Source organism: Pleurodeles waltl, chromosome 1_1 (genome assembly GCF_031143425.1).
Source record: "Pleurodeles waltl isolate 20211129_DDA chromosome 1_1, aPleWal1.hap1.20221129, whole genome shotgun sequence".
NCBI classification, from domain to species: domain Eukaryota; kingdom Metazoa; phylum Chordata; class Amphibia; order Caudata; family Salamandridae; genus Pleurodeles; species Pleurodeles waltl.
Genome location: NC_090436.1, coordinates 65,633,154 through 65,705,242, shown reverse-complemented (window position 1 = coordinate 65,705,242; position 72,089 = coordinate 65,633,154). Strand labels below are relative to the sequence as shown.

Here is a 72,089-nt window from a genome sequence, read left to right as displayed (position 1 = left end):
CACTCCATATGAGGTTCTCTTTGGGATACCTATGTATGTCCCAGATCTTGATGCCTCTGGTTTGGTGGCAGCAGAAACACCATTTGACATAAATGAATGTCTCACTGTTTTACAGGAGATTCAGCAATTTCGTGATGATAAATCATCCACCAGTGCTGCCACTTGGGAATAAGGGATTTACCAAAAACTTCGACTGGCTGGATTCCTAAAGTTGGGGATCTGGTTTGTGAGAAGATTGCTGTGAAGAAGGAATTCGGTCCATCATATAGAGCGCCTGTCCCGGTCCTGGGAATTCAAGGTACCAGAACTGTCATCTTATCACCACTGCCTGGTTCCAGAACAAACAGATTCATTTCCATTGATGATGTCAAACTACACCATGTGGCCGATCCTTCACAGTAGACCAAGAGGTCCCTTGGGTGGTTCCCGATCCCCTCTCACTACCCAACAGGGCATACCTCTACATAGTAGAATGAATAACACTACTACGGACTATGCAACAATGTCCAACGCTGTCACAGATACCTCCTCGACCATGGGGAGGGTGGAAAACGAACTCTTGCTAGTTCCAGTTACCACTTCAATGACAACACCTGTCCAAGATTTGGCTGTTTTTTACACTAACACTACACAGACTGATGACACCGTCTACCATGAGCCTCCACGTGAAGTAGACCAATCTACAAGTAATGCACCAACTCCAACATTTGCAGAAACTCCCTCTGGCTAGTTGATAGACATTGATGATTTTTCCACAGACTCATCCACTATTGTGATTGACAATGTTTCAAAACTACGTAAGCTGTATCAATGGCTTAAAAATAACTATTTTATCTGCCCATGGAACTATTTGTGGTTCGGTTTGACATTTACTGCATTGTTTTTTTGGGTTGGATTTGTGACCGTTTTCTTTTTACTTATAAATGGTCATTACATGCCTGAACGCTCCTCTGTAGAGCCTGTGGATGAAGTCTTAACTCCATATCATTCCTCACATAAGGTCCCAAGAGACTTGTCCCTTGTGAACATTTCAGCAATACCAATTCCAGATGGGATTGTGTGGGGCAACGTTCCCTTTGATATATACGGGCCTATTGAGGTCATTCAAATTCCATATGTGTTCAAAATATCTATGACAGGTGTGATTACACCTGGTGTTGTATCTGATGATTGGGATGTCCAAACAGTTGATTCCATGCTAACTGAAATGCAGGACTATTCCGTATTTGAAAGTGATGATGTATATGGACATACAATGAAATATGGGGAAATGTTCTACAACAATTGGTGACATTACTACCTACACCTACACCGTGCCACTAGACGCAGGCCAGTACTGAATTATACACAGTGGGAACACTGTTCAACACCACCAGTGGGGAGCACAAAACACCATACAGATAAATTTACATATTTTTCTGGGCATGACACGAAAAATGCGGAGTCATATTATTTCAAGTTGCCTCCGTCACAAATTAGGAAGATTTTGTAACAAACACAAAAATGATTTATTCAGATCCCTTTGTTTCCCGGCTTGCAGTTGAAGGTTACGAATACTGGAAGAGCACTATTGACTTAAAAAGTGTATGGGGAACACAAGATTGGCAAATACAGGGTAGGGAAGCTTTGTTTAGAGCATGCCTGATTCCTGTGGAAATGATCTTTCTAACTGACACAATTCAACAGACATCCTGTCTGGGGTAGCAAAAATTAAAGACATGAACACGCCCAGTACCCCCACACTGACAAAGTTTAATGATTGGCAGTATTTCCTTAATATCACAGAGGAAACGCTAGATGCAATGGTTAAGGCTGGTACCTATAATTCTTCACTTTCCAGTCCCGGTGGGTGGTTAATATGGCCAACAGACACCAATAGATGTCAAGCACGTTTTTTGAACTCTTCAGGGGGTTTTACAATTAACAGGCCAGACCCTCGCTTTGTATCAGGTCAACACACAGGTATAGTTACAACATACAGCGTGGGTAAACTGTGCCAACAATGGGTACAGACTAACAAGTTAGCCGCAGTTAAACAACATCTTAACACTCTTTCTGAAGATGTAGAGTTGCAGGATTTTCTGCTATGTCCTAGGAAACAGCGCTCTAGAAGGTTCCTGTATGCGATGTATAATGAGATCTGGAAACTTTCACAGATAAAAGCTGCTGCACGTTTGAGGCAATTGAAAACTTGGAGAAAACTTTAGCAGTTGTCGACAACGGCATGAACACTCTTTCCAACAGAATTTATTCACTGTCAAACGTAGTGTCGTCTGCTATTGATATTGTTCAGACAGATATGTCCCGTTTATATCATGGACAAGCTCAGCTGCGTTCCAACATGCAGCTAGGTTGGACACTACAGACACCGAAAAATGGCCGCATTCATTGGCAGTACATTAACGGTAGTGAATTTTCTTATTACCGGAGGCTAGAGACATCATCACAAATTGACTGTGGTGAGGAAGTTAGAGACAGTCTTCTACACAGGGATTGCAGGTTTGTCTATATTATAAAAATAACCGGGGGATTTTGTTTCCAAAGTGAATGGGTATATAATCCCTGGGGAAATTGATGAAAAGAACTGCGGCTATATGTGCAATTCGTTAGTGGACAAAAGAATTGCCAGACGTCGCTAGTGCAGCGCTAACTTTTGCAAGCAGGTAAAAAATCTTGTTTGAGCTCCTGAGGGACCATAAGTCTCTCCTCTCACTTCTCGCACATGCAAAATGACAGAAAGCATGCACCAATGGGGAAAAACAGAAAAAAAAATGCTATGTTGCTGAGTGTGAAATCTATTGGTAACTCTGCGTTCTCCGCGGAACGCGGAGTTGCCGAATTCTACAAACCTCGCCAGTGGAGCAGAGTTTTTCACCAAGGCCTAGACTGAATCTGGTTGGCTAATCCTCAAATATTTGAGGAGGAGGCTGCATTGGAGGTGTAATTGAAGAGCCTTTTCAACAAGGATAACTCAGAGAGCATGAGTAGTGCTTCTGACTGTCATGGCAGTATACAAGGACATTGGACGGCCTTGGTTAGCTCCTGTCATTCAGTTCATTTCTTGCAGATTTTACAGCAGTTAGATCTCTAAAGGGGGGTGCTTGCAAAGTCAATGGACTCGGGTCAGGCTTTATGTATTTTATGGTATAGAGGTTTTCTGAAAGCTGATAGAAGAGGATGTAAATTTGAATTGTCAGATCGATTGAGAAGTTCATCCCAGTTAAGTTCAGTGGAATCCCTCGTTTTTCTGCAAATTTCTAAAAAAAAAAAAAATCTACCTCCAAATCTACCATTACATGTTCAATAGTGTGACAGTCTCAAAATCTTGAGGGGTGCAATTATGGACAGCCACGGTCACAAGCCATACTTTTGGTGGAATCAAGCATGCCACTAGTTTCCCAACTTGTGAATGTTTCTTTTGGACTATTCTGCTATTTTCTCTTCCGGTTGTGTATGTAACCAGTGTGAATATACATATGTAGTCTTAGTATACACAAATCTATGCAAAAGGCAGTGGGGAATTGTGCAGAGTCAAAGGCAAAGACACAGTCAACAAGTGGTTGGAGAGGGATCAGGTTCCCTGGGAGTAGGAGTGGACTATTACTACAGTGTATGTAGAGTTCAATAAAGAGGTGTGCCTTCATCTCTTTCTTAAACTGGAGAAGGGATAGGTTGGTCCTTGGATTGATGTTACCAGGAGTACAACTCATCATTATTGTATTGTCTTATGGATGTCTCATAATGCATAAGAAATTGATAACCTGTGCATTTTTATGTTTACCACTTATTCAACTGCTATTTTGGATCATGTTTACAAATGTACAGTACTTTTTGTTACAAAGACAAGCCAACAAACAAATAGAAAAAGGTATGCTTTACTGCTGGTCTGATCAGATCAAGGGCGGGAGGTTCACATCGAACATCTCTTACCTTTTACATGTGGCGACAAAAAATCACAAGCCTGGTCGGATAACAAGAGCCTTCCTCATGTCTCCTCCAGGCCAACGTGAAGTGCAGCAAAGAAACCCAGAATCAGAGAGCTGACACGTGAGTGCAGTGCGTGCACTACCACAAAGTTCCACTTGTTTATAAGTCAGAGAGTGGGAGGATGGCACTCGGCCAAGACAAAGACCTTTAGGGCTCAGACTACATTACAGATCAATGCAGCTGAAAAACAAGACAGGTAGCTTTTCCATGCACATATCACTCCCTCATTGATATCTGAGCTGCATCTTGCAGGAACGTCCCCAAGCTGTAATTTTCTGTGATATCTCCATCTTTTATTGGGAGAATCATGAGTTAATAAATGCTACATTTGGATATGCTACCAAGGGTATTGCTTCACTTTTTTCAGTTTTGGTAAGGCTATTGTATTCTTGGTTTTGACATAGGGCCAGGCACCCTCTCCCCTACACAAACTAAATTATCCTGTGATCACCCTCTGGTAGCTTGGCATAGAGCAGGCAGGCTTAACTTAGGAGGCAATGTGCAAAGTATTTGTGCAGTAACTCAGTAACACAGAGAAAACACCACAAAAGTACACCACACCAGTTTAGAAAAATAGTTAATCTTTATCTAAGTAAATCAAGATGAAAACAACAGGAATTCAATAAGTATGTCATGGTGCCACTTTCGAAAGGTTGAGTTCAGTGTTAATCCACAAGAGTCAGTGGTTATATCCTTGTAACACACAGTAGCTGTTGTGTGCGTCAAAAATAACGACGCAGAGGGGCCACAGAGGAGGAGATGCTTTGAAAAACAAAGCAATGCATCAATTTGTCCGGTGCTGGGAAGGTGATGCATTGTTTATTTCCAAGCTGCAAGGTGATGCATCGATTTTTGGGTGCGCCACCTCAGTTCCACACTGCGTTGCATGGATATTTTGATGCCAGGGATGATGCATGAGAAATCCAGAAGCACTGTGAAGAGGCAACAGGTGCTGTGTCGATCTGGCAGGCGATGAGTTGATTTTCCAGCTGCAAGACAGGCTCTGCATCAATCCAGTAGGCAATGCAGAGATTTCTGGGCTGCTGCAGCGATTTCTGCAGGCAGTGCCTCAATTTTCCGAGGCGCTGGATTTCCTTGAAGAGGTGAAGCCTTTTTTGGCCCTGAGACTTCAGAAACAGAATAGGAGGCAAGCACAGTCCAAGCCCCTGAAGAGCAATTTAGGAGGAAGGCAGAGTCCTTTCAGCAGAGTCAGGGGTGAACCAGGAAGCAGGACAACAAACAGGAGAGCAGTCCTTTTCAGCAATGCAGTCCAGATGAGTCCTTCGGGCAGCCAGGCTGTCCCTGACAAAGTCCAGTTGCAGGTCCAGAGGTGTCTGCTTTTGGAGGATCACAGACCCAGTATGTATAACCAGCAATGCATGTGAAGTGGGGGAAACTTCAAAGAGTGGTTTTGAAATGCTCAAGGTTCCCTTTCAACCCAGCCCTGTCTGCCAGGATCCCTGCAGGAGGTTATCAGTCCTTTGTGTGGATCAGGCCACTGGCCTCTGAAGTGGAAGTGAGAACCCCTCCACCCTTCCTGCCCAGGAAGACCCATTCAGTATGCAGATGAATGCAGATGTGGATGATTGTGTGGTGTTTATGTCCAGCTTCACCAGTAAGCAAGATTTTTCATTTCCTTTCTGGCCATACCAATCATGACAAAGCCATTCCTTTCAGATCAGAATCTACCACTTAAACGTATATAATGGCATTTCTAATGCTGGCCTATGAGACTTTGTGAGTTTTTCACTACCAGGACATGTAGAACACTTGAGTACATGTCCTACCATTTACTTGCATAGCACCCTTCCCTATGGGTTACCTAGGGCCTACTTTAGGGGTGACTTATATGTAGTAAAAGGGAGTTTAAGGCTTGGCAAGTAGTTTTGAATATCTAGGTCAAAGTGGCAGAGAAACTGCACTCACAGGCCTTGCAAATGGCAGGCCTGAGACATGTTTGAGGGGCTACTTATGTGGGTGGCACAATCAATGCTTCAGGCCCACTGGTAGCATTTAATTTACAGGCCCTGGGCACATCTAGTGCACTTTACTAGGGACTTATAGCTAAATTAAATATGCCAATTGGGTAGGAGCCAATGTTGCCATGTTTAGGGGAGATAGCACAAACACTTCAGCACTGGTCAGCAGTGGTAAAGTGCGCAGAGTCCTTAAATCAGCAAAAACAGGATCATAAAAATTGATGGGGGGAGGCAAAAAGTTGGCATAGCATCATTTTTCTTAGGCTGCTGCAGCAGAAACTGTCCCACACAGCTCCGCATTCACAAACTCGCACAATGGTACTATAGTTTCAGTTTGCAAAGCCTTGCACCACATTATACCTGTGCCAGGTATAATATATGCAAGGTAGGCATTCCCCAGCAAAAAGGCCTGCAGAAATGGCACAGTGAAATCTAGAAGATTTCACTGCGCAATTCTGCGCTGTCTCAGTGTAATTTTTTAACCTTTGCTTAGGGCAGGTGTTAAAATTACGCTGTACTGTTTTCAGCGGGGCCCCCTAACGTTGCTGAACTAGTGTCAACATGTTTTACGCTAGTCCAGCAATGCTATGGTTTAGCACCACAACTGCATCAGAATTTCTGATGCAGCTGTGGACACTGTGCACCATAGAGCACTGTATTGTAAATACAGCGCTACCATGACGTCATTAGTGGGGAGCAGGCCACCACAAGAAAACTGGTGCTTCCATCATGGTGCACCAGTTTCTTGTAAACAAGGTCCATAGTGCAGAAACCATGGACGTAGCTGTCCTTTGTTTAAGGGAACAGTAGTGTGAAAGGACTGCATGTTTCTTTTTTTATGATTTTTTTTTTAACTTACCCTTTAATTAAGGATCTATCTATGCCATAAAAATGTATATGTAAGTTCCTCATTTTTCATTTCATCACCTGTTAACACTCTACTGCATCTCTACGTTTTTTTGTATATTCTCCACCTCTTATTCTGTGCCTCACTGCCTTTTTCTGAGATCTTTTCTTTTTGGGAATTTCCAGCATTGCTCATCTGTAGCTTTACTTCTGCTTCGATGGCACTTCGGCTACTTGCAATAGAGTATAATTTCCCCCACCTTAATTTATAAACTCTTCTGCTATCCCTCTCTGTCTGTAACAAGTGACGCATTGTTATTCACTTTCCAAAGCACAAAGGGGCATAGTTACAAGCCACTAGCGCCACCGTGCGCCACCCTAGCATCATATTTTGTTACGCTAAGGTGGCGCCATATTTACAAAATGGAGCAATCCATGCATTGCACCACTTTGCAACCCCTTGGGCCACACGCAAAGGGCGCGTTCCAGCGCTGGGAGGCCTGAAAAAATTACGCAGTGGAATTTACAAGATTTCACTGCACTATTTTTTCCGTAATTTTTAACGCCCACTCAAATTATTCATCTTCCACTTCAGATGTCATGCAGATCACCAACAAATTATATCAGCGTGCACATCAAGCATCATCAATTCATCTTCATCCTTTATCATCAATCATCATAAGTCTGATCAGTATCTATCATTATTCATCATCCATTGTTCATTATCCATCATCAGCCATTTCCTATTATTCATCTTCCACTTCAGCTGTCCTCCACATTATCCATTCTCACTATAATGAGCATGTGAAATTTGGAAATTTAGCGAGGCGATTTTGGCCTCGTTGGGCCACTTTAGCATAAAAATTACAATAATGTGGTGCAAGGAGGCGCTAGGGGCTCTTAAGTCTGCCCCTAAGTATTGAAGCTAAAGGACCTAGTGGTATTAGGGCTTCCAAATGTTTTCAGAAAGTATTTACTGTTGCGCTCAATTACATATTTGGGCCTATTTTGAAATATTTGAAATATCAACCCTATCTTCCTTAGAGAACAGAAAACTCTCTTCCTTAGTGAACTTTAAAGAGCATCCTACAGACAGACGAGGTCAACAACTCTACTTGAAATCAGTAACTTCATTGCAGCCCAATGTGTGTTTGGAGTGTACACAATATATCAATCAATCAATCAGACAATTTGTAAAGCGCACTACATACCGGTGAGGGCTTCAAGGCACTGGGGGGGAGGCGCTGCTACTGCTTGAAGAGCGAAGTCTTGAGGAGTTTTCTGAAGGAAAGAAGGTCCTGGGTCTGTCGTAGATCCAGCGGGAGGGTGTTCCAGGTCTTGGCGGCGAGGTACGAGAATGATCTGCCGCCGGAAGATTTGCGTCGGATGCGGGGGATGGAGGCGAGGGCGAGGTTAGCGGAGCGGAGATGTTGTGTGGGGGTGTAGAAGCTGAATCTGTTGTTTGGGTATGATGGTCCGGTGTTGTGGAGTGCCTTGTGTGCGTGGGTTAGGAGCTTGAAGGTGATCCTCTTGTTGACGGGGAGCCAGTGAAGGTCTGTTAGGTGGGGGGTGATGTGGCAGTGGCGAGGGATGTTGAGGATGAGTCAGGCGGAGGCGTTTTGGATGCGTTTGAGGAGTTTGGATGAGATACCGGTGTAGAGGGCGTTGCCGTAGTCGAGTCTGCTGCTGACGAGGGCCTGGGTTACTGTTTTTCTTGTTTGGGATCCATTTGTAAACTCTGCGAAGCATGCGGAGGGTGTTATAGCAAGAGGAGGAGATGGCACTGACCTGCTTTGACATGGAGAGTGAGGAGTCGAGGGTGAAGCCGAGGTTTTGTGCGCTGTCGGTGGGGGACCCAGCATGGACGGCCACCATGCGTTGTCCCAGGCGGAGGGGGTGCACCCAAGGATGAGGACCTCTGTTTTGTCCGAGTTCAGTTTTAGCCGGCTGTCTCTCGTCCATTCGGCGGTGGCTTTTAGTCCCTCGTGGAGGTTGGTTTTGGTGGTGTGGGGGTCCTTGATGAGGGAGAGGATGAGTTAGGTGTCGTCGGCGTAGGAGATGATGTTGAGGTTGTGCTGGCGGGCCACTTGTGCGAGGGGGGCCATGTAGATGTTGAACAGCGTCGGGCTGAGCCCTGGGGTACGCTGCAGATGATGTTGAAGGCTTTGGATTGGTACGGGGGAGGCGGACTCTTTGGGTTCTGCCGGTGAGGAAGGATGTGGTCCATTCGAGGGCTTGGTCCTGGATTACTGCTGCGTGGAGGCGGGATTTAAGGGTGTGGTGACAGACGGTGTCAAAGGCGGCTGATAGGTCTAGGAGGATGAGGGCTGACGTTTCTCCATTGTCGAGGTGGCTTCTGATGTCGTCTGTGGTGGCAAGGAGGGCGGTTTCAGTGCTGTGGTTGCGTCTGAAGCCGGACTGGGAGGGGTCAAGGATGTTGTTGTCTTCGAGGTACCGAGTGAGCTGAGTGTTGATGACTTTCTCGATGACCTTCGCCGGGAAAGGGAGCAGGGAGATGGGCCGGAAGTTTTTGAGGTCCTTGGGGTCCGCCTTTGGTTTCTTGAGGAGGGCATTGATTTCGGCGTGTTGCCAGCTTTCCGGGAATCTTGCAGTTTTGAAGGAGATGTTGATGGCTTTCCGTAGGTGTGGTGAGATGGCTGTGTCTGCTTTGTTGAAGATGTGGTGTGGGCAGGGGTCTGATGGTGATCCAGAGTAGATGGAGTTCATGGTCTTGCGGGTATTGTCGTAGCTGATGTTGGTCCAGGAGGTCAGTCAGCTGGAGCGGGTGGAGTTCGTGGTGGGTGGGGTAGGAGCGTCCGGAGTGTGAGGGGAGTTGAAGCTGTCGTGGATGTCCGTGATTTTTTGGTGGAAGGCGGTTGCTAGGGCGTCGCATAGTTCTTGGGAGGGGGTGATGTCATTGACAGTGGTGTTTGGGTTGGAGAGTTCTTGTACGATCCTGAAAAGTTCTTTGCAGTTGTGGGCGTTGTTTTCTAGGCAGGTTTTGAAGGAGGATCTTTTTGCTAGCCTGATGAGTTGGTGGTGTTTGCGTGTGGCATCCTTGAGTGCCGTGTGGTTGTCTAGAGTGCGTTCGAGTAGCCATATTTGCATGAGTTTTCGGCAGTGGCGTTTGGAGGCTTGGAGGTCGTCGGTGAACCAGCTGGCTTTTTTGTTGATGTGGTTGTTGGAGGGTTTTCTGAGTGGAGCAAGGCGGTCTGCATAGTCGTTGATCCATAGCTTGAGGTTGTGTGCCGCGATGTCGGGGTCGGTGGGGTTGACGGGTGGATTTTGGGCTAGGGCGTTGGTTAGTTGAAATTCAGTGACTTTGCCCCATCGACGGCGTGGTGGTTGTTCGGTGAGGTGGTGTTCTGTCTGTTTCTTGAAGGTGAAGTGGATACAGTGGTGGTCGGTCCAGTAGAGTTCAGAGGTATGGTTGAAGGTGACGTGGTTGCTTGTGGAGAAGATGGGGTCAAGGGTGTGACCGGCTGTGTGGGTGGGTGTGTTGAAAGAGCTGTGTGAAGCCGAGGTTGGCAAAGTTTTCGGTCAGGGTAGTGGAGTTGGTGTCATTGTTGTTTTCGAGGTGAAAGTTCAGGTCCCCGAGGAGGATGTAGTCCGTGGAGGTGAATGCGTGGGCGCTGGCCAGGTCGGCGATGACGTTGCAGAAAGGTGCCCTGGGTCCTGGGGGTCTATAGATGAGTGTTCCTCTGAGCGTGGTGTTGGGGTCGGTGCGGATTTGGAAGTGAAGGAGTTCGGCGGCGCTGAAGGAGTTGTCCAGGGTGGTTTTGACTTCGAGGGTGGCTTTGTGGACGATAGCTATGCCTCCTCCGGTTCTGTTGGTGCGGTCTCGGCGCGCGACTTTGTATCCGTTCGGGATGGCTATGGCGATGTCGGTGCTGAGGAGTCGTTCCACCAAGTTTCGGTTAGAAAGGCCACGTCCGGGGAGGTGGAGTCAAGCAGGTCCCAGACTTCAATGGCGTGCTTGCTGAGCGGGTGTTGAGGAGTATGCAACGGAGGTGGTTGGTCTTGATCCTAGGAGGTATGTGGGCTCTGTTGCAGGTGAAGCTGCAGTTGTGGCAGGAGAAGGGTCCGTGCGTGCTCTTTGGAGAGGCCTGGAAGCAGGTGGTGTCTCGGCTGGTGTTGAGTGCGCGGAGGGTGTCGGCGTTGTAGTGAATGCTTGCAGGGTTGCTGTTGCTGGGGCCAGGGGTTCCGGCACTGGGCGCGGTCCAGGCACTGACGGGTGCAGATGGGCTTGCCTTTGGCACGGCTGCCGTAAGAGGAGGGGAGGGTGGGAGTGGCAGCTGGGAGGTCCTGGCGAATGAGAGGGCTGGGGGGTGGGGCCGCAGGGGATGCAGCGGTGGGAAGAGTAAAAAGGCAGCAGCAGGGAACGGAGAGAAGGAGGAGGGAGGCGGCAGGGGCCGCAGGGGACGCAGCGGCGGGAAAAGGAAAAAGGCAGCAGCAAGGAACGGTGAGAAGGAGGGGGGAGGTGGGAGGGGCCGCAGGGGACGAAGAGGCAGGAAAAAGGAACAAGGCAGCAGCAAGGAAACGGGATGGAGCGCGGAAAGCGGAGTGGGGAGCGACCTGCCTGCAGTAGCAGGGTCAAAGGTTGCTCCCTGTTACCGCGCCGCGGCTGCCATAAGAGGAGGGGAGGGCGGGGGTGGCAGCTGGGAGGCGGGAGGTCCTGGCGAATGAGAGGGCTGGGGGGTGGGGCCGCAGGGGAGGCAGCGGCGGGAAAAGGAAAAAGGCAGCAGGGAACGATGAGAAGGAGGGGGAGGCGGGAGGGGCCACAGAGGACGCAGCGGCGGGAAAAGGAAAAAGGCAGCAGCAAAGGAACGGTGAGAAGGAGGGGGGAGGCGGGAGGGGCCCCAGGGGATGCAGCGGCGGGAAAAAGGAACAAGGCAGCAGCAAGGAAACGGGATGGAGCGCGGAAGGCGGAGGGGGGAGCGACCTGCCCGCAGTAGCAGGGTCAAAGGTTGCTCCCTGTTACCGCGCCGCGGCTGCCATAAGAGGAGGGGAGGGTGGGAGTGGCAGCTGCGAGGCGGGAGGTCCTGGCGAATGAGAGGGCTGGGGGGTGGGGCCGCAGGGGACGCAGCGGGGGGAAAAGGAAAAAGGCAGCAGCAGGGAACGGTGAGCAGGAGGGGGGAAGCGGGAGGGGCCGCAGGGGCCGCAGCGGCAGGAAAAGGAAAAAGGCAGCAGCAAGGAACGGTATGAAGGAGGGGGGAGGCGGGAGGGGCTGCAGGGGACGCAGCGGTGGGAAAAAGGAACAAGGCAGCAGCAAGGAAACGGGATGGAGCGCGGAAGGCGGAGCGGGGAGCGGCCTGCCTGCAGTAGCAGGGTCAAAGGTTGCTCCCTGTTACCGCGCCGCAGCTGCCATAAGAGGAGGGGAGGGTGGGAGTGGCAGCTGGGAGGTCCTGGTGAATGAGAGGGCTGGGGGGTGGGGCCGCAGGGGACGCAGCGGTGGGAAAAGGAAAAAGGCAGCAGAAAGGAACGGTGAGAAGGAGGGGGGAGGCGGGAGGGGCCGCAGGGGACGCAGCGGCGGGAAAAAGGAACAAGGCAGCAGCAAGGAAACGGGATGGAGCGCGGAAGGCGGAGCGGGGAGCGACCTGCCTGCAGTAGCAATATATACACACAGCGGTTCTCAATGAGACCATTGCAAATATGTATATGGTAATACTGTAACTGCAATATGTACTAGAGCAACATGTAATATTTTGTTTCTGACATTCAGAGTTCCAGACCTCAGAATGTGTGATATAAAGATATTCATATGCATTGCCTGTTAGGAGTAGGCCTGTGCAAATTTGAAATTACGCTGGCGTAATTCACATATTTTCAGATTATTCTTGTTACGTAAAATTCCTGAAGTTACACCACGTAACGTAGTTGCACATCATTTGTGGTAAAATTCTACTGCAAGAGTGCAAGAATAATGCGGGTGTCCAGAATTTGCTCGTTCCACATGTGGTTTTTGCACTATTTGCCTTAGGCTGTAGTGTCTCGCCAGTGAGGTAACTGGACGCTGGGCACTAATAACATTGATGAGACTGGAGGGGTGCTGTGCAAAAACGTGGTTTTCCCCCCTCTATTCTGTAATGTGTGATCTTGACCTTGGTCGTGTGACCAAGATAATAAATAAAGGTGTGGTCATGGGTGTGGTAACACGAAGGCAGAAGGACGCACGTGAGAGCGTTGCTGCGGAGCGCCTTAGCGTCAACGCACGCAGCTACAGATAAAATCTAACAGAGCGTGCATAGTCTTTATATCATACGAAATTCTAATTGATGGATTTGCATTTTATGTAAATACACATAATTTCATGTAATTTTCATGAAATTTGACGTAATTATGCGAAATCAAATTACACGAATTTCCCTCTTAATTCTGAGTTGCGCAAGCATGTTATTGGAGCCACTTGCTTGTACAATGGCACAAAGAATGCCTCAAACAGCCACAAGATGAACAATATGCACCAAAGATGCAAACTCATTATTGTGGCTGAATTATGACTAATGCGGCCAGTGACGGCTCTCCAGAACTGGAAGAGAGGCACCGCTAAGGTGGGCAGTGTCAGATGACATGTGCCTGGTGTCAGCTCAGACATGTCTGAAAACAAGCAGGGGAAATGTTGAAAGTACAATAAAGTGAAAGTGTTGGGCCTGAATGGAAAATATATATATACGGGTGGTAGTAACAAAGTAATTTTTAGTTACTTGTTTAATTTCATATTCATTTCACGATAAGTGCTCACTCTTAAATTTGTGTTGTGTCCTTGATAGAGCGTTCCGTCCTAATAAATTACCTGTATTTGGACGCTCTTGGGTCGATGAATCTTTTGACCAAGTGGGGCTCGCTTCACCCGAGATTAGTCAATTTAATCAAATCAATAATCAATAACGAACATAAGCAATGCCCTGATCAACATAACACTTCACAATTAATCCAGAAAACATTTCGGCGAACCATGACCTTTCGGCCATGAATAACCACACCAGTTCATTCAAAGTTAATGAATTTATTTCCCTATATTAACAAAGCTAGCACGATATAAATGTGTCTCAACACCAAATGATATATGTAAATGAACATTAATAGCTGTCCATAACGGCGAAAAAGATGCAATCTATGCAGCATTTGAATAACAATGCATTCGATAATAGCAACGCAAACCACTAAAACTATAATCTGTAATGGGCTAATTGCATACATTAGTCAGCATAACAAGGTCTCAAATTGCATCGTGCAACAAATGAATCCTCATCTAACCTCAAATTAGCATCTGCATGTGGGACTTCATGCAAAAAATCAATTTAGCAACATTGATTTGGAAAACTCCTAACTAGGGCTCTTATCAAAAATCAGCAGTTGGTTACCTAAAAAGAAACACAATGCAATTGTACATTTTCCTTTCATATTTACCAAATTCTATCAGCATTCAAGGAAGTCTTCGTCTCACAGGTACCGGTTTCGATCAGCATGGGACGGGGGCAAAGGGGGCAGGGTGGACGGGGCAATTGCCTCACAGCGGCAAGATAAAAGGACAAAACTACTACTTTATGCAAAGGGGCAGATCAAAGTTAAAGTCTCTAGGGCGAGAATTACTTAAAGTCTCTTTCTCTCGATTAGAGAAAGCATCAAAGTCTCATTCAAAATGGCGTCGAACATCAATTGGCATCGTAGAAGATGGCAAAATGACAAGGTCGGCAAGATGGGCCATAATGGCTACAATGTCCTGCAAATGGCGGGTAATGGCCAAAGGCTAATGGCTAATGGCTAATGGCTGCTTTCTTCTTGTGCACCAGGTTTAAATAAACAACAGTTCAAAATCCAGTAGGGTCTTCCATTGGAGGGTTCATAGGTTGGCTTCAAATTGTCCAATCAAAAACAACAATTCACAAGCTTCTACCTAGGCATACATTATCCTTGGAGTCGGGAACGTAAGTTGCAACATATTTTACCAATTAGCTCACTTTCAGAGCTTCCATTGTCTGCACCTGCAGATTGACCTTGGAGCAAAGAAGAAGATGCCAGGCTGGCACGAAACCTTAAAGATAAGCATGTGAACCGATCTCACTGGAAAAGTACAGCTTCAAGCAAGAATACACGTTTTATTAGCACATTAGAAAAACACGAGCATCTAAACCGTGAGACAAGGCAACTAGGCCGAAGCCTCCACTAAAGTTGTGCTAAGTTAAAACATTTCAAACAAGCAAATCATGGCACACGTTTACGGTTATGTCAGATTAGTACAATTCTAATACATCATGTTATATAAAGCACGCTTATAAATGTTGGCGAACTACTCTGAGGGCACATTTGTCCCCGTACAATCTTTATTAGTTCGGTTAAAGTCACACTTGATTATTGCGGCACTACGTTTATGCGCTAATAAATGTAAAACCTTCATTTCTGCGTCATCAATCCCTCCTCTGATGACTATTTGTCATCACACAAAACTATTCCCACAAATTTTATTCCATTAAAATTCTGTCAGTTCTCTTTGCCTTTTAGTTCCCCTTGTTCTTGCCTTGTATTCTTCTGCCATTCTTTTCATCATTTTCTCTTCCTTCCTTCTCTTAATTCTTGCCATGATCATTAGTATTCCCCTCTTTATTCCCCAAATCCCAAAGATGCAAATTAGTACTATTAGTATTCCCTGTATTATTTTTAGTAATATTCCATTCCAAATGCCACCAAGCCAATTTCCCACTGAAGCAACTCCCTTTCCAACCTTCTCCCAAACTCCTGGTTCTTTCAATTCCTTCAAGTCTGCACTCTCTTTTGTTAGATTTGCAAGCATTGTTTTAATCTTCACACTGTTGTCTGGTATATACGTGCAACAGTGACGCGCACCAAGCATTTTGCAAACGCCGCCATCCTTTGCTAAAAGAATGTCTAGGGCAAGCCTGTTTTGAAGAGTCATAGCTCTTTCTGCTGCAAGTTCAGCATCCATCAGGATTATAGCACCTGAAAACTTTGTCAACATGTTATCCACTATAGTAGACAACTTTCTTATTTTGATGGAATTCAACACAACTCCCAATGAAGGAATCATGGCTCCAAATATATCTCCTACCACAGCAGCTGCGGTCTCTCTTTTCTGGATACGATGAGATCCAGACGTCTTTGGAATCACCGATAGGTCATCCAGTTGATAAACCTTTGGGAACACTATACCCAAATAACATCTCCCCCACCATCCCTTTGGAAGACGATAATAGGCATTATGCCCACAAATGTAATATACACCAGGTATGACAGGGTCAAGTCCGTTCAGCATGAATGTCCATTTGGCCTTAAAGATAAACGTATGTTTACATTCACTCGCTCCCACGAAAATGTTATCATAAAAAGATTCACCACGATATATACAAAATTTCCCTACATGCCAAGCGTCTAAAGCTATTTTTCCTTGTGTTTTTATTGCGGCAAAAGCATAATTATCTACTGAAGTCCTCTTACATAGCTCTTTTTCTAATTTCGCATTCATTTGTGCCCTTCTATCATCTGTGCGATCTAAAAAGCTTATTTCTACTGCAGAGAGCGAGCAGGTAAGGTTTTCCCTATGAGCGTGAGCTGTTTCAAAAGGTTGCATTGGCTCAAAAAATTCCCTCATTATTTTAGCATCCCAATCTTTAGCAATCTGGCTTAGTTGCGTTATTATAGGAACATATGCAAAGGTAACATCATAATTTGAATAAAAATACTGTATGTTAGTTTGACCATAAAATCTAGAAGTTACTAAACTACATGTAATCCCATATGTAAGAGGCATGTGGTGATAAGTCACCCCTTCCGTTACCGATGTCGGTATCTGTGTACACACATAACAATCTTTCGCATCCATAGTCTCAACATATTCTGTTAGTAGGCGATAGAAAACATTATACGAAAGTTCCTTCTTATCAGGCAAGTGTCTCTCATCTAATTCTAGTCTTTTCAATGCGGTTAGTTCAGTGACAGTAACAGGAGCAGAAGTAGAAGCATCAATTTTCTCATTCTCACCCTTACCACGCGTTGCAAGCACTATTGCCATTATTATTAGTACACATGCAGTTATCAAGCCTATACACGCATATTTACAATATTTCACTCTACTGTTTTGTGTAGCATACTTAGTCATGATCTGTATAGAATCAGAGAGCTAGAAGCACCTATAAAGAAACGATTTAGCAATTAGTTACAAAGCTGAACGAGCGCAATGTTCACACAGTTTTCTTCAGGAGCCCAGTCACTTATCGGTTAGCAGCATTTGTCTCAATTCGGCAATAACTCAGTCTTTTATCAGTTAGCAACGTTGTCTCAAATCGGGTTTAAGAGTCAATCAGGTTATCAAAGTCTTATCAAGTTAGCAAATGTCTCATCCGGTTTAGCAATATCTCAGCTGGTTGTATCACGTTAGATTATAGCAAGCAATGTCATTTATCACCCTTTCAATCAATAGTGTCCATAAAACTTTTCTTTTCTATTGGTATCTCTTCTTCTTCGTTCTCGAGGCTAAGAGATACAAATTCGTCGGTCCAATCGTCATTGACTACATATGCCCATTCTGGACCGGAATATCTCCTGTTTGGTATCCTTTTCCTTTTCAATTTTGCATCTCTCTTCGATTCTGCCTCACTGGTACTTTCCTCTTTGGCCAAGTCTTTTTCTTCACTTGATGTTGGTACCACGACAGACACTTCCTTTCTTTTCTCTTTCACTCTTGGCCCTTCACTGTCGTTCAACGTTTCTCTAGCTCTTAGTTTTACTGGTGATATACTTGGTCTTCTCTTTGCACTGTGTCCACTTGATGGACCTGCGATCTCTTCTGAGGAAGTTTGAACAGTTTCGTTCTGTTCTGCCTTGTCCCCTCCTTCTGAGGAGTCAATCAGGTTTTTCTTTTCTTTTTCTGTACCGTCTGCTTCTGGGAAAGCCCTCCTCTGATCAGGCTCTCCTGCTGCTTCACCTCTTTCGAGCCCTTTGTCACCGTTACTTTCTTCAGGCTCTTTGTCACTTTCAGCTGCTTCAGGCTCTTTGTTACCTTCAGCTGCTTCGTCGCTGTCTGAGGTTTCTCCTTGGTCTTCCCCAAGTGAATCGGTTGTTTCGTCCTCAGAGAATATTTCTCTCTCTTCTATTTCTGCCTGTTCGCTTCTAGTTCTGTTTTGCTCTGTCTCAGCGCTCAGCACTTTGTTATCAGGTACTGGCAGTTTCAGCGCTTCAACTTCCTCATCTGTGGGACACAACACCTTCTTTGTATGACTGGCGTGAATCCAGTTGGGAACTCCCGCACACTTCACAGCGGTAGTGGTCGTCAGGATCACTTGGAAAGGGCCTTTCCAACGGGGTTCCAGACACGACTTACTCACGTGCTTCTTTATCACGACCCAGTCACCTGCTTTCAGTGTGTGTCCTGGACCTTGGATCGGTGACAAGGTGGTTGCTTCCACCTGGTAAGAGAAAGAGCGAACCACGTCAGCCAGACCTTTGCAGTAGTCTAACACCATATCATCTGTAATATTCAAAAGCGCGTTTGCGGGAACTGCAGGAAGTCTCATGGCCCTGCCCATGAGAATTTCGTGCGGGGACAATCCAGTCTTTCTGTCAGGGGTGTTTCTCATTGACATTAACACCAAAGGCAATGCGTCAGGCCATTTCAAATTTGTCGATGCACATATTTTCGCCATTCTTGATTTCAGTGTACCATTCATCTGTTCCACCAGTCCTGAGGCTTCAGGGCGATAGCTACAATGCAGTTTTTGCTCAATGTTCAGCGCTGCGCAAAGTAACTTTATCACCTCGTTATTGAAGTGACTTCCTCTATCTGATTCTAAAGAGATCGGGAATCCGAAACGTGGTATCAACTCCCTCAACAATAGTTTTGCAACTGTAAGGCTGTCATTTCTACGTGTGGGGTATGCTTCAATCCAGTGACTAAAAATGCACACAATCACCAACACATACTTCAGACCTCCATGCACAGGCATCTCAATAAAGTCCATCTGCATTCTGCTGAACGGGCCACCCGCCCTGCCAATGTGGCTCACGTTCACAACCGTTTCCTTTCCTGGGTTCATCTGCTGACAAATGACACAACGATGGCAAACTGCTTCTGCAACTTGACGGAATCTGGGGTTAAACCAATCAGTTTTGAACAATCTTATCATGGCATCTCTCCCTAGGTGAGCCTGCCCATGATAGAACCGCGCTAGCTGCGATAAGAGACTATTTGGTAAAACAAATTTTCCTTCATTTGAAACCCATAACTCATCTGGTCTCCTTGTACATTGTGACTTAATCCAGGAAACTCTTTCATCCTCCCTGACGCTATTCTGTAATGCTTTTAGTTCATCCATTGTATCCACAACCTTCAAGGCAAATGCTTCAGCTGGTTCGAGTTCTGGTTCACTTATCAAATTCCATTCATCCCTGAGCAATATACAGTTCAAGGCACAAAATCTTGCGACTTGATCCGCATATGCATTTCCCAGGGAAACATAGTCCTGTCCTTTTGTATGAGCACTACACTTTACCACTGCAATTTCGGCTGGCATCTGAATGGCGTGTAACAATTCCCTTATTCTCTCCCCGTTTTTCACTGGGGACCCTGAAGAGGTCAGGAAACCTCTCTGTGACCATAGTTGCCCAAAGTCGTGCACAATTCCAAACCCGTACTGACTGTCAGTGTAAATGGTAACCTTCATCAATGTAGACAGTTGGCATGCTCTTGTAAGGGCTACAAGCTCTGCTACTTGTGCGGAATAGACTCCTTGAAGCCAGGACGCTTCCAAGACACCTGTTACAGTACATACAGCATATCCTGCTTTCAAAATTCCCAACCCATCTCTTAGACATGAACCATCAACAAAAATAATATGGTCATTTTCATCAAGCTTAGTATCCCTAATATCAGGTCGGGGTTTTGTGCAAAATTCAGTCACCTGAAGGCAGTCGTGCTCGACGTCTTCAGCGTTCTCAATTTCAGCATTTTCACCGGGAAGCAAGGTTGCTGGATTCAACGTAGTGCATCTTTTCAGCTGCACATTCGGTGAGCCCAGAATTATTGTTTCATACCTTGTGAGTCTTGCTCCAGTCATGTGTTGCGTTCGGGAGCGGGTCAAAAGTATCTCAACTGAGTGAGGGACCATGACTGTTAATGGGTGTCCCATCACTATTCCTTCACTCTGAGTGAGGCTGATACCAACTGCTGCTACGGCGCGCAAACACCCTGGCAGTGCTGCTGCGACCGGATCCAAAGTAGCTGAAAAATACGCTACTGGTCTGTTTATGCCACCATGGGCTTGGGTCAAGACAGACAAAGAACATGCATCACGTTCATGACAAAACAATGTGAAAGGCTTTGTGTAATCAGGCATACCTAAAGCTGGAGCCCTGCACATGCATTCTTTCAACTCAATAAAAGCATCCATCTCATCTCCTTTCAGCTCAATTTCATCCAAGGCATCCTTCTGGGTCAGTTTCAGTAAAGGCTTTGCTAGAGTTGAAAAGTTGGGAATCCACTGGCGACAGTAGCTCACCATCCCCAAAAACTTCCTCACCTCCCTCCTCGTCTTTGGTGGACTCATTTGAAGTACACTTGTTATTCTTTCCTTCATTATTCTCCGTGACCCTTTCTCTATTTGATGACCCAAGTATTTTACTTTCTTCTGACAGAACTGCAACTTTGAAGGAGACACCTTGTGTCCATTCCTTCCCAAATGGTTCAGTAGAGCAATGGTGTCGGCTGTGCAGCCACTTTCTGTCTTAGATGCAATCAGTAAGTCATCGATGTACTGTACTAGGGTTGACTCGAATGGCAATTCTAACGCTTCCAAGTCTTTCTTTAGAATCTGATTGAAAATTGACGGTGACTCCGAAAACCCTTGAGGAATTCGACACCAACTGTAAACTCTGTCTAAGAATTTGAAACAAAACAGAAATTGGCTGTCCTCATGAAGAGGCACCGAAAAGAATGCTTGTGACAAGTCAATGACTGAGAACCACTCGGCCTCGCAAGGGACTTGAAACATTATCACAGCTGGATTCGGTACTACAGGGCAGCATTTAATTATGATGTCATTTATTTTCCTCAAGTCCTGCACGATTCGGACCTTTCCACTCGGCTTTATTAGTCCCATGATTGGTGAATTACATGGACTGCTTAACACTTCTTTCAGTACTCCCTGTTTTACAAACTCGACAATGAGTTGGGCAACTTTCATGAGGGTGTCTTGTGCCATGTGGTATTGTGGGGTCTGGGGAAAGGTTACATTGGGTTTTACGGTCACTTTCACTGGTTCCACTCCTTTCACCAATCCCACCTCTTTTCCTGTCATATCCCACACTTCCTTTCCGACTGTTTCCCGTAGTTCAGCTGGAATATCTTCTTCAGTTATCATCGGAAAAAGGTTAATCAGAGGATATTCTTCATCGACAGTTTCCATCTCATCCCCTTCTACACTGTCCTCTTCTTCCCCATCACTGCTCGTCTGAATTCTAATTCCATCGTTCGAACACATAATCGAACATCCCAATTTGCACAATAGGTCTCTCCCTAACAGTGCTATCGGGCTTGAGTCACATACCACAAAATTATGTGACCCTTGATAGTTACCAATTCGGACTTGTACTGGATCTGTGATTGGGTTCATCAGGTGCCTGTTTGCTACTCCCACTACTTGAACTGTTCTCCCTGAGAGTGGCAAATTTGGTACTTCAATGCTCCTAACAGTTGAACGTGTGGCTCCTGTGTCAACCAAGAATGAAACACGATGACCCATAACTCTTCCCTCCACATATGGACCCTTTTGGTCAACTTCCAAGGATGCTGCAAGCACACAATTTCCCTCCTCATCTGAACTTTCACTCTCCCATACATTGTTTATTCCATTCTCACTGTGTAATGGGAACTGTTGTATGGTGCAAAAACAACAAGTGATGGACGGAATGCTGAACATTGTCAGACACTCACCCCCAGTCACAGATCTGGGTTTAATCCATCGTTTTTTTGCTCACCATGCCACCCCAGTTTGGACCCAGCCATATGCAAATCAGTCTTGACCCTGTTCCTCATGGGAACAGTCCAGCCCGAACTGCCAAGCCAGGTCCTCACTGGACCGGAAACAAGCATCCTGGGACCGGTTTCGGGGTTTCACCCCTCATCAGCCAGGCTAGCTTGAATCCAGTGGCATGGGAAGCACGGGACCCACGTCTGGGTATACCCTTCCCACTTAGGGCGACAAAGCAAAAACAACAAGTGATGGACGGAATGCTGAACATTGTCAGACACTCACCCCCAGTCACAGATCTGGGTTTAATCCATTGTTTTTTTGCTCACCATGCCACCCCAGTTTGGACCCAGCCATATGCAAATCAGTCTTGACCCTGTTCCTCATGGGAACAGTCCAGCCCGAACTGCCAAGCCAGGTCCTCACTGGACCGGAAACAAGCATCCTGGGACCGGTTTCGGGGTTTCACCCCTCATCAGCCAGGCTAGCTTGAATCCAGTGGCATGGGAACTGTTGTACGGTGCCATTTGTATTCATCACCTGACCCGAGACCTGTGGAGGAACCATCACTTGCTGCTGACTCACTGGTGCCAAAGGTATTTGCATTTGCTGATTAGGTACCATGGGAAACTGCTGTTGCATTGGCTGCATTTGCGTCATCTGCATACGGGGCATCTGCATCTGCTGCGGCTGCATGGGCTGTAATCCCTGCAGCTGATTTATGGTCTGAAAATTTGGGTTTGGACCTCTCATTTTCGGTCCCCTCATTGTCTTGAATGAATTGACATCATTGTTTTGCTGACCAACACCTGCACCTTCCTGCATCACCATCGGGCACTCGCGTTTCCAATGTCCGACGATTCCGCACACGTGACACGGCATCACCCTTTTCATTGCCTGCACACCATTCGGAATTGCAACAGTGTTCAAATCCGGACTATTACTCCCAAAGCCTCCTCTGCCTCTGCCTCTCGCCTGTGGCTGAAACACCATATTTCCCTGCGGCTGCGGTATCTGCTGTTGGAACCCTTGCAACCCTTGCAGACCTGTCTGAGCTGCTTTAAGTTGCATCACCATCACTTTCTCTTTCAACCTTTTCTGTTTCACTTCAATTTCGTCGCTACAGTATTTCGTATAATTCAACACCTCATCAATCGGTTTCGACTGCCAACAAATCAAATGCGTCTTTATCATCTGACTTATCTCTGGTCTCAGCCCTTCCACAAATCTAAACACAAAATGAAGCATGTCCTTCGCCTCTATTGTTTCCGTGCCACTGTAGTTCTTGAACGCCTTCAACAACCTCTCATAGTAACCATGAATCGACTCTTTAGCCTCTTGGGCAGTTCGATCAATCTTCTGCCAATCCACATGTTTCGCGGCAACCTTCGTCTTCAAATGCTCAATCACCTTATAGTACAAGCTCATTACCATAGGTGATGGTGCACCCGTATCCCTGTCTCTCTCTGGTTCACTTGTCGGCCAACCTACAGCCCTTTTGCAGTCTTCCCACAAATCTGCCGGAACCACAATCTCAAAGAGGGTGTTCAGGTCTTCCCAAAGACATTTTGCAAGCTTCACAAACCTATCAGTCTGTTGATACCATTCAATCGGTCTCTCTCTCAGTTTGGGAAAATCATCCGTAAAAGACTGAATGTCGCTTCGGTGCCACGGTACATGTATTAATTTTCCCCCTGCTGTCTCCCTCATTGGTAACATGGTTATTGCATCACTACTCTGTGATCTTTTCTCGTTGTGCTCTGGGACACTGTCTTTCCTCTTTTCCTTTTTCTTTGCCTATCTGCTTTCCCATTTGTCTAAGCACCTCCACACTTGTGCACTCTGCAGCAATTCTCTAAGGTGCGTTTTCATGCCTGCGGACCTCATGTGTTCAAAGTCTGTGGTCCCGAAATCCAATCTATAGCTCCTGCTCAAGTGTTTTGTCTTGTCTATCTCAACCCCGTTTTTGTCAGCTATTTCTTGCAACCTTCTATGTACCTTGTTCACTTCTCTCGTAATCCTAGGACATAGATACCTCCGCTCTTCTTCCGAGTAGGACTCTAACCTATTCAAACCCATAGTCCCTTCCACCAATTCTTCTGCTTCCATGTTCAACCTAACCTTTTTCAGATAGTCTTCTCCCTTCCCACTGGCTGAGCTTTGTGTGGAATTCAGACTGTTGAACCACTGTGTCAGCTGTTGCGCATTCAACCCCATCAGTGTAGCATTCACATCGACTGCCATTGATGGTTGCGGCAACTTTTCAGTGTTCGATGATAGCGGTATCATCAGTGGGGGACTCGACCTCACCACTGTTGACTGAGCACATATGGGACTAAACTCCATCAAGGACCCAGATCCAGTTGGCAGAGCCGCTATCGGAGTTGTCTCTGGAGTGTTTTCTATGCACCTCCTTTCCGTCCCACTCTGCACCATTGATCCTTGACCGCTCATACCTGAGTTAGGCTGAATGTACAAAGGTACCGGTGGACCTACAGTAATGGGTAGGGATATCGCATCTGGGTTCTGTCCATTCCCCAGGTTCTGAGGCATGTTCATTCCCACACTATGGGTCATCATTGCCGGCATGCCCGTCTGACTCCCCGTCATCTGAGCATGTGCGGTTCCCCCCTGCATCTGCTTTTGAGGCATCAAAAACTGGGTTGATTCAGCTTGTGCCAATGTTGGGTTGCGACCATTCTGTACTCCCATTACGGTTGGATCTAGAATCATTCCCGTACTGTTGTCACTGCTGTAGTACCTTGGGACCTGCGGCTGATCATTTTCTGCTGTTTCCAATATAGGCACATCTGGATATATTCTCCTAACCTGCGGTATCTGCGGGGTGAACAGTAAACTCGGGTCCTTAGATCCCGATGGCGTTTCTGAACTCGGAGTTTCATTATTCTGTACCGGTGCCGGAGGGCAGAACTGGTACTTGGACCTTGTTCACTCTCTGCATAAGGTGGTGGACGGTCGTTCAGCAATTGCATGATGAACTCCTCATCCTCTGACTCTGACTCGTCTTCTCTCCTTAACTTTTCCTCGTCCTCTCTATCTTTGGAACACCTCCTGTTTGTCTTACAGGTAGCTTTCTTGCCTGTCGCCTCTTCTTCCTTAGCAATTGCGGGAAACAATTTTATCCCCTGCAATATATCTGACCTCCACACCTTCTGTGCATTATCCCTCCTAGCGTCCGCTAGTGCCTTTTCTACCTTTCTTATCCTGGCCTCGAACTTCTTTTGCTGTTGCTGTCTAGCCATTAGTTCCCAAATCGCTAGAGCCTCAAACTGTGCTGGCCTTGGAGGTACCTTCATGTCGTACATCGCAAATCTCAAATTCTCTAGGATCCTTATATTGAATGTCCCATGGATCGGGAACGCTACGCTCCCATGTCTCTCTGTCAGCTTGTGCCATTGCTTTAGCCAAAGGCACGGAGCTACCCCCCTTTCCTCCATTACAATGTAAGCTGGTGTACCTTCGGGTGGCGTCTCCTCTCCTACGCTCGCTTTAATGTAAGACTCCCCCTTCATCGCACTCTCTAATGCTTTAAAAAATTTCATTTTCTCGTCTTTTATTTCACAAAAATTGTAATCAATAAGTGACTTTCATTCCCGGAATACTCTTCGCTTGCCTTTCCCCTTCCAATCGAGCCCCACGGACTGCGTCCAATCCGTGCGCGGCCCTTCTTTGCAACCAACCTATCCCAGCGCGGCTCCTAGTGACGTCACACTCACACACACTGCGGCTGACAAAGCCTCGCGGCTTGTCCTCCTTCACTCAGCTCCTCTCGTAACAACTTCTGGCATGTATCGCGAGCAACCAAATAATAATAAAACAGATCTGTCGGTTTACTACAGGAAGGGTAACACAATCGCTTCAGGACCTTAGGGATTTTTCACTAGCCTCGGCAGTTATTCCATCTTTCTCGGTCCCCACTTTCGCAAGCAAATCTGACCCGCAGATTCTGCTCTCAACTTGTCAGTGATCTATTCTAGTGCACTTAGAATTTGTCAAAGCCCGAAGTCGAAGTTTTCTTTCACTCCCTTAACACACGTACCGACTCGTTGACCACGCCCGGTCAACCTATTAAACCGACCAGACCACAACATAAAACAAGTGTCTCATACACTTTTCAACATACTCCGGAGTCTCTTGACCTCGCAGGGCCCGTCTCAACAACAACAACCACGTGGACCTTTTTCTGCACAAAGCGCCACATGCACATGAAGTTCGACGACTTCCCTACTCTCACACTCGGAGTCGCACCTCCGCTATTCTCTAAAATCCTCGCAACCTTTTCAAACAATCTGCGGCAATAAGCTGTGCAAGCGCAAAACCCTGACTTCACTCATACCGTCACTAGTACTGCCAACGCCGATTTCACACCTCCATTCTCTCCATTCGCAAGCTCCGAGATCCCGGGAAAGTCGCGGGGGACTTAGGGCATCATCATTCTCTCAATCTGTTTTACCCAAGAAAAATCTAATTCAACACCATATACCTCTCGAGTGGGGTCTCAAAGAGCGCAACTGTTACCTCTCGAGTGGGGTCCCAAAGGGCGGAACAGTTACCTCTCGAGTGGGGTCCCAAAGGGCGAAACCGTTACCTCTCGAGTGGGGTCCCAAAGGGCGAAACAATTACCTCTTGAGTGGGGTCCCAAAGGGCGAAACCGTTACCTCTCGAGTGGGGTCCCAAAGGGCGAAACCATTACCTCTGCTACCATCTACTGATAGAGCGTTCCGTCCTAATAAATTACCTGTATTTGGACGCTCTTGGGTCGATGAATCTTTTGACCAAGTGGGGCTCGCTTCACCCGAGATTAGTCAATTTAATCAAATCAATAATCAATAACGAACATAAGCAATGCCCTGATCAACATAACACTTCACAATTAATCCAGAAAACATTTCGGCGAACCATGACCTTTCGGCCATGAATAACCACACCAGTTCATTCAAAGTTAATGAATTTATTTCCCTATATTAACAAAGCTAGCACGATATAAATGTGTCTCAACACCAAATGATATATGTAAATGAACATTAATAGCTGTCCATAACGGCGAAAAAGATGCAATCTATGCAGCATTTGAATAACAATGCATTCGATAATAGCAACGCAAACCACTAAAACTATAATCTGTAATGGGCTAATTGCATACATTAGTCAGCATAACAAGGTCTCAAATTGCATCGTGCAACAAATGAATCCTCATATAACCTCAAATTAGCATCTGCATGTGGGACTTCATGCAAAAAATCAATTTAGCAACATTGATTTGGAAAACTCCTAACTAGGGCTCTTATCAAAAATCAGCAGTTGGTTACCTAAAAAGAAACACAATGCAATTGTACATTTTCCTTTCATATTTACCAAATTCAATCAGCATTCAAGGAAGTCTTCGTCTCACAGGTACCGGTTTCGATCAGCATGGGACGGGGGCAAAGGGGGCAGGGTGGACGGGGCAATTGCCTCACAGCGGCAAGATAAAAGGACAAAACTACTACTTTATGCAAAGGGGCAGATCAAAGTTAAAGTCTCTAGGGCGAGAATTACTTAAAGTCTCTTTCTCTCGATTAGAGAAAGCATCAAAGTCTCATTCAAAATGGTGTCGAACATCAATTGGCATCGTAGAAGATGGCAAAATGACGAGGTCGGCAAGACGGGCCATAATGGCTGCAATGTCCTGCAAATGGCGGGTAATGGCCAAAGGCTAATGGCTAATGGCTGCTTTCTTCTTGTGCACCAGGTTTAAATAAACAACAGTTCAAAATCCAGTAGGGTCTTCCATTGGAGGGTTCATAGGTTGGCTTCAAATTGTCCAATCAAAAACAACAATTCACAAGCTTCTACCTAGGCATACATTATCCTTGGAGTCGGGAACGTAAGTTGCAACATATTTTACCAATTAACTCACTTTCAGAGCTTCCATTGTCTGCACCTGCAGATTGACCTTGGAGCAAAGAAGAAGATGCCAGGCTGGCACGAAACCTTAAAGATAAGCATGTGAACCGATCTCACTGGAAAAGTACAGCTTCAAGCAAGAATACACGTTTTATTAGCACATTAGAAAAACACGAGCATCTAAACCGTGAGACAAGGCAACTAGGCCGAAGCCTCCACTAAAGTTATGCTAAGTTAAAACATTTCAAACAAGCAAATCATGGCACACGTTTACGGTTATGTCAGATTAGTACAATTCTAATACATCACGTTATATAAAGCACGCTTACAAATGTTGGCGAACTACTCTGAGGGCACATTTGTCCCCGTACAATCTTTATTAGTTCGGTTAAAGTCACACTTGATTATTGCGGCACTACGTTTATGCGCTAATAAATGTAAAACCTTCATTTCTGCGTCATCATCCTAAACAAACTTCTCGTTCTCTACATACACGCACACACATGCACACACTCGTGCACACATGTACACACCACAGGCAAGAAAACACTTAACTACACAGACTGAAATTTGTGTGACACACTCATACAGGCATACAGACCAGTCCAACCATACAAGCACAACATACCACACACACAAAATGTGCACATAAACAGGACACGTGCAGAGAGGCATGCACTCCAGTCACAGGCTTGTATGTTAATCTCAACCACGCCTTCTGGCGCCATTTTGTAACACTAGCGGACCTGAGCGGTCATGGTCCGAGACGGCAGTCGTTCAAGTAGATTTCCAGCTGCTCAAGTAGACTTTCTACTGGAAGAGCTGCAAAACCAACTTGAATGACTGTGCCCTCTCGCACAACCCCTGCTGCCGTTCGCACTGATTTTCAGCGCTGCTTGCACGACCAGCTCTCAATTGCAGTGCAAACAGCATATTTTCTGCCCACTGGTGAAATTCTGCTGACTCTTTTGGAGTTCTTCTTTAACTCCACAAAATTCCTTGGAGTGAAACTCCACGAGTTCTGCCCATCCCTACCAGGGAGGCAGGCACCCTCAACCTCTGTGTGGCATGAAACAATGGAAAAAGCACCATCACGGAGAGACGGACTTGATTCCATGAAGTAACATCTGTCTGGACCAGTGGGAGTAGAAAGTGCAACAGTGTCTCTACAGAAATGTTGGTCTCATAAGAGCTTCTTGCTCTAGAATGAAGGTCCCCTCCTGGGCCTTGACAACTGACTCCGTCAAGCATAGATATGGATTTGTTTCCGTGCGTCAGATTATGTTATGTTGATTTGCGCAGGCCTTCAAAAATTGATTTGCTTTTGGGACAAATAAGTTCCAGTTAGGTCAGAAAAAATGTTGACAAACAAGATGTAAGAGCACAAAGTTATCAAAAGCAAAGTTAGACTTTTTGGAGAAAGGTTAGCACTGCCACCTTCAGGCACCACTGTTCCCACTAATCTCAGTAGACTTGCCTTGGTCTTTTGACTTTCCAAGTTCAATGACCTACAAAATTAGAGTTCGGCAGCAATCAATGTTTTTACTTAGAGCTTTAAGCAATTATGGCATGCCACATTCTACTTTTAAGTTATAATCACCTGTAAATTCATTGCGTAGCTGGATTTGCACTTTACTTATCCCAGGGTTCATCAAATCCTAGGACACCTAAAGATACATCTGTACTCAGAAGAACTGATCTTTCCCGGCTGACCTAGAATAAGGATACCTGGTTACGTCTGAGGTGACCTACTCTCTTTGCATGAAGCACTAGTTTCTGCCTCAAACCCAAGCTGATGTGGCTCATGCTAGAGATGATGGTAATTTTTTGCTAATTCTGATTCGCTAACCTATGACACATTGCCAAATTTAGCCAAAGATTCAGCAAATCATTTTTTATAATCACATAACTTTGGGCCTACATGAAAGACATAAAAACAAAAAAACAAAAATATGTTTAGCTCAGTTTGATGATTGAAAGTTGTGTGCAGATCTATAAAGGGGGAAAGAAGTGATGGGTGTCCTAAAACTGTATTTTCCATGGAAAGTTCTCTTGGGGTCAGCTTGATAATCTAGAAAGCAAAACCCCCACGGCAAAAAATCATGACCATTCAGGGCTGGTTCCAGAATTATTTCCCATAGGACATGGCTGATAGAACATGTTAGACATGGCAGCCTTAGGGTGGTCTTCCCACTAGCCTTTTGCCTGCCTCCCTCCATTTTCTGACCTCGTTGTTCTGGCTTTAGGACTCTGCACACTTTACCACTGCTGTCCAGTGCTAAAGTGCTTGTGCTCTTTCCCCTAAACATGGTAACATTGGCTTCTACCCACTTTGCATATTTAATTTACTCATAAGTCCATAGTAAAGTGCACTATAGGTGCCCAGAGCCTGTAAATGAAATTTTACTAGTGGGCCTGCAGCATTGATTGTGCCACCCACATAAAGAGCCCCTTAACCATGCCTCAGGCCTGCCATTGCAGAGCCTGTGTGTGCAGTTTTACACTGCCATTCCGACCTGTCAAAATAAACCTCTTGCCTGGCCTAAACCTTCCCTTTTTATACAAATAAGTGACCCCTAAGATAGGCCCTATATGAACCACAGGGCAGGGTGCAATGTATTTGAAAGGCAGGGCATTAATGTATAAGTCTTACATGCTGTGTTATTGAAAAACTCCCAAAACTCCCAGTAGGTGTACAATACTACAAGCCTCTCTCATAGGATAACATTGGGATCACTTTAATGCACTTTAATCACTTTAATGCATTCGTCACGTGTAATTCCCAATTGCAAAGAGATAGGCTAATTTCTAAGAGGTCTGTGTCCACAGAGAGTTCACTGTATCCACCCTGTAATCTCTCTCCACTTTCCAATGCCCCAGAAGACTAATATTTATGGTACAGGCAAATCTTGTGGGCTGCATGAGTGCTTTAACCACACTTTGTACCTCTGTGAGATACTTTTTTCCATGCTTTCCCACCCCTGTTGCTTACTCCCCCAGTCCCACGAGGGCTACCTGTGTTCTGCCACCCCTCAAGATACCTGGAGGGCAAAATGAATCGCACTGAAGACTTTCCGCATCTGTGCTCTTCCAGAACCCTAGGGCCCATGAAGGGCTTCCCTCAGCCATTCATTTCCTGTCCTTTAGGTTCTGCTCTCTTGCAGAATGTAATTTCATTCAATTTAATGCAAATATTGATCACTGAAAAGTTAAACAATATTCTAAAATAAAATCATGGAGCCATATTGGAAGTTTTTATTTTTAATACATTTCATTTCATCTTAAGGTTTCCATTTGTATGTTTCATTTTAGGATGGGGTTTTGCATTTATCAAAATGGCTGCTAATGGGAAATAGTCTTGACCATTTTCTATCTTGGAAAACTAGTCCCCTGAGTTAGTAAGGAGCAGGTTTTTCGATGGTGTTTGTGCATGCACAGCCAGGTCAGTAAGGCACGGTTTTCAGGATCCACACAGACCGTTCTCTTCTTAAAATGCAACCTGTTGGTGGAACGAAGTAAGATGGTGAAACAAAAGGCAAAAAACACAAGCTCTTCATTTTATTATGATTGTACTCTTTAAGCAGTTGGAGATTTACTCAATATCAGACCTCTCCCCTACTTCTGCATAACCTAAGACATAAAAATGCTATTGAGAGGTATAGAGCAAGGAACCTTTTATGGCATTTCAGGTGACACCCTACTAACTCCATCTTTCTTTTGACTTCCTTATTCCTTTTCCTGTTCTTTACCCTTTCCATCCCCGTTGACCACCCGACAAACACTCTCCCGTTTTCAACTTCCATGTATTTCTACTAAACTCCTACTCAGAAGAAAAAGTTAGACCTATGGGCCAAGAAGAATTCATGAGGCACCAACCCAAGAAAATATCAAATGTAAGATTGATTGAATTTTCTGAGATATTGTTAAGAAATGTTTGTATGTTGAAGAACCTGTTTATGATAAAACCACAAGATTGAGTGCTCTCCCTAGTGACTGGTTTATAATGCAGTACATTTAAGAAGTCTGGACACTTTTGCCTGGGGAGAGTTGGAAGGAGAGGTGATGTAAAAAATACCCTTTTACAAGAAATAAATGTAAGTTATAAGCATTGCAGCTACATCTGTGATGTCATTGGGAGATGTCAACTAAAGCTGAGTGTTGCCTAGATATCGGTGAAGTGATAAGTGGCGTTCTTAAGAATATCTCCGAGAGGACGAAGATTGGCGGTCCTGGAATAGAACTCTGGGGGACTCTGTAAGGGAGAGATGGAGTTAGAGAACAACCTACCTCTTAGTCGTTGAGAATGATTAGTAATTTATTGCACACAAATTTAGAACCCTATTTATAAATTAGTGGTCTCTCAGAATGTGGTTGCTCAGTTATGTATAATCCCGTCAAAAGCCAGTAAAAAATCATATTCAATCAGTGGTCAGGCTTCAATGTGATCAACAATCCTTAACATCATTGATGACTTTCTGAATACCTATTTCAGTGGCACAACAAACTTTGACACAGTTGTTATTGGTGACTGTTTCATCCTCCCCAACCCAGAAGCATGCATAAGAATATACCACACACGGAACTTTGAATCAATGTCATTACTCAGCAGCGTCTTACACAAAACTAATTCATGATATTTCAATAACTGTTAGGACCACACCCTGACACCTCCCATAGAGATTATGTAATGTCCTTCATAAGTCCCCCCTAAGTACGGGGTACTAACTCTTACTGTTCTAAGACACTACAATGGCTCTTTCAGTTTCTTTTTCACAAAGCTCTCAAGACGTTTTGAGGGAGAGGGGGTGCAAGACTGGTCAAAGAATATAAAGTGCATACATATTAGCATATTTGTTTTAAATAAGAGCGACTTAACCTATCTTCATGCAGTTGGTCCATTACAGCAGTAAATGCATATTCACATCTTTTGCTATGCTAGCTGGTTTCGAATCTGAGAAATGAATAGACGGATTGAGTTTGGAAATAATTGTTATAAGATCAGTTTATGATGTATCATTGAAGGAAGACCAATTGTTGGTGAGTTTCTTTACAAGGTGGAAGTGGTATTATTAAAAGATTGACTAAGGGATGAGTCAATATTTTAGAATTCGTTTGATAAACAGAAACTAAATTCCTTGCAAGTATTTTCTGCATTCTCCCCAGTGACCAAATCATTCACAGTTTGATAGATGTGGATTTAGCATTGTAAATATGCTTCTTGTTAGAAATCGGGTTTCTGGTTTACTAGGGTATGTACCTCAGTCAGGCAGAACACACCACCTAGTCAGGGCAAGGCGGTTACACACCAAAGATAACCTCTGCTCACCCCCTGCTAGCTTGACACAGAGAAATCAGGCTTATCCCAAGAGGCAATGTGCAGAGCATTTGTGCAGCACACCCACACTAGTGACACAATAAATACACCACAAAACAGACTCCACCCAATGTTATAAAAAAATATAAAACATATTGTACATGAACCATAGACCAAAATATCATAAAACACTGATTAGCTTGCAAACTAGGCAACTGTCAAACATCACAATGAGTGCAATAAAAGAAAAATGTCTATTTTGCACGTCATCAAAATACCAATACTGTGCATATTATGCAGTAATCTGATATAGTACTCATTACCTTGGTTATACACCAGAATCAGGATGTCAGACATTATGACCTCAGCCAGATAATGCAGCAGGTAGGTCATATCAGAATGCTTACCAATCACCATATATTACAAATACTGGGCACATTATGTAAATTGTACAGATGTATTTGTTTTCCTGACTGTGTACGTATCCAAACAATGTTCATGATAGCATCATGACAGGTAGCAATGAAGCAGATGAATCATCACAATGTGCAGCACAAATTCTCCGATTTCTCCCCGAGTACCTGGTTCACTAGGAATGCCTAGGGTGCAGCGCACCCGTCCTCCTCCCACGTTTTATAAGGTTTTCTGGTACCAAAATGCAGTGCACAGAGATGCCCATGCTCATATTAGGGGTGATATGGAAGTTTGGCCGGAAGTCATGGGCTGTAGGCACACCTGGTTGCCTCGTTTAAGCATTGCGGTAATCTTCGTGGAGTTCCCCGGGGTGCTCCTGCGGCTCTCTTCCTAGAGTTACAGTACAGTCACCCCCGACAAGCAAGGCCCCAGGGCCTTGCCCAAGGTAAGGAGAGAATGGGGGGGTGCCCACACGTATGGTAGGGTATTGCGGGGAGCCCCTCCTAAGGCCCTCAGATTCTGGTTACAGCAGGAGCGCGGCCTGCATGTGCACAGCACAGAGGTGATGTAATGCAACTGTCGGCTGCCGGTCCCTGTGAAGAGTTTCCCTACCAGCTGCTGATGGGCGGTCACTGGGGAGATCCAGGTGACATCAATTCTTACCTGAAATGCATGCTGCTCAACTGCAGATCTGCTGTTAGTCAAGCACCAGACATCACCAACCTCATCCTTACAGATGAGCCCAACCTCTTAATCAACTGAAATAAGACTAAATGATTTTTCCGCACCTATGCTGGATTTACTAGTCCCATCCTTAGAGACGACCTCACCGGATTAGATAGAGCAAATAGACTAGTTGGTGGGGTCGCACGCATTTACTGTAGCAATCTCTTAGTGAAGCAGTCACAGACCATTGCTCTATCCTCTTGTGAATACTTATGCATTGATATTGCAAGGAACAACAGACCACTTTGCAAATTTCATGTATCTACCATCCACCTAGAAACAATCTCCCATTCATTGAACCAAACATGGAAATCATCTCAACCAATGCTGGGCATCATGCCACCCAGATTCTCCTTAGAGACTCAACCTACATTGGACTGACCCGAATGACCCACCAGTGAACAGCCTTAAAAGCTTCCTAGCTGACCTTGACCTGACCCGAGTCTATGGCAGTACTACACACAACAACGGTGGAACCTAATCATTGGGAATGTGGACAATATCCAACTTGAATCTATCGCCCCTTGTGACTGGACAGACCACCACTGCATCACCTTCGTAATCATAGATGCTATGAGTGCAAAAGATGTTCAACTGAAGAAACCCAAACAATGGAAAAGGAACATGTAGAACATAAACTTAAATGAACTGACAACCCTCAGCAACAACATCCTGACCTGTCTGGTGGACATGCTAGATGTCCAAACCCTTACAGATCACTACAGTAATTCCATGATGTACATTCTAGATTCAACTGCACCCCTACAACTCCACCAAAGATTCTAAACCATAGTTCAGTGGCAGCCTAAACGAAGAAAGACGTAAGCTGAGACTAGCTCAACGGTCTTGGAGATTCTCTCCATCCCTCGAACACTTCAAATGCTTAAGATCGATGAGGAACACCTATAACAAACACATATGAAGTTCAAAATGGGATTTCTGTAGAACTCTTCTTGATCAAGCCAGAAATCAATAAAAAATATTGGTTGATCTTGTCAAACTGGAATCAATTAACCAACCGAAAGCCTTCTATAATTGAGTCCGGTCCACTTCCAAAGTGCAAAGGAACTTGCCTCCTTCTTCCTGGGAAAGACAGAAATAATTGAGAATGATTTGCTGACAGCAAGCGAGCACCTGCCGGTAATACTGCATATCAGCCTCCCTCCTCCACGGATAGCTGAGCCCCCAGTCCTCCCCGGGAACACCCCCAGAAACAACGCTTCTTGGAACACATTCATAACCTTCGATGAATGTGACATTCACAAAATTCTAACAGCTCTGAAACCCTCAAACCACTTGAATGACCAGTTACCATTGCATATCTTCAGGGAGATTCAAGCTTCTGTAGCAAAATAATGAGTGCCTCACTACTTCAAGACGCTATCCGGACTGCCTAAAAGCTGAGCTGGTAACCCCTATTTTGAAAAAAGGCATAGCAGATCGCTGAGAGCTAAACAACTTCTGCCCTATCTCAAACATGCCGACTTTGTCAAAACTCCTTGAAAAATGTGTCCCGGTCCAATTCTGCTATAACATAGAACAATTCCAACTTCTAGACCAATTCCAATCTGGCTTCCACCAAGGCCGCAGCACTGAATAGTCTCTCAAGCACATAGTGAACGATGTGCTAAAAATGCTTGATCAGAATGAATCCTGCCTTCTAATCCTCCTAGATCTATTGTTAGCTTTGATATGGTTAAACATGACAGCCTGCTAAACTTACTGAAAAGTAGGATGGGGCTATCGGGGGCCTTCCTAAACTGGTTCACCTTGTACCGCCTCAACAGAACCCAAAGAATCAAGGTTAACCAGTCCCTGTCCAATGAATGCTTCACCGGTTATGTTAGGGGTCCCAAAGGGGTCCTCTCTTCAACCTATTCATGGAACCTCTAGCTAAAATTCTGAAATTATCCAACACTCATTGTCACATGTATGCCGATGACACCCAACTGTACTTGAAAGTCTCCTCCACTGATGATTTTAGGTCCCTCAACACAACTCCACAAATAACCCAAAACTGGCTGACCCACAACTATCTCAAACTGAATGCCCTCTAGACGACATTCCTCCTAATCATCCCACAAAAAACTTTCTCCCAAGATCTTATTATGGATGACGCATGTAACTGCTCTGAACTGCTCACCACGCATTGTAGACTCCATGAGATCTCTGGAAATAACATTTGCATTGAACCTGAACATGCAGGAGTGCATAAATATCGCCACTTAAGAAGCGAACTAGCAAATGAACATCTTAAGGAAATTGAAACCCCTTCCTCCCTGTTAATGACTTCAAGGTATCAGTTCAAGCCCTAGTTATTCCCAGGCGGCACTATGGAAGTGCAACCATATGTGGGCTGCCTAGATCCGAGTTGGCCCCTCTAAGGGCCTCTCCAAACTCTGCTGCTAGGCTCATCACAGGATCAAAAAGAAACAAACAGATCACTCCGGACCTAAAATCCCTAAACTGGCTCCCTTATGAGGCAAGGATACAGTCAAAAATTGCCTGCATAACACATAAAGCCATACACTACAACACCCCAAGGTACTTGGCACAGAACTTAGAGTTATCCGGTGAATGCAGATGCCTCAGAAGCACCTGCACTTTGTTGCTGAAACCACTGAAGTTCCATAAAAAGAAAACTTGCAACAAAGCCTTCTCGGGTATTGTCCTGAGAATTTGGAACTCCTACCACCTGAAATCAGACTGATCACCTCAACTGCATCATTCAAAAAATAAGTGAAATTATTACTTATGAACACATTTCTGCTCTATGCTACACGGTATGTCTCATTGTCTACACCCCTGATTATTTTTCGATTGTTGGACCTTGTCTAGTGTCTCGTCAGCTTGGTCCCTTGAGATATCTTTCCTCAATTTGTGCCCCACTTCACTATGGGCCAGATGTAGCAAAAAAAAATTTTGCGACTTGCAAATTGCGAGTCATACCGACTCACAAATTGCAACTCGCAAAATCGTATGCAGAAAGGTGTCTCAGACACCTTCTGCGACTCGCTATGGGGTCGCAAAGACCCACCTCATGAATATTAATGAGGTGGGTCGCAAATTGTGACCCCATAGCGATTCCCTGCACTCACAGGGATGGTGGCCTGCTGTAGTCAGCAGACCTCCATGTCTGTGACTGCTTTTTTAAATAAAGCAGTTTTTTTTTTTATTGCAGCCTGTTTTCCTTAAAGGAAAACGAGTTGCAATTCAAAAAAATAATGAAACCATTTGGTTTCATTTTTCAGCGACATTCACAAATGGGAAGGGGTCCCCTGGGGGACTTCAAGTGGGTGGTAACTGCAAGTTGGTTTGCGACCGCTTTCGCGGTCACAAAGCAACTCAGCATGGTGATGCGGTCGCAAATAGGAAGGGAACACGCCTTCCCATTTGCGAGTCGGATTCACATTTTGCGAATCGGTAATGACTCGCAAAATGTGAATCTGCATTGCGATGGCCGTTTTGCATGTCGCAAACTGCGTTTTTCGCAGTTTGCGACATGCAAACCGGTTGCTACATCTTGCCCTATGTACCTCTCTTGATTGTGTTGTTATTTGCTTTTCTGTTTTTTCCTTCCGATCATCTGTAAAGATCTCTGATACCCTCACGGTTCATGTTCGCGCTATATAAACTTTATAAATAAAAATAAAAAAAATAGAATAAACCAATCTATCAACATGACGTGTGTAGGTTTCAAACAGAATTGAAACTGATCATTCTTGATGAGGAAAGAGAAAGGAAGAGGGAATATGAATGGGGAAGTGAGGGACATTGAGGCTTTGAGGCTCACTCAGCTTTTGTTGTGGTGCTATCATTTTCTTACTCATAGTTAATGTCTTTACTTTGATAAATATCACTTTTTTCTCGTATACATATACCTAAGAGAAATGCATGCCACTTTCAAATACAGACATGCAATGTAGGTAGGTTTATTAGATAACCCTATGTTACTGGAACAGATGTTTACTGGAGCTAATGTTTTTCAGTCCTGTGCTTTTAAATAATAAGTAGTATTTTCTGAGAGTTGTGTCTTGGAAGATGTAGTCTTCTTTGGATGCACGGGGTCAAATCAATTAACATATCCAGTGTGAAGAGTTCCGTTCACGTGGAAGGGGCCGCAAGGAGCAAGCACAGAGTCATGGATGGTCGAGGGTGTAGCGCAAAGAGCAAGCCAGGCATCACAGACAGTCGTTGCTCTACCGTGAAGATCCTGTTGGACATTGGCAGTCACCGTAGACTGTCAACACTGTAGCGCAAAGTGCAGATCACACACTGCTGGCCACTGCTGGCGGTGGAGCAAACAGGCCTGTTTGTGGCTGCAAAGAGCCCATAACCTCAGGATTTCTCCTTTTCATTGGAGAGGAGCTCAACGGATGCCACACTAAGGGTCCAGGACCTGAAGGACTCTTCATAGGGGCCAGAAACTCCCTCCATCAGAGGACAGCAGGTCCAGTTGCAGGTCCAGACAGCAGGTTAGTTGGACAGTTGCAGGGAGCCTCTGGAGCGTGTTATGCCCCTGTATCTCAGAACAGGAGGTCATTCAGTTGACCCTTCAGCCTGGGATGAAGGGTGCAGGTCCAGTCTTCCTTCGTAGCAAGCAGGACAGCAGGCACCAGGGCAGGAGAGTAACAGGGCAGTAGAGTGGCAAGCCTTCTTGCAGCAAAGCAGCACAGCAGACCTTCTGTAGTATCCACAGGTCCAGGAGTGTACTGAAAAGTTGGGTGTGAGAGTCAAATATTTATACCTGGTTCCCACTTTGCAAGGGGGATGTTTCAAAAGAATTCCATTTGAAGTCCCTGCGGTTTCCCCCCTCCCCTGCCTCCAAGCCGGCTGCATGAATAATGCAGTGGTGACAAATCCTTTGTGTGAAGGCAGGGCAGAACATATTCATTTGCAAGTGGGGCTGTGAGTAGCTCCCCCCTCCATCATGCCAGCAGATGGCCCATTCAGGCACACCTACTGTCTCTATTGTGTGGCTCTCTGGGAGAACAACTACACTCAGCCATGTGACCCAGGAACAGGCTGCAGGCATCAAATGGCATCAACATGCCAACTTTCTAAAAGTGGCATTTTCAACTTTACCATTAAAGAGTTTTTGAATTATAATTCTTTGGGCATAATACTCAACATTCCTACCTCCTTCCACCTGAAAGTTATCACTTATTAAATGTCATAAGTTAACCCAATGTTATCCTATTGGACAGTAGTGAAAAATTAATTTCACAGTTTTTCTGTACCAAGACATGTAAAACACAAAAATACATGTTCAACTTTTTAAATACACTGCACCTGCCCTCTGGACTGTTTAGGGCCTACCTTCGGGGTGGCTTACATGTATTATAAAGAGGGGTTTGCGCTTGCAAGAAGTTTATCTTGCCAGGTCAAAATGGCAGAGTAAAACTGCTCATACAGGCTGCAATGGCATGCCTGAGATATGCTGAAAGGGCTATTTAAGTAGGTGGTAAAATTAGTGATGCAGGCCCACTAGTGGAATTTAATTTACATGGGGTGTCACTGTACTAGGGACTTATAAATACATTAAATATTCCAATTGGGTGTAAGCCAATTTTATCATGTTTAACAGAGAGAGCACAATCACTGTAGTATTGGTTATCAGTGGTAAAGTGTGTAGAATCCTAAAAGCCAACACAAACGGGTTCAGAAAACAGGGGGATGGAGAAAAAAAGTTTGGGAATGAGTCTATAGAAACAGCCATGTCCACTTTGAACCCCCTCTAGCCAAAAGCCATAATGAACTAACCCATACCTTGATGGGCTTACCTACTTAGGCGATAGAACATGGAAGAAGGCCCTGTTAGGCAGTGGCAGTTGTCAGGTCTACGCCCTTCTGAGCTCAGCTGCATCCCTCTGTCTACACTCTACTGATCCACTGAACTGATCCATGGGGGGGAGGTTCTCTTCACTTGTGGACTCCATTTGTGCAGCACCTAACCTTAACTTGCTCACAGATGTATCTCAGTAGGCAGACAGTACCACCAAGGACAAGAAAGTGATGTAGACCATTCCAGCCCTTGAATCAGACTTCTGTCCCCAACCCAAGGAAACGCGGCCCTTATGGACAGTAACCAGCAAAGGCCACTGACACCTATCAATGTCAAGAGCCAGTCTCCAGGCCATCAAGGGTCCTCTGGCCTCTGAGGTTTCTCAGAGTAGGGGGCAACTCGCCTGGGTGCTAGACAGCCTTCTCTACTGTTCTTCCCACCAGTCCAGGGTTGGGAGCCAGGGGTGGGAGGAAGCCTGAGACTGGCCACTCAGGGTCTGTACCCTGAAGTTAAACAGGAGCCTGGTGAGCCAGGACTACCAGAGGGGAACCACCATCCCCTCAAGGGTGACACACTCTGTCGGTCTCATGCAGGGGTCTGGCTTTGGCCGGTCTCCAGCCCTCTGTCTGTGTGACAGCACAGGGAGCACCTCAAGATTTTAAGTAGACTGCCTAGAGTCAAACCTGGGGTGCTGTCTTCTCAGAGCTGGTAACCACTGTTCCACTGTTACCCGCTGCTGACTGTTTCCACCTCCTGCTTCTCCATCTGGGTCTCTGTACTTTTCCTTTGGGAGTGGTATCCCAAGAAAACTGAACTTTCAGGGCACCTTGGAAGGTCTCCTGTCCCAAATCTACACCAGGTACAACTCATTCACCACCAGGTGCAACTCATTCACACAGGGTGCATCTGAGGCTATGACCCTCCACTTGGTCAACTCCCCATGCCACTCCAGGGACACCAGGGCCATGAGCTACCTTACACACCAGTGTGCTGCTCTGGGGAAGCAACCTTTACACTCCCATAGTTCAAACTGAACAGCTCTCATATAACCCCTTGTCTGTCAAGTCCAGGGTCTCCTTTTCACTTTGGTGGAGAGTCAGATCCAACAGATCAATGCTCTGTACTTGTGAGATTATGTCTGTTCTTCTGTGGGTCCTTTAGTGCATGTTCTCCATCACCTACATCTTTCTGCTCCCCATCTCCTGCCTTTGTGGGGTTGGTCCTTCTTCAATTGTGAGTTCTCATGCTTTGCCAAACATTCTGCACCCTCAGCTGCTGTGTTGCAGAGGAGGATTTCCCTATTGTAAAGCACCTTGAGCTTTGCCGGAGACAGTAGTGTATATTTGATGCAGATGGTATTTGGTTTTCTTTTCTTTTCCAATAGAAACTTCATTAATTTTGTTCAGCTATGGTGTAGTTGGGAAACATGTATACTGTGGTGTCCTCATATGCTATTGGGATCAGGCATCTTACAGCTTGTAATATGGCACCTCTTTTCCAGTAACTGAGTAGCTTTACTATTATTTGTCATAGTCGAACCCCTGGTTAAAAAGGAGTCCCTGGGGCCTCGTTTGCTGTCTCCAATACAAAGGACTATGACAGCCCTTAAGTCAGTGATCTTCAAATTCTTTAAATGCTCTGCTTCCTCCGATAGCACAAATGAATTCCCTGGGCCCCACAGAATAAAAGCATATTTTTTCATCATTATTCTATAAAGTTGACAGCTCTAAACTAATTAAAAAATGTCACCTTTTACTTATGTTCAGTTATCCCTTTTAGAATTGCAATCACATACATGATTGCCAACCTGCTAAGTGCTGCCTAGTCTTCCTAAAGTATAAAAGTATCCAGTGAGTGAGCCTTTGTCAAAATAGGGAAGAACAAGGGATTTTAAGGATTGTCTGGAGTTCCTTCTCCTTCAACTCCTACCCCAGGATTTATTGACAAAAGATGTCACTGATGGCCCATTTCAGCGTGGCTCACTGCCATTCTGTTTTTTCACAAAAAACAAAGTATAGTTATCAGTGAGATGCTTGTCTTGGCCATTTTCTGGCGCTCCCCAACCCTCCAATTAATTGAAGCTCTCCTAGGGTCTCCCCTGGAGGCCCACCCCTAAAGTTACACATTTCTTCCTTACAAGGCTACTAATGTTGAGTGCCAGTATTCAAGAATAGTTACATGGGTGGTCCTTTGCTTTTTCTGACATGCACACTTATGTAAGTTACTCCTTCTCGCTCTACGGGACGCATCTTCAGTCCTGTTCTTGATGTAGCGTACTCAATCTTGGAGTTCTTGTCACTCATTCATCAAGTCAGTTTATTTAGGATCAATCGCAGAGTTGGTGTACTAGTTTGTGGCGTTCTGCTCTTAATAAATTCACATCTATTTCTACAGTGTCTGTCTTAAGGTACATGGCCATCCTCTCTTCTTGGATAGCGTTTATGATCATGTTCAACTTGCCACTGATATCTACTTGCTTGGGGCCATTAAGGCATGCTGGCACATTCAGGCATATGCCCCCTCCATTACATTGTCAGCAACCTTCCAGGGGAAGTGATTAAGTGCTGAGTATTGGCTCAACCCACAAGAATTTCAGTAGCCCCAATGTTCTGTATAAGAGAAATCACTGCAGGTCAGGTGTAGCCACGCCTGTCGCTGCAGCTCAGGTGACTTCGGATACGCAGATTTTGAACAGAGGTGTGGTCTCATTTGCCCTCAGAGTTGTTGGAATCCATTTTTAATCACGCCTGTGTGGGGTTCTATCTAAGGCTGCTTCGAAGCAAACTGAGGAGCAGAACTTTCACAATATTTATCCTGAAAAATCTTGACTGAGGGGGTCATTCCGACTCTGCCGCCTGCCAAAGTAACCCCGTCGGAAGACCGCTCTGCGGTCAACAGACCGCGACGGTCATTCCGACTTTCCCGCTGGGCCGGCGGGCGACCGCCAGAAGGCCGCCCGCCGGCCCAGCGGGAAAGCCCCTTCAACAATGAAGCCGGCTCCGAATGGAGCCGGCGGAGTTGAAGGGGTGCGACGGGTGCAGTGGCACCCGTCGCAATTTTCATTGTCTGCAAAGCAGACACTGAAAATCTTAATGGGGCCCTGTTAGGGGGCCCCTGCACTGCCCATGCCAGTGGCATGGGCAGTGCAGGGGCCCCCAGGGGCCCCACGACACCCATTCCCGCCATCCTGTTCCTGGCGGTAACAACCGCCAGGAACAGGATGGCGGGAAGGGGGTCGGAATCCCCATGGCGGCGCTGCAAGCAGCACCGCCATGGAGGATTCCCTTGGGCAGGGGTAAACCGGCGGAAAACCGCTGGTTGCCCTTTTCTGACCGCGGCTTTACCGCCGCGGTCAGAATTGCCCATGTAGCACCGCCAGCCTGTTGGCGGTGCTACCTCCGGCCTCCACCCTGGCGGTCTATGACCGCCAGGGTCGGAATGAGGCCCTGAGTGTTGAGTGAGAAAAGAACTTGAATACTATGTGGGGAGGCGGCCATATCCAGGCAATTTTTAAAAGCCTTCGCACCTTGTTGGATGCTCCTTCCAGTTCATAGAAAGCATGTTTCGCTACTCATGGGGGAGCAGTGGTTTTCTGTTATAAAGGCCTCAGGCCTCGCCTCTGGCAGCTCAGCTCCCCCATTTTGTGAGTATAGTTTGTACTCTCAGGTGAGTTCTTGGAAGGGGAGCCCCTCATGCTACTATAACATAAGCTCATGCCTTCAGGATCACAGAAGAACATTTCCATGGCAATCATCCTTGCCAGCTGTCGGCTGTCGCCCGACTTGAGAAAATCCCACAGTGCACCAGGTCTAAGTAGCTTCCACGTTCAAGGTAGACCGCAGGTACCTAGGCTACCATACCTGAAAATGGCTGCCACCACACCTCACGCCCAGGGGATGCCACAGCGATGCAGTGCTTTGAAGGGGCAAGCCTTGTTCCTTCTAATATGGCCTTGTCTTGTGCCAGCTGGGGACACCCACAGCCCAAAGGCGCTGCACTGCGCGGTCATAGCCAATCTCGTTCCGCAGCACACCTGCAGGCACAGATATTATTGGCACTGTCTTGTGGTCGTCCTTTGAGGTTTGTTGGATGCTTCCTTGCAGGATGGCATCCTTCACAGAAGCTGGTGCAATACACATCAATACGCCATCTCGGCTTGCCACACCCCTGGGTTTGGCCCAAATTATTTACTGCTCTCTGACCATTGGAATAGAGAATGCTTGGTAGCAGGTAGCAGTGAAGCAGGTTTAGATATTATTAAGAAATATGGCTATATCTGAGAATTAATTGGGCTTCATCATTCTGAAATCCCTTGAGTCTGATGATGGCATATTTTGGGTAAGATTACTCGTCCCAAGAAGTAATTATTGGCTCACACAATCTTTCTCAGGATGTAGCATTCATTTATGGTCGTGGAGACAGGTCTACAGATATTTGGTCCTCACAGCTACATGTTACTTCCACTCTTACAGCTTGTGGATGCCCCAATTGCCCTGAGCATCTTTTATGTTTAAAGCACAATAATATGCTTAAACTTACACAACAGCTTTAATGTTGCAGACACCATCTTTATTTTGAACTGTAACGTCTCGCACACGCTTCAGAATATGATGACGGAATGTTTTTGCCAACTCAGTACAACAGGGTGGGGGTCTTCCTGGCATTCCTGAAAGAATACAAATTGTGTGATGAATAGAAAAAGTCGAACAAAAGCTGTGCAGAGAAAACAATTACATTTGGGTTTCTATGTAAATATTTGTCAAAACCATCATTAATGAAAAACAACTGCAAATCTGATGATATCAATTTTAAAGAACACACAAAATGAGTTGCCATTGACTCATGGATATTTTAGTAGACGCTCCTAGAAATACCCTTTACGCTTTTGAAGTAATGTAAGAAGTTCCAGAACTCTTACCAAAATCGGTCCTTGTGCTATGGATGGTGGAGGAAGGAGTTGTTACTGGAGTTGTGCTAAGGTTTTTTTTCTTATGTGTAAATTTTGGGTGACAAATTATTTGTGTGAATTAGTGATTTTAATAATAATGCATGTGGTTGGAACCAATGAACTAAAGAAGATGCGCTTGAAATTACTTCATTATAATGCTAAGTAGGTAAAGTAATCAATATTTGTAGAGCGTTGTGTTCACCTTGTAGATATCTTGGCGCTAAGATAGAAGTAGGATTGATAATAGAGGATAGTTAGGCCACACTTTTGTGCAAGACTCCATTTTATGAGAATGAGTGACGTTTTTGGTGTGCTGCTCATCCTGCCTCCCCACCCCCCATGAAAGACTCACTGAGACTCTTTCCTCTTCACAGTTTCTGCAGAGCACTGAATGCAGGCACATACATACTGATTATCTTTAGGAAGCCTGTATTGCGAATCAAACTTTCCACCATGTTTTCAAGATCATTTAAAAAAAAAATCCACTGAAAGTTCCAATGTAAGTCTGCAGAAGAACATAATTCTATGACCTTCTATTAGAGAAATGTTTAATATCTGAATTATACATCTCCAGAGTGCAGTCGTTGAAAAGGCAAATAGAAGATTGCCTTTTACCTTAAGAAATAGGTTAGTACTAAAAGTTTTAATTATTACCAAGTTGCTTTTGATTTGCCAATATGACCTATACATAATTATGTCATGCAAAGTCTGCCATTTTGCTAATTGAATATGCAAAAGAAAAACATATAAAAAATCCTAGTTTTGAAGGTTAGGTAGGCGACTTCTCATTTTCCTCCTGAGACTTTGTCCGATTATTTTGAGAATTTCCTTGTCTTCCTGAGAATGCTGTCAGTACTCTTTACAAGTTTGACACTTGGAATTTGGGGATATTTAACTGTGTAAATGGGGATATCGGTTCTGGTTTTGTGTTCTCTCTCTGAGCCTTCATGGCAATCTGCCTTTTACTGTACCACTTATATTAAGAATTCTGTAATAAAATCTAAACTTATTTTCGATCTAGAGCTCAGTTATTGAGTGGTCTCAGATCCTATTTGCTGGTTACTGTGCTAAATCAGTAGATTTATTGTCTGGGAGGGTGGTGTCTCTTACTGCTAGATCAACAAGGACAACGGCAACCCATTGCCTAAGGAAACAATCGAAGTGCGTAAATTATTGATGCTCTACTACGTAATTGACAGGTTAAAATACTCTGGAAAAATAAACAGGATGGTGATTGCACGCAGGCAGAAAAACGCATACATGATGCACTGCTGTGAAGGGCAGTGCTTAATTTGAGCCTGTGATTTCCGGTGCGGGGCTTCGGCACTTATTTTTGAGGGCCAACACTTATTTTTCTGCCTCAAGCATTTACTGCACGTAAAAGACACGTATCGGAAAGATGGAGGAAGAGTAAAGCGAAAAAACGCCACAAAGGGATAAAGCAAAAAGCTGCAAGAGTGAGCTAAAGGGGCAGGGAGTGGCTATAAATGGATAAAAGAGACCCGAGATGGCTTCAGGATTATGCTGCCTCAGTATTCTGTGCTCGCACAATTAAATGCAGCAGCCACGTATTTCAGAGGACAGGTTTGGGCACAGGCACATTTTTATTTACAAATTAAGGCCCATAGTGTGCGAGTTAGTTACTTGAGGTAACTCTAACTATAACTGGTGAATTTCTATGGTTTTGTATGTTTAAAATGTGAGCCTAACTATAATGTCCCTGTAACATTTTTACATATATATATATATATATATATATATATATATATATATATATATATATATATATATATATAAAAATATATATATATGTAGATATATAGATATATATGTATATATATTTATATATATATATATGTACAGATTTATTATCCTTAACTCTACAGGGCACTTATGCAATATATATATCGAGTCTGTCATGACTGAATGACAAGACTCCCCACAAGCAGTGGGGACACTCCTCACTCCTGACGAAGGTCTGCCCTAATAGCTTATAATGCTAATCACAATACCTGTAAGTCATAGGAAACAATGAGTGGTCAGTTAAATGCACAATATATGTATGGTAAAGGTTCACATGTGCCATTATTCTAATAACTAACACTCCGACGGAAGAGCTGTGAGAAAGGCTGTGTGACTGGTGTAGGATGGAACCAGCCTCTGCACGACTCCTGATTTTTAGAGACTTGATAGGTTCTGTGACAAGCAAAAAAACACCTTCAGATGTTGCGATCTGTAAATCGTTCACAACGGAAAAACAATAAACACAGCAGGTAACAAAAAATGTGTTTTACAAAGGAGGCTGCAGTGGCAGTCCTGTGTAAGAATTGTCTGAGCTCCCTATGGGTGGCAAAAGAAATGCTGCAGCCCATAGGGATCTCCTGGAACCCCAATACCCTGGGTACCAAGGTACCATATACCAGGGAATTGTAAGGGTGTTCCAGTGTGCCGATCAGAATTGGTATAATTAGTCACTAGCCTGCAGTGACAATTTTAAACCAGAGAGAGCATAAACAATGAGGTTCTGGTTTGCAGACCCTCAGTGATACAGTTAGGCACCACACAGGGAACACATATAGGCCACAAACGTATGAGCACTGGGGTCCTGGCTAGCAGGATCCCAATAACACATATCAAACACACTGACAAAATAGGGTTTCCACTATGAGCACTGGGGCCCTGGCTAGCAGGATCCCAGTGAGACAGTAAAAACACCCTTACATATACTCACAAACAGGCCAAAAGTGTGGGTAACAAGGCTAGAAAGAGGCTACCTTCCTACACACACACCCCCAAACGAAGGACAATAAGGCTAACCTTGGCCAGTTGAGTCTTTATTGTCTAAGTGGTGATAAGTGGGGAGTAGCTCTGCAATAGATTGGTTACTCCCTTTATCATCCACTATATGGTTACCTCCCTGTGGGGATGTGAACCACCCTTTTTGAATTCTTTTAGCTAGCCAACAATGTGAAGTTATATTCTCAGAGTACCTATTAGTATGTTTATGTTTAGAGCAGTGGGAACTGGACCTATATCAAGTGATGAGAATGCCAGACAGGGATGCTGTCTCAATAAAGCCATAGCTGGGTAAAAACCGTGTCCATATGGCTGGAAGAGAGAACAGGGATGCTGTTTCTCTTGTGTTGGAGCAGGGATGCTGTCCTATGAGCTCCACTCTAGGACAGGGTTGCTGTCCTAAGTGTTGTGAGGCAGTGCAGGGTTGCTGCACTAAAGTTTCTCTGGGAGGGTTGGAGGGATGCTCCATGTTAACTAAAGTGGTGACACTTGTTCTCACCAATATTAGTTATCCCACAGAGAGGTACTTCCACCTCAGGGAGTACAGCTGTGCTAGCTGATGGTTCTCTTGGTACAGGTTCCACCCCAGGAGAGGTTTTTCCCACCACAGGAATGGTATCCTGAATGGCAGGGTGGGCAGGGAATACTTTGATCCCTTTTTACCTGTTGTTGGAGAAGGATCCTGAATTTTCAGGCCTTTTTTCTCTCCTTTGCTTTTACATTTCAGCTGAAATGAGAGGAAGCAATTCCTCAGGGATACCCAGCATGGCTGCATGGGTATTAAACTGTACCTCAGCCCAACCTCTAGGTCATGACCTAAGAGACAGTCTACAGGTAAGCTAGGTGATACTACCACCTGCTTAGGGCCAGTAACTCCACCCCAACTAAACTGAATTATAGCTAAGGGGAGGAACTTAGTGGAGTTATGGACATCAATAATCTTGTATTGTTGTCCAATGATGTGCTGTGCAGGAGACACTAGGTTTACAGTCACCAACGTGATACTGGCACCTGTGTCCCTGTAGGCCTGGGCCTCAACACCATTTATTGAAACTGTCTGCCTGTACCTATCCATTGTAAGGGGACAAGCAGCCAGTGTGGCAAGGCCAATGCCACCAGGTGTGACAGAAACTGTCTTGGGAGTGACTACCCCAGTTTCTATGATGGACCCAAAAGTGAACCCAACTACACCCTTATTTTGACTGCTGCCAGCAGTCCCACCACTATTACCACTATTGCTAGGGGTACTAGAGTTTGATGTATTAGTGGTGGTAGGCTCAGGGGGGTTACCTGGGCAGGACTTATCCCCTGGCCTATGATCTTTATTTTTACACAAGTAGCACCAAGGCTTTTTAATGTGTGTGGGTTGTGAAGAAGAGGAAGAAGTTGATTTATCCCCACCCCCTGAAGAGTGTTTAGGATTTGAAGAAGGATCTTTAGTTTTACCTTTATCCCCATCCTTATCCTGAGATTTCTCGACCATCTTTCTTCTTGCCATCCTTGTCACCATATGTATGAACTTTTCTGTTCACTTTTGTTCTGACCCATTTGTCTGCCTTCTTTCCCAATTCTTGGGGAGGGGTCAGATCTGAGTCTACCAAGTACTGGTGCAACAAATCAGACACACAATTTTTCAAAATATGCTCTCTCAGGATTATATTATACAGGCTTTCATAGTCAGTCACCTTACTGCCATGTAACCAACCCTCTAAGGCCTTCCCTGAACAGTCTACAAAGTCTGTCCAGTCTTGAGAGGACTCTTTTCTGGTGTCTCTGAACTTAATCCTGTATTGTTCAGTGGTTAAGCCAAATCCGTCCAAGAGTGCAACCTTCAAAACTCTGTAATTGTTAGCATCACTTTCTCTGACAGTAAGGAGCCTATCCCTTACTAGTGAAAGATAGCTACAAGATAGCAGCCCACTGCCTTTGAGGGACCAACTGCACCATACAGGCCCTCTCAAGTGCAGCAAACCACTTGTTAATGTCATCCCCCTCCTTGTAAGGGAGACTATCTTATGCAGGTTTCTGGAATCTTGCTCTCTAACAGGATTACTATCACAAACACTGCTGCTGCCACCATGGGGAACTAACCCAACCGCTGCCTTTCCCTTTCCACATCCAGGGATTCCCTGCTTGAGGCCAGCTGCTGCTGTTTAAGCTTCAGCCTGGCCTCTTCCAACCTCAGCTTTCTGAGTTCCCTTTCTATTAAGTTATCTTAAGGGTAGGAGGATTGGGAATTGGGAGACACAGAAGAAATGTGGGAATTGGCAGAGAGAGACCTGTCCCTAACTGGCTAGACTCTAGTAACCTAGCCTTTAGGAGTGAAAGGTGCCCTACTAGTGTGTGACCCCCTCCCACTACCAGTGTCACTACATGGCCTGTTAGCTGACAGGTCTTTGGAAGAACCCTCCCCAGCATCCTCAGGGGACTCCTCTGAGTCTGGCTGGGTACCCCGCTCCTCTACCTCCTGATCCTGGGATGGGCCAGACTAGTTCTGGTCACTTTGTAGGAGAAGGCTAAAGAGAAGATCTTTTGTAGGATTCTTACCAATTGCTAAACCTCTTTCAATGCAGAGACCCCTCAAACGTTTAAAGTTTAGATTCCCTTATGTTGCCTGGACAACTGTGGGAGTAAGCTCTACTGCAGACATGATAGAAAAGGTTTAGGACAGAGAGAGAAAAAAACTTTTTTGTGAACTTTTTAAAGAACAGAGAAAAACTTTTTCAAACTTTTGAAAACTTTTAAATGTTTTCAGAAACTGTTCAGAAACTTTTTAGAAAATTTTAGAGAAGTAAAGTTAAGCTGTTTAGGCTACTGTGCATATTCTGAAGTATTTGGTCTATGTTTTTCTTATGAAAAGCACCAATGACAAAGTGGTAAAGCAGTTACAAGTACTTATCCCACCGCTGCACCACCAATGTAGGAGGCTGGCCTGGCTTATAATGGGTACCTTGTGGTACTTACACCTTGTGCCAGGTCCTGCTATCCCTTATTCGTAGATTAGTAGTGTTCTAGCAGCTTAGGCTGATAGAGGTAACTATAGCAGAGGAGTTTAGGCTGAACTAGGAGACATGCAAAGCTCCTACTATACCACTTATATCATATAGCACTATATCATAAGAAACACAATACTCAGAGTTACTAAAAATAAAGGTACTTTATTCTAGTGACAATATGCCAAAAGTATCTCAGAGGATATACTCCCTTAGGAGATAAGTAAAATACACAAAATATACACACAGACCAAAATCAGGTAAGTAAACAGTTAGAAAAATAGTGCAAACACTACAGAACACAAAAGGATGCAATAGGCCTAGGGGCAACCACAAACCATATACTCTGAAAGTGGAATGCGAACCACAAAGAGACCCCAGGCCTAGTGTAGTGTGTAAAGGGTCACTGGGAGTGTAAGAAAATACTAAGGGTGTCCAAGATACCCCACCCAAGACCCTAAAAAGTTGGAGTAAAGTTACCCTACTACCCCAGAAAGACAGTAAAGTCGTGATAGGGGATTCTGCAAAGACAACAACGGACTGCAAAGCACTGAAGACAGATTCCTGGACCTGAGGACCTGCAAAGGAAGGGGACCAAGTCCAAGAGTCACGCAAGTGTCCAAGGGGGGCAGGAGCCCACTAAACCCCGGATGAAGGTGCAAAAGGGCTGCCTCCGGGTGCAAGAAGCCAAAGATTCTGCAACAATGGGAGGTGCCAGGAACTTCTCCTTTGCTCAGAAGATGTCCCACGGTGTGCTGGAGGATGCAGAGTTGTTTCCACGCAGAAAGACCGCAATCAAGCCTTACTAGCTGCAAGAGTTGCGGTTGAAGAAAAAGGGTGCTGCCCGGGCCCAGGAAGGACCAGGAGGTCGCCACTTGGATGAGGAGACAGAGGGGCGCTCAGCAAAACAGAGAGCCCATGTAGAAGCAGGCAGCACCCGCAGAAGCACTTGAACAGGTGTTCAAGAAATCTGAGCACGGCGGTCGTCTCAGCAACACAAAAGAGGGTCCCACGAAGCTGGAGGCCAACTCAGCGAGTTGAGCAATGCAGGACGGAGTGCTGGGGACCTGGGCGGTGCAGTGCATGAAGGAATCCTTGCAAGAGTGCACAGAAGACCTAGCAGCTGCAGTTTACGCAGTACACAGGATTACTGTCTGGCGTGGGGAGGCAAGGACTTACCTCCACTAAATATGGAAAAAAGGACCACTGGACTGTGGGGGTCACTGGGATCCAGCTCCTGTGTTCTAGGGACCACGCTCGTCGAGATGAGAGTGGACCCAGAGGACTGGTGAAGCAGAAGTTTGGTGCCTGCAGTAGCAGGGGGAAGACTCCATCAACCCACGGGAAATTTCTTTAGGATTTCCAGTGCAGGGTAAAGGCAGACAGCCCTCAGAGCATGCACCACCAGGAAGCAGTCGAGAAAGCCGTCAGGATTAGGCGCTACAATGTCGCTGGTAGTCTTCTTGCTACTTTGTTGCAGTTTTGCAGGCGTCCTGGAGCAGTCAGCGGTCGATCCTTGGCAGAAGTCAAAGAGGGAGATGCAGAGGAACTCTGGTGAGCTCTTTCATTCTTTATCTGAAGAGAAACCCACAGGAGAGACCCTAAATAGCCCTCAGAGGAGGATTGGCTACAGAGAGAGGTAAGCACCTATCAGGAGGGGTCTCTGACGTCACCTACTGGCATTGGCCACTCTGAGGTCTCCATTGTGCCCTCACACCTCTGCATTCAAGATGGCAGAGGTCTGGGACACACTGGAGGAGTTCTGGGCACCTCCCCTGGGGAGGTGCTGGACAGGGGAGTGGTCACTCCCCTCTCCTTTGTCGAGTGTCACACCAGAGCAGGGCTGGGGGGATCCCTGAACCGGTGCAGAATGGCTTATGCAATGAGGGCACCATCTGTGGCCTTCAAAGCATTTCCAGAGGCCAGGAGAGGCTACTCCTCTCAGGCCCTTAACACCTATTTCCAAAGGGAGAGGGTGTAACACCCTCTCTCAGAGGAAATCCTTTGTTCTGCCTTCCTGGGACTGGGCTGCCCAGGCCCCAGGGGGCAGAAACCTGTCTGAGGATTGGCAGCAGCGGTAGCTGCAGAGAAAACCCCAGAGAGCCAGTTTGGCAGTACCCAGGGTCCATGCTGGAGCCCCGGGGATGCATGGGATTGTCCCCCCAATATTCTGGTATTGAGGGACAATTCCATGATCCTAGACATGTTAGATGCCCATGTTCGGAGTTACCATTGTGACCCTACACATAGGTATTGACCTATATGTAGTTCACGCATGTAATGGTGTCCCCGCACTCACAAAGTTCGGGGAAATTGCCCTGAGCGATGTGGGGGCATCTTGGCTAGTGCCAGGGTGCCCTCACACTTAATAACTTTGCACCTAACCTTAACCAAGTGAGGGTTAGACATATAGGTGACTTATAAGTTACTTAGGTGCAGTATAAAATGGCTGTGAAAAACGTGGACGTTATTTCACTCAGGCTGCAGCGGCAGTCCTGTGTAAGAATTGTCTGAGCTCCCTTTGGGTGGAAAAAGAAATGCTGCAGCCCATAGGGATCTCCTGGAACCCCAATACCCTGGGTACCTAGGCACTATATACCCGGGAATGTGTACAGATTTACTATCCTTAACTCTACAGGGCACTTATGCAATATATATATATTGAATCTATCATGACTGAATGACAAGACTCCCCACAAGCAGTGGGGACACTCCTCACTCCTGACGAAGGTCTGCCATAATAGCTTATAATGCTAATCACAATACCTGTAAGTGATAGCAAACAATGAGTGGCCAGTTAAATGCACAATATATGTATGGTAAAGGTTCACATGTACCATTATTCTAATAACTAACACTCCGACGGAAGAGCTGTGAGAAAGGCTGTGAGGCTGGTGGAGGATGGAACCAGCCTCTGCACGACTCCTGTTTTTTAGAGACTTGATAGGGTCTGTGACAAGCAAAAAAACACCTTCAGATGTGGAGATCTGTAAATCGTACACAACGGAAAAACAATAAACATAGCAGGTAACAAAAATGTGGTTTACAATATTTATAAAATGCAAACACTGAGGCCCGTATTTATACTTTTTCAGCGCCGCCTTTCCACCACTTTTTGACGCAAAAGTGGTGCAAACTTACAAAATACAGGCCCGTATTTATACTTTTTTAGCGCCGCATTTGCGCCACTTTGTAATGCAAAAGTGGCGCAAACTTACAAAATAAAATTGTATTTTGTAAATTTGTGCCGCTTTTGCATAAAAAAATAACGCAAATGCGGCGCTAAAAAGGTATAAATATGGGCCACAATTTTGTAAGTTTGCGCCGCTTTTGCGTCACAAAATGACGCAAATGCGGCACTAACAAAGTATAAATATGGGCCTAAGCCTTCATTTTATCAGTGTCAGTAGAAGAAGTTTTCAAATGTATGTCCTCCTGGTTGCAGACACACCTTAGCAGCAGGTACATATCAGTGTGAACTATTAACAATTATAGTAACGTGAGAATTTCAGGACAAAAAGACGCCAGAGGGCTCTCTGTCTGCATGAGGATTCCCGCAAACAAGTCATTTGAAGAAAACTGAGCTAAAACCTGATTGGAAATGCTCCATTTCTAATCAGAAAATGCGCATAACTCCTCGTTCGCACGTGACCTGTGCTCAACATTTACCTTATGAGGACAATACCACAAATTTCCAGCCCTGCAGAGATGGTGCAGGGTAAAAGAATCCGTGCAGTAAAAACAAACAAAATTGCCCAATACACAGAATCAGCCAGTAAATTGAGAAGTTCTTAAATGTGCTCATCTCTCTTTAAAGAACACTACATGACAATGCATTGACCATCAGACACCAGCTTCCTCTGCTATCACTCGTTGACTTCATGCTGGTTTCGGACCGTACAGCTCTCCGCTGTTTCTTGGCTAGGTTTGTGCTATAGAAATACCATATACATACATGCATACTCCTGCGGGCGGAGTTGAAATCCCATACCCCCTCCGCTTTAGCAGAGTGCTGCGGGCGGAGTATCTGAGAGGGCTTACCTTCTAGAGAGGGCAGTATAAGCATCAATGCGCAGAAGAACACAAGAGCCTTCATCATGTCTGCCCGGCACCAGCAACACAATCAAATGCAGATGTAGGGAGCTGAGAGTGCAGAGGACACACACACCTGCCTGGGGTTTACACAACACCACAGTGATCCATTTGTGTCTGAGCCAAAGCTGAAGGACGTCCTCCTCCAAAAGTCTAATGCCTTTGGGGCTCCCTGTACAGGGAAATAGTCGACAAACTAGATGGGGAAGTTTTATAAACACAAACTTTCCTTTCGTTGACATGTGAGCAGCTGCTAGTTCTAGAATTTCCCTTCGCTGTACCTGTACATACCTGTAAATTGGGTGGCGATGACAGGTAAAAGATTCATGTTCCTTTATCACCAACTCAGAAAGAAAGGCAGGGCGAAGAGACTCTGTTCTGGGCTAAAGTATTCTCAGCAAGGACTCATTTTTGTCAATACTCCACAGATACCCCAAGTTGATAACTCTGTCTAGCAAACTGTGTGCACTGATTCACACTTGCAATCCAAATCAGAACATACAAACCACAAATTTAATTGTGCATTGCAGATGGCATTTCTGAGTTTTCAGGCTTGGGTTGTGCCTTGCAAGATTTGCACAGTTTTTAGCTTTGAAATATTTATCAAAATCTGTATAACTCCTAGACCAGTGGTTCCGAACCTGTGGTCCGGGGACCCCTGGGGGTCCGTAAAGCCTCCTCAGGGGGTCCGCCACTGCTTAGAAAATTAAATATTCTTAACAGATTAGGTCCTCAACTTTAAGTAATGACTCAGTTTAGGGGTCCCTGGTTCCCAATAATGATTCAATAGGGGTCCCCGGGTTCCAGTAATGATAAAGTAGGGGTCCACAGAAGTCAAAAGGTTGGGAACCACTGTCCTAGACAAATAAAATCTTTTTTTAGCTCTTTATATGTTTGTGAAAGATTATTTATGTATGTATGCTGTATTTCTATAGTGCGAACCAAGCCAAAAGGCACAGGATTACCACCGCTCGCAACTCCTGAGGAAGCACATACTTGGGGCTAGATTTAATAATAGTGGTACTGCATCCAATCCAATGCAGTGCCACTTTTGTTGCACCCCTTAGCGCCCCCCTCTAACGCCACCATGTGAGCACCGTATCTAAGATACGATGCACCAAGGAGCATTAGGTAACTAGCGTTAACATTTTTGACACTAGTTTGGAGCTTTGCTGGATTAGCGTCAAAAATGTTGACGCTAATCCTGCAAAGCCCATTGAGGCTCATTATGAATAATGGCGTGCCTCCTTTTAACGTCTGCTCCGAGCAGGCGTTAAAAGTGCCGAAAAAAATTATGCAAAGAAATTTCTTTGATTTCTTCGCACAATTTTTTCAGCCCCCCCCCAACGGGGAACTCCCCCTATGCATACATTACACATGGCACATGCATGATGTAGCGCAAAGGGTTACAAATTGGCGTAATGCATGCATTGCGTCACTTTGTAAATCTGGAGTGGCTTTTTTGGCCATGTAAGGCCACATTAGAGTCTAAAAACAGGTGCTAATGTGTCGTTAGATCTGCCCCTTAATTTCTCTGAGTGCTACATTGTGACTAGACGTGCATACACCTCACATTCTCATCGCTCCCACCTCTGTTGTTTAACACTGTGCTTTGGTCTGTGGGTGGGTTCTAACAATGGGAGTTCTATCACAGTTTGTTGGCTATAAAAACATGGATGTGGGAAACTGTTTATGCATGCATGAAAGAATGAGTGAATGAATGAATGATAGGTTTTGTAAAGCACTCTGCTACTACAAATGTGTCCCAGCGCTAAGCACAGAAACTGCCCACAAAGACGGAAGACATCCTAATCCCTGAACAGATAAATTTTCAATTGTTTTTGCAACTTTGACTTCTCTCTCCGGAATATTTCTGGGCGAAAGAGGAAGATCGTTCCAATATTTGGCAGCTAAAACAGAGAGGAGCCCCCCCACTACTCACTTCTAGTGAAGGGATATTCAGAAAGCAAGCAGATTGGGAGCGTAAGGCTCTCTATGAACAATGGGCAGTTAGATTTTTTTGCAGACATAAAGGACCAGTTTAATAAAATGCAGCATGTGCAACGATTAAGGCTTAAAAAATAATCCTTTTCTTTAACGGCAACCAGGGTAACTGGGTCCGGTAACAAGACATTGAAGCCTGTAAAGGTAAGTTGAATAGTGATCGTATTGCCTGATTCTGGATTTTCTGCAGTCTTTGACAAGATAGTCTGGAGGCCCATATAGAGAACACTAGCGTAGTCTAGTCTTGATAAAACTAAGGCTTGGACCACCGTTTTCTGAGCCTCCCATGCTAACAATATAAAGAATTTCCTCAACATCTTCAGAATCCAACATGTTCTACCGCCATGCAAAGGCTGGCAGAGATGGGGTGCCAGGGGCCCCATGGAGGCCCCTGCACTTCCGATGCACTTAACATGGGCAGTGCAGGGGCCCCCATGGATAGCCCCGTCGCGCTTTTCACTGCCTGAATTACAGGCAGTGAAAATCGCGACAGGAGCTGTCACACCCGACGCACCTCAACATTGCATCCAGCTCGATTACAGGCTGGCGTCAAGGTTGTGGGTAGTTTCCCAGTGAGAAACTCATAATAGGGCCAGGGGTTGGAAGACCAGAGTGGCGGTCGTCTGACCCAACGAGTTTGGCGGGCGGCCTCCGCTGCCCGCCAAACTCATATTGAGGCTCTGACTCATGGAAAGGATAAAAAGACTCACCGATGTATATTCTGACGCCAGAGACAGCTGACTTGTGACGTGTTATATGAGAGAGACCCATTCACTATTTCGAAAAGAACAGGAGTGGGCTAATCACCAGAAAATGTCCACCAATGACTACAATGAGCTTGTGACATCATTTGTAATGTCTTAAAACTAAAGCAGAAATTCCAAAATATTTGATTTCTCACATTAGCTTAAACGAGCAATGGAAAGTGAGTCACTGGATTGTGAGGCAGGTAGCTGCCTACAAGGTTGTCTTTTGATGAGAAGCCACCTCTCTCCATTTCGTTCCTGAGCCATGAGGCGTGTGGTAGTTTCTCAGATCATTAACTTAATGTTGGTTTTGGCAGAGAGCTGCTGTATCAAGACACAGGCTTCTGGCCTAGGGCGGTGATTGCAAATCTGTTTTTTAATGTATCTTAAGCAGCACTTGTTGTAAACAGAAGGTAACTGAGGTCAGTATCCACCTCTACCATCTTCCACCCCTAACGGCTAGCTCTCTCTTTAGTTACATAGCATATGTATGGAAGTGACCCCAAACAGATTCCATCATAGAAAGCACTAAGGGGCATATTTACATGCCCCAAGCGCTGCCTTAGTGCTGCCATGGCAATTTTTTTTAAAGCTAAGGTGGCACTAAGATGGACATTCGCCGCGCCAGATTCACAAAGTGGCACAATGTATGCATTGCGCCACTTTGCAACTCCTTGCGCCACATTATGCCTGCGCCAAGCATAATCTATGTAAAGGGGCGTCCCATGCAGAGAGGCGCACTGAAATTTAGTAGATTTCACTGCACCATTTTTTCCATCATTTTTAACGCCTGCCCAAGGCAGGAGTTAAAATGACGCACCCATTAAAATCAATGGGCCTCCCTGTGCTTTGCTGCACTTGTGCAAAAATCTTGGACGCTTGGGCAGCAAAGCGCCAAAACAGTGTCACAAATTCTGACACTGTTGTGGTAACAACCTCCATGGTGCACCGTATTATAAATATGGCGCAACCATGGTGTTGTTAGGTGGCAGTAGGGGGACACAAGAAAAGTGGCACATTAGGACCAATGTGCCACTTTCTTGTAAATCGTCCCCTTATTGTTCTATTTGACCTCAGTCAGTTTCAGTAGGTGTGGGTGTACATCCAAGCTCCTGTGATCTTTTTCAAAGATGGCCTGTGCCTTACAGGCACCATTAGTTTTTGATTTGTCCTAGTTGATGCAGGGAGTGGACACCAGCAATGGTTTTTGGGGATAAGGATGTATTTTTCTTCATCACTCTTTGTCGCAGCGCAGAAGAGGAAATGGTAGATAGGGAGAAAGAATTAGGAGGAGAAAGATAGGAAAAGAGTGGCAAAAAGAATTCAGGGTGATAAAGAACAGCAAAAGGGAGATAAAGAGACTGAAGAGTAGGTTGCTGGAAGAAAGAGGCACAAGGCCAAATACAGATTAGGTAGCCTTGGTTCTCAGCACCGTTAGCTTTCAGCCGGTAACCCTTCACTTGCATGTTCACATTTTCAGCACTGGACACCACTGTCATGGACTGATAACCTACATACCTTGCACATATGGGACAACATGTGAGGTAGGAAGACAGACAAAATTGGAAACACATTTTCCGGAGCTGCAACAAATCTCTGGGACTCCTGCCCATCCTTAAAGAGAATGTGCCTAGAACCCAAGCCTTCAACTCTGAACTCAAAACCTTCTGAATTAAAAGAGACATACTTGTATCCTAAAACACTGCGCCTTTGGTTCAAGCCCTGTACATGAGTCATATAGAGTCCCACTGTCTAATATTGTTTGTACTTCATTAATTTACTGCATAACATTGAAACGTGTTGTCATTTTTTAAGACACGGCCATCAAAACTCGAGATAGACTTGTTTCACTGTACCTTTTTCCAATCTATCTACTGCTGCCCCCTTGTGGCGCTACGTGAATTAACACTATGTTATATAGAATGCTGACACAAATTGTACCCATACTGCTTTGCTGCGCTTATGATGCTAAACTTGTGCTCTGCTTCATCTCTGCACTTATAGTGATCTACTGCTGCACAGTGATGTGGGTGATGAGGCCTCGGTCCTGCTTGTAATACATAAATAAACACAAATTCTCTTGGTAAGTTACCAAACCTCAAATTCTAACATCAAGCAATCAGCCTAGAAGCATAACTCGTTATGAGCAGTAGGCCATATGCCATTAGGGGAACCCTCGCATACTGTACCCTGGGACCTCGAACCATCTTCTGCAACCTCATCACTGATTTCATTGCCATCCTCTTGAAGGACAACATGTCCCTGGGCAACCTCAACTTCCACCTTGATGATATAACCAACCCTAACTCCGCCAACCTCCTTGATAGCCTGAACAACATTGACCTCCCCCAACACGTACACGACCCCAAGCACATTTCAGGAGACACACTAGACACCATACTCACCTCCAGTGACGCATCAAATACAGCCATACCACTGAACTCACATGGACCAACCACTCAATTATCCACTTCATCATCACGACCTCCATGGCCTGCCCCCAGGCGTAATCCAACGCCACCCATGACAGTTGAATAAGGTATCCGAGACCGAATGGACCAACACCCTTGCCAGCGCCTTGAGACCCTGATGGGTGATTTGCAGTGCTTTATAAATTCTGATTGACTGATTGACTGGCTTGCCCTGAACCCAACCAAACACTGCAACATTGTGAACCAGTATGTTGGATCCTGGACAGTAAACTCACTATGAGGTCCCAAGTCAACGCAATGCCATCTGCACTATCATCAAGCCCTCGTCACCAGTTGACTGGACTACAGAAACACCCACTACGTGGGAATTGATGCCCACCTTGTTCAAAGACTACAGACCATCCAGAACGGCGGACCAAGACTCCTCCTGGTTCGCCCTCCCACCTCACCCATGCGTTCAAGGCCCTGCACGACTCCAGACCCGCCTACATAAACCAGTGCCTGAGATTTCACAAACCCTCCAGACCACTCCACTCCACATCCCTCGCGCCGGGCCCATAACCCCTACATAAAATGCATCAGAGCAGGAGGATGCTCCTTCCCCTACCTCACAGCCGAAGCCAGAGATGGCATCCCCCTGCACCTCAGGACCTCCCCTACTCTACAGGAGTTCCATAGGGTGTTGAACACCTGTCTCTCAACTGAGACCCTCACAGGTGACAAGTCACACTCTACAAGTCAACTGATGGATTCATTCATTCAGTTATAGTTTTATCTGGATTTGCATAGCTCTAAGTCCAGTACACGATAAGGACACAAGTGCTAAAATCCTTTCCTTGAACACAGGGGGGAAGGGAGGGATGCATTCACCCAAAACAGCACGAGCTCATAAAACGCACAACAAACCCTAACACAAGCACTCAATAAGTCTTTGTGTTGTTTTAAAACTAAAACAGAAAACCCTCAATCCCAAAACAGATTCAGTTAGGAATGGGAAGGCGGCCCCGCGATTCTGATGCTGCAGTTTTTGAAAAAAAGCCAGCATCCTGCCAGCCCGGTGCTTTCCAAGATAATGAACATTATGTTCGTTTTGGCAGAGAACTACTGCCTGGGGACAGAGGCTCACTCTCTGAAGACTTAATTGCTGTTTGGGTGTTTATTGCAAAGTTTTGCACTGGTGAAAAAAACAAAAAGGCACTTCTACATCCACAATCGTCTCTGTACCTTTAATACAGAAATGGAGCAAATCTATTTGCACCAAGTGAAACTTGACATGAGCCCAATTTACATTTGATTTGAGTGTTTACTCTCTGGTTTACTGACTTTGTTTACTGAAAAAGTCAATATAACAGAGGCTTCAAACAGAAAGGTACAGTGAATCAAGTCAGATTAAATGCATTTGCCCTCATGAATGAACTGCATTTAACATCTGGACAGGACCCCAGAGCAGTCCCATTTTCCACGGACAGCAGTCCCTGTGCCCTGCTGCCAATCTGAGCTCCACCCAAGCTCGGTTTTAGTGAATAAATTAGAAAGCGTGGGAAAACCTAAAACCAGGAGAAATTGGGCATATTTATCAAATTTTCATGCAAACCAGCAAGCCACCTTGCTGTGCTGCTTGAAAGGCAGAGGGTAGGGTGCAGACGCATCTCCTCCTCAATGGCGGAGGAGCGTCGCCCCACTGGCTCAGAGCCAGCAGCTGAAAAATAAAATAATATTTTATTATTCTTGTATTTTTTAGCCACTGGCTCTGAGTCAGCATGTGCAGGGAGGGGCGAGGCTGGACCATGGGAGGGGCGAGGTGGAGCGGAGTGGAGTGCACTTAAGTGTGCACGTCTGTTTGACCGCCGTCTTAGGCCAGCCAAACAGACATGTGCACTTAGGTTTCTCCAACCCAGCTGTATTTGGCAGCCAGGTTGGAGAAACAGCACAGACTTCCTGAGCCTGAGCGAGCAAGCGGCAAACCAGCCCACTCAGGCCAATCCCCGTGCTGCTCTCATGATTTGTAATAGCATGAGAGCAGAATGGATATTGCACAGGGAGTCTCTGAAGTTGTCCGATGGACTGCTCAGATCAGGAAGCAGAGGAGTGCGAGGCGACCAGCAGCACCAGGTATGTTTAAAAAAAATAATTATTAACAACCCCTGCATCCCCCCGCGTGCTCCCCCACGCTCTCCCCCCGCATCCTCTCCACCCAAACCTCTACTTTTAAATTGCATCGCCTGCCATTGGCAGTATGCACTGTATTTAATATTATAAGGTGCATCCCTGTTCTTTCCTAGTGCTGGCACACTTTTGGCTGGCTAGCACCAACGCTTGTGTCATGTTGCAAGGGTGCCTGCATTGAGAGGCATTTTCCCCTTCTATGTGTGTTGCAGATGAATTATCATTGTCAAAGGTGCATTATCCTTCCCTGGTCTTTGCAGGGGCAGCATAAGACACCATCACCGCCTGCACATCCTAAACTAACTAAGTCTATGATCACAGATGAAGCACGTGTTGGTGGGGTGAGGAGTGGGGAATAGGACGAATAAAGAATACCACTTCCTGCCACAGAACCAACTTATCAAGCCCCTCTGCCAGTGGTAGCTGGTGAAACCTGAAAAGATGGGTATAAACTATTGGCTGGAATAGCAGTAAGCTTGAAAGGCCCATATATTGCAAGGGAGGTACAGGGGGTTCTCTGCCTAGGACATTTTTGAAAAGCAGAGGTAAAATAATGTTTTTTAAACACATTTTCCAAAATAAATTAAAGCTAAAGATGTTGATTTACAAACTAATTCTGGAGGGGTACTCCTGAAATATTCAAATACTCAACAGTATGCCCTCAGGAGATTTTATGCAGCAGTAAATGTCATCCAATATCCAACAGCCAGGAGGTGATAACTTAATTTAATCTAAAATAGTACATCATGCAAAACATCTGGCTATCTTCTATGCCTGTGGCTGCAAGTTAACATGAACGTTATTGGAAAGTCTTTTCTCACTCCAGGTTAATACAGGATTAACCTGAATTACTTAACACTGTCCTTTAAAAATAAAGGTTTAGGTGATGTCAAGGAGGTATTTTTCACTGGTTTGCTTTGATCCAGTTGAAGGTACATAAATAGTGTCTATATCTGCGAGGCACCTGCTCCCTGTAGACACATCACCATATATGATACTCTTATAAGATGCTTTATTTTTACATAGCACTCCTGCAGTTTCTAAGCGCTGCGAATATCAGATGCCACTTCTGACTTTTCAAGGCTGGAGTCACTCAAAGCAGAAAAGAGCCCCGTCTGCCAATTGACAGATCGACTGAAAGGAAAGTAGTGAAACGTCTGGCATTTGTCCGTGAATGTGTTAAAAAGTCAACAACGTGCAGGGAACACCTTTATAGGAGTCAGAGTAACACAAAGCCTAATACTTCTAAGGTGTGACAAATGACACAGGAAGAAATAGTAGGGTAGGGGCAGAAAGGGTAGCAATACTGTATTCTCTGATATGTTTCACAGATTTCAAAACCACACAGAAGAAGCTGCTTGTATAGTGTACATGTTGGACCTGGCCCTTTTTGCAGGGGCATCCCCAAACTGTTTGTGGAGAAGTGTGGCACAATGGTTAGAGCGGCAGACCCTCATGCAGAGATCTGGCCCGGAACCAGGGTTCAATTCGCACCTCAGTGTGTCTTAGGCTCAATTCCCCTGGACCAGATAATTCTCGCCTTGGTGCCTAATCTAATTTATGGGTCCCACTCTGTAATTCTGGGCAATAACTTGCATAATCTTCTCCACAGCCCTGAAAGTGCTTGGATACCTGGGGTTGCCCAGGAGTGGGTGCCTCACTGGGAGAAGCCAGGAGGGGTTCCACAGTGGTATGCATACAGTGCCTTGAGACCCTAACAGGTGAGTAGTGCGCTATACAAGTGCGAAGTTTACAGCTTTTTTGTTTTTTTTGCCTCCTTCCTCCTATTTTTTCTGACCAGTTTTTGTTGGCTTTAGGACTATGGGCACTTTACCACTGCTAACCAGTGCTAAAGTGCATATGCTCTCTGTGTATTGTATTATATTGTAGGTTATTTGTAAAGCGCATTCCGGCCGTAGCATCAAAGCACTGAAGGCTCACGTAGCATCAGAAGGGAGTCCTAAAAAGAATGAAGAAAGAAGGAAGGAGTAGCCAGTATATCAGAAAAGTAGAGAAATAGCAAAAAGGGAAAAGGGGCCACAAAGAAAGAAAGGTGCCTAGACTAGTCTGAGAATAACCAAGTTTTAAGCCGCTTCAGAAAGTGGAAGTGGGTCTCCTCCATCTTGATGAAAGTGGAAGAGAATTCCAGAGTCTTGCCGCTGTAGCTGAAAAGGCTTTATCCCCCCATCTAGCCTTACGGCAACAGGAGATACATATCATTTCCAGTGCAGACGATCTGAGCTGACGTCCTGGCAGGTTCGGCCTTAAGGTTGAACTTAAATAATTACAGCCTTCCTGATGAAAAGCCTTATAAGTAAGGCAGAGTGCTTTAAACCCATTTTTCAACCGGTAGCCAACACAACTGTCTCAAACTACTGCTAGCCGATGAAGAGCCCGGTAGGTCCAGAACTAAGCGAGACGCCACTTTCTGAATCAATTGTAATCGGTTTAGAGAGACCTTGTTGATGTTAAGCATCAGCGCATTACAATAGTCAAGTCTAGAAATCACTAAGGCTAAGGTCACCCGAATTTTGAGTTCTTTTTGAAGAAAGGGGAATATTTAGGCACCAGTAGCAAATTTTAACTATGTTATTAATTTGATGTTCAAAGGAAAGAGTCCTATCAAATAGCACTCTGAGGTTTCTTACAGAGGAGCTTGGAGCTGGGCATTCATTGCAGGATTTAGGCCACCAACAAGCGCCCCATATATTGGTATCCAGGCCGAAGAGGGGAATTTCCATCTTTTCTCCGTTCAATTTTAGCCAATTATTACTCATCCAATTGTTGATTTCACTCATGCATGTGGGAAATCCATCTGCCACCTCCTCCCAGTTCTGGTTCACCGGTATAATCAACTGGGTGTCATCGGCATAAGATACCACTTGAATTCCAAATGAAGGGATCAGTCTGGCTACAGGGGCCACATATAAATTAAACAAGGTGGGGCTAAGTGACGATCCTTGTGGAACCCCACAAGGAAGTTGAAATGGAAGAGCCCTGAAACCTCTGCAGCTTACTTTAATTGATCTATCCAACAGGAAAGACTCTAGTATATCAAGGGCCTTATCTCTGACACCTCCTTGATAGAGACGTTGTAACAGTAGATGTGGGGATATAGTATCAAATGCTGCAGAGAGATCTAAGAGTACAAAAATCGCACCTTCCCCCGATCAACTTTCCTCTGGATAATGTCCGCAGAAGAGACCAGGACGGATTCCGTGTTGTGATCTTTGCAGAAGCATGTTGTCCTCGCCACCGTCCCACGCATCCACAGAAAGACCACCGTTGGCAGATCGTTCTCCCACCTCGCCGCCGAAACGTGGAATACTCTTCCCACCCACCTGAGACAGACACAGGGCCTACTTATCTTCAGGAGACACCTCAAGACTTGGCTGTTAGATCAGTAGCCGCCCCCATCAGCGCCTTGAGACCCTCACGGGTGAGTAGTGCACTTTACAAATGCTTCGATTGATTGATTGATTGAGAAAAGGATCAACTTCAAGCTCCTCGTACACACCTACAGGGCCCTCCACAACCTTGGACCCAGCTACCTCAACCACTGCATCACCTCACCTGCCAGACCTCTCCGCTCCTCTTAGCAGTTGCTCGGCACCGTACCCCGCATAAAGAAGTTCTTGGCTGGAGGGAGATCGCTCACCTACCTTGCGGCAAAAAGTTGGAACACCTTACCTCTCCTCCTCAGACAGTCACAATCGCAACCTCAATTCAGGAAAGAACTCAAGACTGCCTCTGACTGAACTCTGAGGACATACCCCACAGCACCTTGAGACCCCTCAAGGTTGAGGCGCACTCTAAAAAAGACTGATTGATTGATTGAGAGATGCTTGGAGATCAGCAGTGACAGCCAGTCATGTACTGCGAGTTTAATGGCAGTGTGAGAATACTTGTTAGTATCATGCCAACAGGCGGTTTCCCTTCTCCTCCCCTGATAAGAGTGACACTTACCGTCAGCAGTGGCCGTGGACCTCCACTTCTTCAGACCGGCTTTTTAATGTCTACCCGCGTGCTATACAAAAACGAGAGGCCCGGGGGAAGAGCTAACAGTGAGGATAGGCAAGAGCCTGCCAGCTTTTTCTGCTGCTTCCTTTGTCTGCTCTCCGGCTGGAATGCCCTAAACCGATACACGATATGTAGACGTATGTGTAGTGTGTCGGTTTAGAACATGCAGCACTTGACCTGGCCTCACAGAGCCATGAGTGAAATCCATGACTCTGTCACATCACGCTCTCTTCCTAAGGCAGTAACTCCTCCCTGTACCAACTCGTCACCCTGTAACGACTTGGGAATGTGAAGTGTGATGAGAAGCAGCTGCAGATACCTGACAAGCAGCCCCTGGAGTACAGGGCTGATGCTGTACACGACCTGGGCTGCCTCAGAATGGGACGCATCATTGCGTCATTTGTGAGTGGCCCCAGAGGACCTCAAGTACTGCAGACCCAGGCTCGCAGCATGTCAGCTTAAACTACACATAATCTCCAACAAAAGCATGACGTAACTGGCACATGCGTGCTACCTCATGTTCGTAAGAAAACCTGCCTGACATTTGCTTCGGTGAGGCAGACCAGGACACTGCACAATGCATTGAGTAGGATGGAAATTGGATAGTAATTGCTTTTTTTAAATTATCATCCATAATACTGTGAAATTGGAAGGGTGCATCCACTCTGCCCAGCAACAGAAACCGCTTCTGGAGTGCCCCTAGAAGCATCCTGAAAAGGTTTAATGTGAAAGACCCAACAATAAACTTGCATATCCGGTAGGTGCATCCCTCTTTTCTTCAGTTTATTTCTTCGTTTTTTTCAAGCTATTCACAAACTTTTGGAGCACAGGAAAAATGTCTGAAGGTTCAATCTCAAGCGGTATATTAGTGAATAGAAATGTAACTTTAGGTAGGATACACAGCCTAATCCAATTTACTATATCATATGTTGAAGGAAGATATTACCATTTCTCCAACAAATATTGTTCTCCGCAACCACTCCCACTAAATTCTCCTTCAAAACCTCATTTAGGTCATGTAGGATACCTATCCCCTGACATCTCATATGCTTGGGTTCCTCAAAACTGGTGTCCATATTCCAGGTTATATCCTCAGTCTTAGTCTGATTAATACTGTACCCTGATAGAGCACCAAATGTCATTGATATTGCTTCAAATCTCCATGCCGAACTACTAGAACAGCGGACAGTAATAAATCGTCTGCATAGAGTGTAACTTTCTTCTTAAACCCCTGCACTTCAAATGGAATTATTTCATCAGCCATTCTTGTTTGGCAAAGGGTTTAATAAATAAAACAAATAGAATGGGTGGGGAGGACAACTCCGCTGAATACCTATTTGTATATAAACTCTGCTTGTAAGGAGGTTATTTACTAGTATTCTGGCAGAGGAATGTAGGTATAAAGCTTTTATACACTCTATGAAAGAAGGTGGGATACCAAAGCTTTTATGGTTCAACCAAAGTTATTTCCATGATACCTGATCAAAAGCCTTGGCTTGCATCAGTCTCTACTATTGCAAGAGGGGAGTTATATTAGATATCAAGATCTAAAGCTCCATTAACTTGTTGGACCAATTCTCCAAGTTGTCCAGGAATAAAACCCTTTTGGTTCTGCAGGAGCAGAGATTTTAATGATAAAAGTTATAATTAAATATGTACTGATCTTGATGAACTAATGTGTGATTTTCCAATAAATGCTAACAAAACGGGCAACTTTAGTTAATGATCACCATAATCCATTTTGTTTTCTACTTAGGTCAACTTTAGCTTATAATGGAATTGTTTTTCATTATTCAATGCTTATGCAAAGATAGTGTGTTTAATAGTTTATAGAAGTGAAATAGCTACCCCTAGTGGAATTTTATGTTACACCTTACAAGGTCAGATTTATTAGGTCATTGCTAAAATTTGACTGTCTTATTGTTTAGAAAATGTTACTAACATGTGTTTTTCCCTCGAGGATGGAAGAAGGTGCAACATTGTTAGAAGTCTCTTCCTGAGCATGAGGTTTTGTCGTGATGGAACAATGGATACACAGACGAGATGGAAGAGGAGAAGACATTGTTATAAATTGTGTTTAGTTAATAGTTTCGTCAATGAGATGCTAACAAATCAAAACCTAGTGTATTATGAATGCGTAACTTTTAGATATCTAACAGTAGTTTTTTTGGTTGAATGTATAACATCCCATGTCCTGACTAATCATGGGTTTTGGGAGAATTAATTTAATGCTCTGTCACTTATTCTTGGAGTTGGGTTTAGTCAGATTTGTTCAGATCTTGTCAGACAGATTTAGAGGGAAGAGAAGAGGGAGATTGCAGAAGTGCATATTTGGGGGATTTACAGATTTCTTAATGCGATCTTTCCTACTGATGGTGTCCCCTTGCTGAAGTGATTCCTGTTGCTGTTCATTGATCTTATGGGTAATGTATAGAATGTGAATTGCTATGTGTCTTTTGTTTCACAGGTACCAGCTGCAACTTAACTAATTGCTCCATAATATTATTTTTACATAACCCGAGTTATTATGTTATCTAAATTTGTGTTTTTAAAACTTTTACATGAAGCCCAACTTGTTAATGCTAATTAGTGGTCAGAGAAGGAGTCTTGTCCTTACATGCTCATGATTCGTGTTAACGTTCTTTGATCTATTGCTTCAATGTATATTGTCTCACTGACGCAGATATTGGTGTTATTAAGTTGTGTCATAACTCTTGAGTTAATTTGTTTACTTGCTTTCATTAAACTCAGATATGTAAGGCGTTTTAAGCAGCCGTTGATGACTCTTTATATATATCATTTGTGTCTGAGAATTATTTTTTCGACTTTAGCATTGTTATTATAGGGAAATACATGTACAAATCTTCTTCATAAACTGGTGTGGACATTGCAGTGTAATCAGATTGTCAATTTCTTGTTTATTATTGTTTATTGTGATGATTATGACGTATGCTATTTGACATCCTCTCTAAATTAAGGTTGTGTCGGTCCATCGGCCTAAGGCCGGTAATCCACTATTTGGTCTGAGATAATAGCTAGGATTTCTCCGCGCTGCAGCAGTTTCTCGCATCTAATTTCCCTACTACCATACAAAGCCTTCTAGCCAATATTTCAGCTAAAAGATTATAATCACTATTTAATTGTGAAATTGGTCTAAAAGACTAAAGCCCATATTTATACTTTTTTAGCGCCGCATTTGCGCCGCTTTTTGACGCAAAAACAGCGCAAACTGACAAAATACAATTGTATTTTGCAAGTTTGTGCCGCTTTTGCGTCAAAAAGTGACGCAAATGCGGTGCTAAAAAAGTATAAATACGGGCCTAACATTTAGCTGGATCCTTATTCGGTTTTAACATAACTACTACTGTTAAATAAATATTTTCATATTTGAATTTAGTGATTACCTAACAATTTATACACCATCCAAAGGAATTCATCCGGGCCTGCTGCTGTGCCTTTCTTTATACTAGTATTACAAGCTGCTGATCCTGAAGACTGAGACTAGGCTATTGCAGAGATTCAAACTAGGCCCCTATTTCCTGCACATTTTCAGCTAGGTGTTCCCCTAACAGGGTCTGATAAAAAAAAAGGCTGGAATACCTCCCCTATCTCCTCAGTCTGATTAACCAGTATTCCATCTATGGATCCGTGAATGGATAGTATATTATTCTGGCCATCCTGGGTCTTTTTTTCCATGTAAGAATAGTCCCTGCTTTTTCCCCATACCTATGCTCTTGCAAATTTCTAGCTTGCCATTTCACATATATGTTCTTGCATCTTACGTTATATCTTTCTAACTTGTTCCTTAAGAGTCTGTGTTCCACCACCTGCTCTGGGTATAAGAGCTGATCTTCCAGACACTTCATCTTTCTAAGGAGCACATTCTCTTCCTCTCCTTTGCTTTTATTGCATCTTACCGCTTGCAGGGTGATATTGCCCTACAAATAAACTTTATTCGCATCCCAGACTATATTCAATTGGTGACTCCCAGGTTGTTTTCAAAAGAGGTGTGTGTGTTAATCTCTAAATGTTGAGCAAGGAAGGGTAGACCAAGAAGCCTCCTTCCAGTTTCCATCTTTGGTACATAACATTCCCCTCTAACACAAAAACCAAAAGGCATAATCCAAAAGATCCAATAAATTACATGAGCTCTGCATCACTAGCTTCAAGCTCTTCTGATCCATCAAACAGTAATCTAACTGGGAACTATGAACATATTTTTTTGCTGTAAAATGAATATATCATTTGCTCCCTCTTTCTTGCTCTCCATGAATCCACTACACCCAAGTGTTCCATTATACATTTGAAGCAGCATGTCATTTTAGGAGAGTTACACTGAGGGCTGCTAGTTGATTGGTCCTGTTACCGTCGATTGCTCTCACTCTTTTGTGTACTATTGTTAAATAGATTCATGATTGAAATCATAGGCTTTAGAAAACTCCCCTATCACTCAAACTCCACAAATCATAACGACTCATGCTTTCAATAAACACAAACCTCTTAGGGTACACAGATTTTAACACAGGTTCAGACTTCTAATAGGAAAGTTATTCCCCAGATTACATATATTTAACAGGCTCAATTAGAGGTCCCTTGGGTTACAGAGGTTTTATAATCTCAGGCCTAGAGCACTGTCCCACTTTACAGTCATTGTTTAGGTTCAGAGATGGAGGCTAACCTAGGGCCTGATTTAGGGTTTGGCGAAGGGGGTTACACTTCTATTTTATCCTGTCCATGTTTGTGATGGAGTAAGCTGTCCCCCAACCCAAATCAGGCCTTTCGTGTTCACAGATTTGAAAGGTTCAGGCTCTGTATGCTGGAGCTACCCCTAGAGTCAAACATATTTATTTTAATGACTAAACTATGTTACTGCTTATATAATAAAATCAATTCAAACAATTGACATAAAATGTACATAAAATTGAAAATCTGGCCTTAGGCCCTAAGTTTACTGTCCTTCATGGAATGGAATGCAGCATGAAAAACTGCACTGCCGTGTTGGGCACAAGGTATAAAACAGGGCAGCCGCAGATTTAGCAAGAGTTACCTGCCCATGACATCATCGGTGACATGCGCTTGCTGTTCTGCATGGTGTTCAGCTTCACCCTTTTGTGCAAATGCGAGATAGCAGTGTCCTGCTCAGGGTTTGTATTTGAGGGACGCCCACCAGTTCAAAGTTCTACTTGGGACAACTCCACAGGGCTCAGACATGTAAGATTTGCACTTTAGGGAAATTATCATGTTACACATAGGTATATAACTTGATCCCATGCTTGTACCTTCTGACATAAAACCTGGAGTGGGGTGCGAGGAATCCACCATGGCTACCGGGATGGGGCCCGCGCATACAGGAATCACTGCATCAGTCTTTCATGGAGAAGAGGGCTCCCAGCACCTGACTGCTTTCGGAGGAAGGTGGAGCGGCGACTGAGTCAAAAATACAGCGGGAACACCCAATGGGATCCTCGAGTGGCAACAGCGACACAGGACCAGCGAGGGCGTAGGAAGGAGCAGCAAGGAAGAATGAGAAATTTCCTAGCTATCGAGAAGGAAAGATTCAATTCTATTAAGGACACGGAGGCGAGGATTATGCATAATCTTTCTTCACTTTTATTAACAGCAGGGTTCAAAGTTCAGTGAATAGCAAAAATAAACTACAACACCCATGAGACAACGTCTCTATGGTAACCAATGTCCAATCACTATACTCTCCGACAGTCTGTATATATATCCAACGGTGCCGTCGTCCGTCCTCTTTCTTCACTGCTCATTCGTCAGTTAAGTCGATACCTTTACTGTCTCTGATTTATTGGAAAAGAGTGTGTGTGCTTCGCTTTGTGCCGGCATTGTGTATAGTTTATTGTTTTAGGTTTTACAAACGCGTAGTAGGCTTTGCATCGCCTGAGTGCAGATTCCATTCTCAATCACTGTCGGGTCCACCAGAGGGCGCTCTTTC

The 72,089-nt window shown here is 44.9% G+C and overlaps 1 protein-coding gene across 1 annotated transcript; it reads right to left on the bottom strand.

Moving 5' to 3' along the window:
* Nucleotides 1–30,942: 30,942 nt before the first annotated feature.
* CCL27 (C-C motif chemokine ligand 27) lies at nt 30,943–54,904 on the bottom strand. Its single transcript, XM_069213803.1, has 3 exons — nt 54,715–54,904; nt 44,476–44,602; nt 30,943–31,196 (listed from the first exon to the last, which is right to left on the bottom strand). Exons 1-3 carry the CDS (start codon nt 54,770–54,772, stop codon nt 31,067–31,069), a joined length of 315 nt encoding a protein of 104 aa, XP_069069904.1. The 5' UTR covers nt 54,773–54,904; the 3' UTR covers nt 30,943–31,066.
* Nucleotides 54,905–72,089: the final 17,185 nt, after the last annotated feature.

Coding starts and splice junctions, on each gene's coding strand:
- CCL27 (XM_069213803.1), bottom strand. CDS start 54,772: ATGATGAAGGCTCTTGTGTTCTTCTGCGCATTGATGCTTATACTGCCC. Junction 44,603..54,714: donor TATACTGCCCTCTCTAGAAG/GTAAGCCCTCTC, acceptor GTATTCTTTCAG/GAATGCCAGGAAGACCCCCA. Junction 31,197..44,475: donor TGCAACATTAAAGCTGTTGT/GTAAGTTTAAGC, acceptor TTCCACCAACAG/GTTGCATTTTAAGAAGAGAA.